The 52,037-nt window shown below is 43.3% G+C and overlaps 3 protein-coding genes and 2 long non-coding RNA genes across 5 annotated transcripts; 2 read left to right on the forward strand and 3 right to left on the reverse strand.

Annotated features, from left to right (window-relative positions):
• Positions 1-2,756: 2,756 nt before the first annotated feature.
• On the reverse strand, positions 2,757-6,818 carry LOC117842714 (vacuolar protein sorting-associated protein 20 homolog 1). Its single transcript, XM_034723254.2, has 6 exons — positions 6,556-6,818; positions 4,794-4,946; positions 4,478-4,630; positions 3,807-3,890; positions 3,128-3,299; positions 2,757-3,029 (listed from the first exon to the last, which is right to left on the reverse strand). The coding sequence occupies exons 1-6, from the start codon at positions 6,655-6,657 to the stop codon at positions 3,004-3,006; spliced, it is 690 nt and encodes a 229-aa protein (XP_034579145.1). The 5' UTR covers positions 6,658-6,818; the 3' UTR covers positions 2,757-3,003.
• Positions 6,819-18,971: 12,153 nt separating this feature from the next.
• On the forward strand, positions 18,972-21,628 carry LOC117855711 (uncharacterized). Its single transcript, XR_004640634.2, has 3 exons — positions 18,972-19,132; positions 19,757-21,163; positions 21,233-21,628. It is a non-coding gene; the product is annotated as an uncharacterized lncRNA (long non-coding RNA).
• Positions 21,629-33,812: 12,184 nt separating this feature from the next.
• On the forward strand, positions 33,813-36,678 carry LOC117843836 (BTB/POZ and TAZ domain-containing protein 2). The gene is made up of 4 exons (XM_034724573.2): positions 33,813-34,145; positions 34,255-34,731; positions 35,436-35,746; positions 36,222-36,678. The coding sequence occupies exons 1-4, from the start codon at positions 34,044-34,046 to the stop codon at positions 36,391-36,393; spliced, it is 1,062 nt and encodes a 353-aa protein (XP_034580464.1). The 5' UTR covers positions 33,813-34,043; the 3' UTR covers positions 36,394-36,678.
• A 928-nt stretch (positions 36,679-37,606) lies between these two features.
• On the reverse strand, positions 37,607-38,612 carry LOC140221456 (uncharacterized). The gene is made up of 2 exons (XR_011897243.1): positions 38,206-38,612; positions 37,607-38,082 (listed from the first exon to the last, which is right to left on the reverse strand). It is a non-coding gene; the product is annotated as an uncharacterized lncRNA (long non-coding RNA).
• A 5-nt stretch (positions 38,613-38,617) lies between these two features.
• LOC117855585 (CAAX prenyl protease 1 homolog) lies at positions 38,618-49,615 on the reverse strand. The gene is made up of 15 exons (XM_072291400.1): positions 49,585-49,615; positions 48,916-49,063; positions 48,706-48,790; positions 48,541-48,636; positions 47,525-47,945; positions 46,601-46,684; positions 46,365-46,427; positions 41,130-41,191; positions 40,874-40,981; positions 40,712-40,774; positions 40,518-40,610; positions 39,890-40,003; positions 39,576-39,647; positions 39,438-39,503; positions 38,618-39,156 (listed from the first exon to the last, which is right to left on the reverse strand). Exons 1-15 carry the CDS (start codon positions 49,613-49,615, stop codon positions 39,019-39,021), a joined length of 1,644 nt encoding a protein of 547 aa, XP_072147501.1. The 3' UTR covers positions 38,618-39,018.
• Between the last annotated feature and the right edge of the window lie 2,422 nt (positions 49,616-52,037).

Below are 52,037 nucleotides of genomic sequence, written 5' to 3' on the forward strand. Positions count from 1 at the left end.
CAACTATAAAGTATGTAAAATAAAACTAATTAATTATTTTCTAGCTCATTATATTTAATTGTTCGTGTATTATTCATATATTTGTAAATTACAGATGTATAATATTCAACATAGCATCTTGGAGAAGGAAAGAATATGGGCAATATGTGAAGATCTCATGGGATTCCTGGTGGATGAGGTGGTAAATCCATAAAGAGAATTTTATTACGACGGACGAAAATTAGATGCACCGAGCAACACCACGATGGGAAGATCCAAGGAATGACCGGGGCAAATTTATATATATACACTAATTGTATAAATACTATGCTAAGAATTGTATATATACTAAGAATTGTATATATATAATTGTATAAATACTAGTTTGATTTCATTATTAAAAAAAGTCTTAACTACTAAAGGGTAAGTAAAGGGTACATGATGCATGAAATTACAGGCGCTATGCAGGCAGGCACCTATGCATGCACTTTAGTTCCGGTTGGAAAAACCAACCGGACTAAAGGGACCTGTTCCGCGTATGGCGTGGCAGCCCATTTAGTCCCGGTTGGTTCGGGACTAAAGGGTATCTTTAGTTCCGGTTGAGCGACCCGGGACTAAAGACCTCTGTTTCGTCTCGATTACTTAATCTCGGATAGATTTTTAGGAGATTTGACCCCTACCAACTGGAATTAAATGTGAGTTTTCTACCACCTGGGTCTAAAAGTGAGTTTTCTGCCCGCGTACGCTCGGATGAAAAAAAAAAGTGGGAACTCGCCAAACGCGTGACACGGCTCGCTCTGTGATCTCGTCCAAAAGCAGACGACGCCTACGCGAGTCGAAGCGCGCAATCCCGACGCCGATCCGGCACGTCCCCAGCACGAGCGCACACGTTTTCCCGAACCGCCCGGGAAGCGAGCGATGGCGTCGAAAGGGTCCGCGTGTCTGCTCAAGAAAAGGATCAGAGAGCGCGGGAGGCACTTGTGGCGCGGCCCGCGGTGCACTCCACGCTGCAACCCCCCCCCCCCCCCCCCCCCCCCCCCCCCCCCCCCCCCCCCCCCCCCCCCCCCCCCCCCAAGCTAGCAGACCGGCCGGCGCGGCGCCTCCCGCGTGTGCAGCGTGCTGATGCGGCTCGTGGGAAATCCTCTCGCCGCACGGGCATTCAAAGCGAGATATACTCCATATTTATTCGAGGCAGTTGTACGTCTGGAATACGTGCAGACAGCTCCATAGGGTTCCACCGAGGAAGGTTCTTTTTTAGTCACAGGGTGAGTGCACTCTTTGTGGGAAAGAGGTGCCGGGAGTACATATCAGAGATTCATAGCTGGGCCGTTTTGGTGAAACAAGTGGTTACCGGCCCGCATTGATCGGCGGTCAATGGCCTTGGTCGCACAATAAATTCCAAGTTTCCCTGCTCGCCGATTCCTCCTCCTCCTCGTCCTCCTCCCAGCTGAACATTTTCAGGAGCCTCGCTGTAGCGCTAAAATGGAAACGACACCTACAACGACCGGCTCTTCCTCCGACCCATCCCATCCGCAGTTCCGCACCGCCGCAGCATTAGCGTTCGTTCCTTGCGTGCCGCCTACGCCTTATTACACCTCTCAAGTCAAGTTGGCTCCATCCGGTTGGAGAAGGAAGCATGTCTGGTGAGTGAACAGAACACGCACAAGGAAAGGACAGGAAAAAAAAGCTATGGCCTAATGGCACGCACCAACCAGTGCAGAGCCAGACAACGGAACAAATGTGGTGATGTGTAAAGCTAAAGCCACATGCTCCACCAATTGCACCAGCCATCCAATCAGACGGAGATCGATCAGAGGGGGCATGGCATGCACTATAATCGCCACGAGCTGGAATTCTAGGCTACTTGCCCCGGTTAGATCGAGCATCCAACCGGACCGACACAGGACAAAGCAACCTCCATGCATACCCATCGCTCGGCGCTCGCAGAAAAACGCGACGCCAATCGCCAGATCGTCGTAGCAAATGGACCAGCCTTTCCTTGGGGACTCGGGGTCATAACTGTACGATTTGACCTCATCTGTAGTGTACCCTTTTCAGGTATTGATTCTTGGAAGCAGACTGTTCCCGTCACCGTCGCGTATCCGTTTGTGTGATGAGCTCCGGGGACGGCGTGGTTGGCAAGTGGTGATGTGGGCGCTGTCAAGCGCGCTGCAACAGAGAGTGCTCCCATCGGCATCCAATCAGCATTAACATGGACGGATGGAACAGTACGGACTCGGCGCGTGTGTGGCCTGCGATTTTCCTTCAGCATTTCCGTCGACGCCTTCCAATATGTACGCTAGTAATTGCACGCTACAGTAAGTAAAGTATCTGTCACGGACTCACGGTTGAACTGCTACATCCGGAAGGGACCACGCTAGAGCGTATGAAAATACAGGCAACTAAAATTCTGTTACAACGTTGCTGAAAACAAGTGATCTATCAGCCCAAGGAAGCAAGTGCTGATGACATGCATTTCTAGTGCATACAATACAACATGCAATTTTGTTTGCTTTCGAAATTGTACACAAGAAGCATGCTGTATCTTTGACACCCAACGACAAACGGAACTGCACAAAAAAAAAAGCACCTGATACGGGCAGCAGTTCACTGTACTCGATATGTACTAGCTCTGATCATGATGAGCCAGAACGCACGCACGAAAGAATATTTTACACGCTGCAACAATTTGGATCAGGCAACAAGTGGTACCCGGGAAGGTCACGTCTTTTACAACTACGAACACAACCATATTCCTAACGGAACAAGACACGTGCTTGAGAACTTCAGCATTTCTGCCTTCAAATAAATGCACTGAAAACAATGTGTTTACCCGGTTGGATTGGACTATAAATGGACACTGAGAAATCCAACCGGGCAATAATTGGTAGTCAAGAACAACAATTTTTCAGGCTGTACATAATGAAATTCTGAGATGGCTGAAAATGAGGTGGTACAATGAAATGGTGGATATGTTACAACTCCTGCAAACTGAGTGTGCCCTAGTGATCTCACCTTCATCCACTATGCAGGTAGTGGCTCTTCCAAAACTGCTGGCACAAAATATATCATCAATGCACAATTAAAAAAAGACGTACCTAATAGAAAGAAAACTGGCTAATGAAAGTATTTTGGGGATGACAATAACCTTTCGTTTTTTCTGGAGCTTGTGGTCTCTCTGGCGCTTTCGTAGGCACATCAGGAAGCTCAATAACCTCATCGATGTCCTCAGATGCAGCTTCTGTGTCAGCTGGTGCTTTCATTTCCTCTTCGGGGCGTACTTCAGTAACAGGAACATCTGGCAAAGACTCGACAGCAAGCTGAAAAGGAAGGCAATGTAAAATTTGAAGATAGATCTGAAACAAGCAATACGGAAACAAAGCTGTATACATCTTATCAAAGAATTTGAATCTTTTGTGTGATTGCTCAAGATGGAGCATGGACAATGTCATGTATTAAAAGTGGTCTGGTAAAAACATTTTTGGGCCTTTTAAGAAGTGCTCACGTGAATAGAAAAAAAATGAATCAGAAATTCAGAATAGCTGAAAATGATGGGAGAGATACTAATCAGAGATTAAGCTCCCTAATGACTTCTGTGATGATTTCTGAATTAGGTGGTTACACACAATCTAGGGGGCCTTCTTTCTTTTACAGGCCCATTTCTAACTCAGCACGAGCAAGGACTGTATAACCTTTATATATATGAGAGAGGAGGATTCATTGACCATGAGTGATACAATTTAAATTTTCAGTCTTGTTTGTTTAAGTTGCAGAATTTTGTGTTCCTTCTCAACAGATGAGAACTCTAGGAGCTTCGTTGAACAAACCTGAGCTTCCAAATTCTCAAACTCAGTCATAACAGCTTCTTCATCCTCAGCCGATAACTGCTCGCCTAGAACAGCATTTATTTCCTGAAACCAACCGTGATTGGATAAGTCACCAAAAGGATGAATAGACCCGCTCATTTGCAGTTGGGGCAACATCACAGCAATTAAACACAAAGAAAGCTTTTTATGAGGCACTAAAAAGGAAAGAAGATAGAACTACTTGTATATAGACCACAACCCATATATGTGATATAGACCCAATCATATTTAGTCATTTACTACCTAACCATGCGCAAAACTAGCTTTTGATGAAAATCAGAAAATAGGCACAAGATCAACGTTGCACCTAACGACTGATATAAAATTTAATCAGGTCGATACTTGTGGATTCAGACAGGATATGGGTGCACTTCATAATGTCACTTCAGAATGTTGCTATCATAATTGCTATACAGTATAACAAGTTGCATATGAATGAATAAAAAATTGGACCTTCAAAACATCTGACCTGAGCTGCAATCATATGTAAAATTTAACTCTAATTACTGCAAATGAAGTTGCTTAGCAAAGACAATAACTCCCAAAACGATTAGCAGAGGATGAACTCCAAATGCACAGCACTCCTATAGAAATGGTCAAATAAACGTACAGTTAGAGTTAGCTGAACTTACATCTTGATAAGCCTTAGCCTCAGCTGTGTCATCCATCAGCTTTTGGACATCATCAATGTTTATCTCATTCTGTATAGACTTAAGGGCAGCATTTCCAGCCTTCAGGCTTTCAAATACAGCCTTTTGTTTACTTGCTAGTTCAATATCTGCCAGCTAAAGCAAGCAACGAAAATAGTCTGTCAGATTATTATACATCAAACTAAGAAATACAATGCTCATTAACTCCAATTGATTTCAACAAGAAATGTGGAACTCTGGCCCTACACGACAGTATTTAATTCATATTTAGAAACAATTATATGAATGAACTACAAACCTGTTGTTCAACATTTATTTGCCACGAGTCAACTTGTTTCAACAGCTCTTCCTGAGCCTTCTTCTTCTTCAGAGCAATCAAAGCTCTGTCTCTCTTCTTCTGTTGAACCAACTGCCGTGCAGCTTCCTTTTCTGCTTCGATTACCTTCTCAAGCTGGAAGGGAAGAAAAACATACATAGACAAACTCATCAGAACCTTCTATACTTTTAGCAGAGGTGATGTTGAAATGATTAAATGTGAGGAACCGAGGATCATAATCAAAATAAGCAGCACTTGACGACAACACCGCAGGTCATATTTAGCTAGAATCAAGAGACTACAACAAATTCATTGTATCAAGTTGTAGTACAAGATTAAACTGACTGTACTAGCAAGCAACTTCCACAAAGCCAACACCGATGACTGTAATGCACAGTAACAAGCAGCAGAAGCAAATCTGATTTTTGGAACACGCTCCAGAAATTGATGTGCTATTGTTTGGACAAACTGGCGTAGCAGTTTTCACATTCACCGGGAATCCTGGACTATAGCAAAGTTAACACAGAAAATTTTTCTTCACTCCCAATCAGACAGGCAGATATCTCAACCTGGATCAGTGCTGTGACACAACTCCCATCCACGGGTGGACCTGCCACTAGGGCCATAGCCCTAGTCTTAAGGTCCAGTAGCAAGGGATACCCATATGTATTCAGCCTGTAAATGGCTAGTGGGCCCACATCGCAAAGTCCATTCCAGCGGTAGCCTACTTGACTAACTATTGATCGAGACCACACATGCAAGCGTATCCTTCCCCCCCGTCTTCCGTTCATTCGCATTGAGCAGCTGCCGCCGGTGGGATTCCTGTCTCAACCATACTTCACCGAGGGCCAAAAAATTAGCATAAGCAAATTGGCAAATCCACCGGCACCTGGTACTCGGAACCGGATCCTCTGCAATAGTTGCAACTACTTCAGAGGGACGTCCGAGCCGCATCACCACTCGTTGCACATCCGACAGCAGCATCCGTGAAACGACTAGCGCCTTCCATATGTGGTCTCACATCTCACCCCATGCTAGTTTGAAAATTCTGTTGCATCTTGATCTTTTAGAGAACTTGTATGGCTGTTTTTCCCATTGGATAGGAGCTATCATATTCATCATCTAGATACATCTAGTGCACTATACTCCAGAGTCTACATTATTGCTTCTTTAATAGAGTTACGAAGTGAAGAGGAAATCACAACTGAATTTACCTAAATCTTCACTAATTAGGTATTTACTATCGTACGGTCTCATGTTGTGCTATTTTTTTTATGTTGCATAGCTAAGCATGGAGTTGAATTATCATGTAAACTGGGATTTTGTGCTTTATTTTTCGCTAACTCTGGATGTGTGATCGGTATAACCGGTTTACGCCCTAGAGTTTTTGGCCCTAGTCTTGGCCCGAAGCTGCTCCCCTCGAGGCATTTCACCAGCGAAACCAAAATAACAAAACAAGGTGACGCGATAATTGAGCCCTGGCAAACTAGCAACTCGGCGCAAGTTCCTTCGATTTACCAATCGACGTCGCTCCATCCAAGTCCAGATCCCAATCCCACCTACACGGGCGCCCCGCGCGACGAGCGACGCGGACACCAAATCTGATACGATCCCGCGGCGCTACAGGGGCACGGCCGGAATTCGATACAGGCGAGGGCGATGGACCACCCGTAGCTCAGGGCAGGGCATGGCGCGGCGCGGCGGAAGGGGAGGCAAAGAGGGGAGAGGGGGGAGGCGGACCGACCTGCTGCTGGAACTGGGCAAGCTTGCGGCGCTGCGTCTTGAGCGTGAGGATGGCCCTGTCGACGTCCGTGATCTTGGGCTTCTTCACGAAGATGTTCCCCATCTCCGCGGCCCGGGGTTGCGCCGGCGGCGAGGTGGCGTGACGGCGGCGGAGTGGGGGAGGAGGAGGGAAAAGGTGGACTGGACGGGGACGAGACGGTCACGGCATCACAGTTGAGCGGTTCGCTTCGGTGCCGGCGGGGCAGAGGATGCGGGTCGGGTCGTGCTTCCGTGGGACCCACAACCATTGGACCGGCAAACTTCCTTTTTTTAGAGAGAGAGATGGCAGAAGTTGGATGCGGCAAATGAGCGGGCCGTCAGCCCAGACAGTTGTAAAACCGGCCTGCTAAACAAACCTCTCTCCCGTCCGTGTCGAAGAAAAAAGAAAGGAAACAAAAAGCCTAAATGCAGCAGCCTCATCACGAAGATCCAGCAAATCTCCGAGTAACGAAACCTGGCAGAAATTTCACGACGACAATGCTCCATGCCATCTTGACGTCATCACCATGCGTTAGAACCTCTGTTAAAATCTCAACCATCCGATCTGATAGGGAAGACGGTCATCGTTCAGTTGATGCATAGAATTTCATGCAACATCCATCAACACCTCTGGTCAGCAGGCGGCGTGACCGTGGACCGTGGTGATGCACGGACCGGCTCTGGCTCCGCAACTGTAGCGCATCGGTGCACGAGCCAGAGCTGGGGAGCTGCTTTCCCGCGGTTTCATCTGTTCGGCAGTTTATTTTGAGCAGGAGAAGGAAGAATAGCTCCGTGCTACCGTTAAGATTGGGCGCAAAATGCTTCTCCTCGGTTTACTAAAAAAAGACCGGGTGCTCGATGCCAATGCCACGGTGGCGGCGCGCAAGCTGGAGCAGTGGAGGTGCGTGCGGCGCGGTGGCGGGTGGGCCCAGCTGTCATCGACACCAAGTGGGCTTGCAGAGTTGCACCTGCTCGCGGCCAGGCGGTTGCGTTGGCAACTGGCCGATCTCTCCCTCTATTTAATACGGACCCCCTGGCCCCCTTTAGAAACAATTGGAAACATTCCTCTTGTGTTTTGCTGATATGGTTCAACATCCATAGCATTCAAGGTTCAGGTTTTAACTGCTGTAAATAGTGTATGGTTGTTTAATCTATTTTAGAGCAGGTAAAATCTTAGCCATTTGTTTGCCAATAAACTTGAAGTCTATGGCTTGTAGGCACATCAACCTATTGAAGTATTCTGTTCTATGATTTTCAGTGTCTTCAGAGTGATTTTTTTATTTGCAAGCTTGTTGTTTGATGAAGCCACCAATCTGGTTAACTACATGCTTGATTTGAGGGTGGAGAGAAGGCATCCATTGAGTCCTGTAGCATGTGAGTTCGAGGAGTGTAGTGGACACATGAAGTTAGCTAACACTCTTAAGGTTATATGTGACATTTACGACAAGTGTCCTGGGGAACATACCTCTGCTGAACAGAGGAGAATGGTTAGGAAAGCAGTAACTTCTGATGTGCTATTCCTTATGACTATGCATACCTTTGCAGTGGAGAATATGGTAAATTATCCTGCTGAAATTATATGGAGGGCCAAATAACTACACTTGACAATAGCATGATGATGATGAACTCCTGAATGAGTTAGGGAACTGGTAATTATCTCTTCTACTGTGTAATCTCTGCAGTGCTTGTGGAAATGCCTGTGTGCGACGAGCTGGTGATTCTGATTTCCAGGGACTGCTGAAGAATGAAGGGAAGGAGAGGTACGGTGTTCTGTACAAGCAGTGGCAGAAGAATGCTGCTAATTTCAGCATTGACGGGCACTACCCAGTGCAGGAGCTACGGGACCATGCTCGGAGCTGCTGGGAGAGGATTCCAGCACACGAGGGCAAGTCGGTACTTGTATCTGAAGGTCATTGGCCTGGCTGGAAACAAGTTGGGAGATGTGATTCCTGGCTCCATCGCAAACCTTTCGATGAGTATGGAGTACTTGAGCATATGTAGCAACATGCTACCATATTGTAAAGCGAAGGTAACATATTATGAACAAACGTATAATAATGTGAGAGTAAGTAATGACCCGTAGCAACGCACGGGTATTTCTGCTAGTCAACTTAATTTAGGATAAAAAACCAAGTCTAGAGTCTAATCGAGTGCAAACCGAGAGAGACAAAGACAGAGAAAGAGAGAGTGCGTAGAGGGCTACCATCGCTCTTAGCCGAAGAGCTCGCCATGAGAACGCCAGTGAGAGGAACCACAGCGGCGGCGGCGGTGACGAGTGTAGGCGGCGGTGGCTCGGTGCAGGTGGCGGTGGTGCTTCCCGTCGCTGCAGCGCTGAGTAGATCGGGTACGGGGTTTTGTCAGGTCGGCGAGAGGGCACGGCAAACTTCGGCATGCGTGCCCCCGGCCCCCACCTCTCCTTTTATGGCGCTGTGCGACGGAACCACAACCACGAGTTAGTTGTGCACCCCTGATCAGGGCGCGAGATAGGATCCGACTTGATTGTTGGACCGAGTTGGTTAGAGATCAAACTCTAACATGCCAAATTTTGGCTGGCATACTAGTTTGCTGGTTTTGTTTCCTTTCTCCGTGGAAAAAGAAGATACATAGTTGGAAGTTAACTTTGGTTGCCATCCAAGTTCAATTCCCACACGACCGGTCTCGTCGTTTTTATATAGGTCTTTTAAATTAGCTAGGGAAGAAAGAGGAAAATAAATCCAATTCCGAGCGCTAGCGGAGCTGTGCGATCGACGACGATCATGGAAGGGCGCCGCAGCCGCAAGCTTGATCATGAGACCTGTTTTTGTCGCCGTCTCAAGGTACTACTACCCTACACAGTGATCTTAATTAGCGTAGAAATTAAAACCCAGATCACGGCCGGTGGTCTTAGTTTCCGTCGGTTTCTAGCGTCATCGTGTGGCATTGGCATCTACTCCCTTGACGTCGCCAGGGCACAGACCGGCCTCATTGGAGGACCTTCCCGAGGTACGAAGGAACCAAAACTGCTGAAAAACAGCTCTAGTGGTCGGTTCATAATCCAGTTTTCATCAGCTATCTAACCATCCAGTTATAACAATCTGTGAAAATTTTGCATAGGACCTGATACACAGAGTGATATCGCAGCTCACCGTGACGGAAGCAGGGCGAACAAGCGTGCTATCATCTCGATGGAGGAAGCGTTGGACATACCACTCGAATCTCTGCTTCGACGGGACGTGCTCCGAGCTTGCCGGTTACGACACGGATAGATTTGTGGCTCATGTCACCACGGTGTTGCAGCACCACAGCCGCTTGGTGGTGGATAGGTTTGAGCTGCGATCGCCTCTGCTCGGGAAAGAGCACGCCCATCACCTGGATCGGTGGTTCGACTTCGCCGCCTCCACCAAGGCGAGGCATGTCGCTCTTGATTTGAGCCCACTCCATTACGAGCATCGGATTGTTGCCAGCCCAAACAAGTACAGGTTGCCGGCGAACCAACTCGCCGCCCCTGCCGGCATCGTGTCTCTGCTCCTCGTCAACGTGTGCTTGGAGCTGCCGCCGGTGTCAGATGGCAGCCGGCTTCTTGGGTTCAAAGCGCTGAAGAAGCTGGAGCTGAAATTCGTTGTCGACCTAGGGGATCTCACACCCTTCTTAGCCAGCTGCCCTGCTCTTGAGTGGTTGAGCATCTCTAGCTCTTTAATTGGCCATCTTGTCGTGCCCCGTCAGGCGCGCTGCCTGCGGTACCTGCGTTTAGATTGCATTGGCATGCACAGCATCCATCTAGATGCTACGAGCCTGACAACATTTGAGTACGTCGGGACCTCATCCATACCAATCAAAACCAACCATGGCTTGAAGCTATCACAAGCAAGCATCTTTATTCCCTGGTTCTTCGATGGTGTCAGCTATTTTTGGGATGAACTCTCCTGCTGGCTAGCTCCTGTTGATCGTCTCCTCCTGTCACTTGGCATGAATGCAGAGGTTTGCTTTGTTCAGAGGAGTATAATAATGCCCAGCTAGGCAATTTATTAGTATTGTTGTCTTTTAACACTTGCATTTGCTTCCCAGACAAGGAGATTTGCCAAGAACCCTACAGAATTTATTCACTTGAGGCATCTGACACTGTTTTGTCATATCCTTCGAGATCCTGAGAGCCCACTTGTTGTCCTCCGGTTGACTCAAGTTCTTGAGTCAGCACCTCAACTAGAGCATTTAGTGTTGCATGTAAGTTCTTAATCTACTTCATAGTATGTTAATTTCTAGCCCATGCGCTATCTTGATTCCTTTTCTTTTCCTTCCAATTCTTGTTAGTTTTCTTCCCCCCTAAAACTTTTATGTCGTAACCAGAGTGTTTTCATTCCAATTGCCGTTTGTCCTTGCAAAAAAAAAAAATTGTCCATGCGCCTGTATAGTCATGAGTAGAAATTTTTCTCGCCTAATCTTATGATTTGCCGGTCCACATAGATGAATATACCTTGAATCAAGTAGCACCGCCGCACTAGACAAAATACAACGGCAAATTCAGGGACACTAGTACACTTTTGTGTATCCATAATGTGTAAGTCTGAGCAACCGATTTTCAGAATAAGCAACTTTTGTTTGTGGCGCCATGAAATTACATATATCTTCCTTTCCATTTCATATATTTTACCGTGAATATATATGTAACTAGTGTCTTCGTGATGCAGATGAACACTAGCGATCCGGTGCCCTTTTTGGCGAAGGCACCCGACTGTAGTATCCATCGACACGTTCACCATCACCTCAAGACGGTCCAGATGACAGGGGTGATTGGATTATCCGGTCAATTGGAGCTGGCAAAATACATTCTGCTGAGTGCCACTGCTGTGGAGTATATGACCCTTAGTCTAGCGACGCCCAGATATCGGCGTGTACGGTACCTGTGGGAATATAGATGCTTTACAAGACTCGAGGAACTTGCAAAGAATTACCTAGATCCGCGACGGGTGTACCGTAATGTTTTGAAAATTGTAGGCCCTAATGTTTGACTTGTCGTCATTAGGATGATGTCAATCTGCAATGATCACGCACAGGGGCGAAGTCAGATATTATATGTATTATATGTAAGAGATATTAAATGACTCTCTGTTTTTCTTTTATAAACCACACAAATGCTTTTGGAAATAGATTTTGAACTTCCTCCAACTATATTCAAACCGTATATTTTCTGCCCTTCAACTACACGCAAACGCAAGGCAGCATCAGACGACGAAACTGCTGCACTATGTTGAACTTCCTCCAACTATATTCAAACCGTATATTTTCTACCCTGTTTGTACATACTTCACCTTGAGGTCGGACTCTTCTCCTCCTTTATGTCGATGATATGATCATTACTGGAGATGATTCTCAGTATATTGCCTTTGTCAAGGCCCGTCTCAGTGAGACGTTTCTTATGTCTGATCTTGGTCCTCTTAGTTTCTTTCTTGGGATTGAGGTTTCTTCTATGCCCGAAGGCTTCTATCTGTCTCAAGAAAAGTATATTCAGGATCTTCTTGATCGGACTTCTCTTACTGATCATCGGACTGTTGAGACTCCCATGAAACTTAATGTTCATCTTCGCGCCACTGATGGTGAGCCCCTTGAGGATCCCACTCGTTATCATCATATCGTTGGGAGTCTTGTTTATCTCGGTGTTACTCGTCCTGATATATCTCATGCTGTGCATATTCTGAGTCAGTTTGTTTCAGCTCCTTCTCATCTTCATTATAGTCATCTTCTTCGCGTCTTACGTTATCTTCGTGGGACTATTTCACACCGTCTATTCTTTCCTCGCTCTAGTTCCTTACATCTCACAACTTATTGTGATGCTACATGGGCTAGTGATCCTTCTGATCGTCGGTCTCTTTCTGCCTATTGTGTTTTTCTTGGTGGTTCCCTTATTGCTTGGAAGACTAAGAAGCAGGTAGCAGTTTCTCGTTCGAGTGCTGAGGCTGAGTTGCGTGCTATGGCGTTTGTGACGGCAGAGGTGACTTGGTTACGGTGGTTGCTTGAGGATTTTGGTGTTTCAGTTTCTGTGCCGACTCCTCTTTTGTCTGACAGTACAGGAGCTATCAGTATTGCTCGTGATCCAGTGAAGCATGAGCTTACTAAGCATATTGGTGTGGATGTTTCTTATACATGTTCACAGGTTCAGGATGGGGTTATTGCTCTTCAGTATGTGCCTTCCGAATTGCAGCTGGCTGATTTCTTTACCAAGGCACAGACACGTATTCAGCATAGATTTTTCCTCTCCAAACTCAGTGTTCTTGACCCACCATGAGTTTGAGTGGGGGTGTTAGATGTATATGTAATGTTGGTGTTTACCTTTTCTATTAGGGGATTTTTTATATATTTCCCCCTTCTTGTACCTATATATATATGGGCCTAGAGCCCCTGTTATGAATAGAAGTACTATTCCTAACAAATACAAAAATAAAACCCGAGAGATATATAGCCACATAAAGTCCTCCAATCTGAAACAATACAGAAAAGATTGAAGGAATCAGTTGATGCATTTTATATATGATTTTAATTTCTGTGGACCTTAGGAAAACAACATACGAAAATAGAACAAAGGAAAAACATGTGTTGTACACATAATAGTTAATTAATTAATATTTAAACAATAGAACAAGAGAAATTACCTGTACTATGTAGATGATAGCAGCCACAATCAGTGGTCCCAATATCATGGACAGTAAAATGAAGCAATCAATAGAAAGGCTGCCTACTCAACCCAAAAAAACTCAAACTCTTGATCTATGCACCTTGTACCTTCTTTTTAAACAAAATCTAAGCATTTAGTGAAATGTTAAATAGATATGTGGTAGTAATATGAGTATATGACAATAGATAATCATGTCATCTTCTTTTTTTAGTTTTGCTATAAACAGAGATTTCAAAAAATCATGAAAATAAATCAGCCCAACAAAGAGCAGGTCGAGGGAGAGTCGAACATTTTTTGACTCAAAAGCAAGGCATCATGAGCAACAAGGTGTTGACACCGGTGCAACCACGAAATTCAATCTTAACTTAGAAGAACCTTATGACTTATAAGATAAGATAATGCCAATTTACTACAAAACAAGAACTAGCGGATGAAATGAAGCACGATGGAGCTATACAAGTATAACGAGATACTCATAGGAGTGAACTTGTTGAACAGAGGAGCTATCACGATAGGGTATATTGTCATCATCAAGAGAGCTAATACAAACATAAAACCCCAGAGATCTATAGCCACATAAAGTCCTCCAATCTGAAACAAGTTCACAAACACAAACACAAACAAGTCCTCCAGAGCTAATCTGCATGATATTATAAAAAGAGAAGAACAAAGCTTCCAATCACAAACACAAGTTCACAAAGTAAGTTGACTGCAACAATCTTAGTCGATTAGCAGCTCACAGATATACCTTCACTCGCTCCACTAGTCAAAATTACAGACGCTCCTCCCTGCACTCATCTCTCACCCGATGACCCAAACCCGATAAACCAAAAGGATCGAGACACCAACTAGATGGAAGGATCGCACAATGCACTACTCTTCAGGAGGAGGACCACACCCCATGAAGGTGGGACGCCTCATCTCCACCTTGAGTTCTTCCACACTCTTGGTCAGGGATTTGTTGAGTGATGCCATGGTGGCGGCTGCATCTTGAATCACACAGGCGACTTCTTAGGCGACGGAGAGACGGCTCAAAGCAGCCATCATCTTGATCTGTTCCTCCGACGGGCCCTTCTCCGCCTCCGGCATTGCCTCGTAAGCTGGCTTGGCCTCGTGGTATAGGGCCATCATCTTCTCGGCGTCCTTGACCTTGGGGTTGGCCAAAGCAGCCAGACGAGACGCCTCACTCTCCACCATGCCCCTTGTGCGTTTGATGTCTTGGAGAAGGCCTCGTGGTATAGGTGACATGAATTTTAGTCACTGACTAAAGATCCAAACACCCCAGGGAGGGGAGAGGGTACCAAAGAGACTGTTGGCTTGTTCGTTCGCATTTTGAATTCTCCAGACAGAGAGAAAGAGTGAGGGAGAGGGAGAGGGAGAGGGAGAGGAAACTCGAGTCAAAGGTACCAGCCATTGCCCATTGCCATAAATGCATTTCGGAATAGTTGAAAACTGACTAAAACCTGATACCTGTAGCCAAAATCCCAAAAGTATAGGATCTTCACTCAAGCAAATGTTACAAACTCTTTTGGATCATTCATAAATTAATCTATCAGTTTGGTTGCTACTATTCAGTGTGCACGCCCTCTGTGTCACTCAAAAAACAGAGCAGAATATAAGCTATTTTCTGATGTATTGTTCCCAATGAACAGTAGAGATTGGGTTGTTTTAACCAAAGAAATAAAATGAGGCACCACTTTGAGACATGCTGAAAAAACAGCATTGGGGAAAGTTTGAGCATCTAAGGTGTGTTCTGGGGCGTTATTCATTTCAGTGGTACGTATGAATGTATGATAAGCAAGTAACAGTCTAACAGATAATTGGGCTTATGTTAGTCTTGTGGGGCTGCTCATTCAGAGCCTGCAAACGAAAAGGTCTACGCAAGAACTGTTTGTTGCATACTTGCATTTGCATTGATGTACTGCACACTCCTAGGTCTTATCAGAAAGGGCGGTCTTACTGTAGCATGCTGTTAAGACCACCATTGTGATCTACTGCATGCACTGCACTGCACTCGTCAACTATTGTGGTACAGCTAACTGTTCGGATATAAATGATCTTAGTTAATACTGAATATGGAACTGGAATTTACCACTTGTCCTTTAGATTACAGCTTTAGATCTGGTCATTTTTCCCATGTTTCTGTTGCAAGGCCTAGTCTCACTCAGTTTGCTGTTATTAATGCTAGATTAGCCTGTGATTCTTCGTCTGTTTTACGATATGCACATTGCACATTTTTGCATCTGACATTACTACATTAGTCTAGAATGTGAACAAGGTCAATCTTTCTGGAGATAAGACTACGATACTAACACAACAGACTGGGGGTGTTTGTTTCTTTAGTCCCTCCTAAAATTCCTGTCACATCAATGTTTAGATACTAATTAGGAGTATTAAATATAGATTAATTACAAAACTAATTGCACAGATGGAGACTAATTTGTGAGACGAATCTATTAAGCCTAATTAGTCCATGATTTGACAATGCGATGCTACAGTAAACATGTGCTAATGATGGATTAATTAGGCTTAATAGATTCGTCTTGTGAATTAGCCTCCATCTATGTAATTAGTTTTATAATCAGTTCATGTTTAATCCTTCTAATTAGCCTCCAAATATTTGATGTGACATGAATTTTAGTCCGGATTAAAGATCCAAACACCCCTTAACTTTAACTGCTTTAACATTTCTGTAAAATTGTATTTTCAAAGGACTTGAAAGATGTGAAAGGAGACATGTCACATGCTAAAATATCTTGGGTAAAGCAAAAGACTGGAGCAACTTCAAGTGATCCAAACTGGGAGGACAGGTTTGATGTCAGTGGATGCTTTTTGTTCGATGCAGCTGTGGAAGTTAGCCTGTGACTTTGTGATCACATGTTAGCTCTTCATGTATATTATTGTACTTTCTGTTTTCTGATATTATTAGCTACGTAAGAAGGTAAAAATAAAAATGTACTCTCTCCATTTCAAAATGTAGGTCATTTTAGCGTTTCTATAGGATATATAGATTTAGCTATGTATCTAGACATATCCAGGTGTATAGTAATATCTATGTATCAAGAAAAGTCAAAACGACCTACATTTTGGAACGGAGAGAGTACTAGTGAAATTCATAGCCATACGCTGCAATAACATCAGTAAAGCAGCGTTTTTTGTTAGGAAAATTCAACATGTAGCACTACTAGCTGTTTTCAGAGATTTTTTTTTAATCCTTGCTATATGCATTGATCTGATAACCAGAGGAGGATATTTTAACTAGCAGAAGCTTGCACTGGTTTTCTGGTTATTTTGACAGGTGAGTTACCTCTAGCCGGTTTATGAGGTCTGAACTGTTGATCAGTTCCAGCACATCCCTTTTGGTTACCTTGTTATTGTTTTTCTTTTCTAGTGGAGACCGTGCACTTTGTAGGATTGCTGGTACTAGTTGTCGGATTATGTCTGTGACACTTCTCGGTATGATAATCTTGCATACATGTAGATGTGGACAATCCGTAATTCTGCTTTGGTTCTGCTGTTGATCTTTATCTAACACTATCAGTGGTAGTTTGTACTTTGTACACAGGCTGGTCTAGAAAAAGAACTTGTTACATGATTAGTTTTGCAGCAGGCAATTATGCCATGCTCTGGTAGGAAACAGATGATTATAACCATGATAACAGAGTAAAAAAAAAGGTGTGCGGCTGCCCACTGGTCCACTACCACATAGTAGTTTTTATGTTGCCTGAGGAATCTATTCATACCATCCTGCAATGCTACTACGCATGTCGGCATGTGCTTGTCCTAGACCGCGAGCTGGAGAGCCTTTGTGCTACAGCAAGGGGTCGGTCCATCTTGCTTTTACTCACCCCCCAGAAAGTATTGAGGTGGTCAATAGCGCACACAGAAAATAATTACTGGAACCCTGTGACGGTAAATAGTGCAATGATGACGGCCATTTGGTATGTACTAGTAGAACGTGTATACAGCGCGAGGCTTCTAGGCAGTGTTTAGCTCGTGATTGGTGCTTTAATTGTGTTAATCTTGGAATAGTAGCTCAACAGTGGCTTTGAAAGTGAAATGCGAACTGGACCTGTATAGTTTCCCTTGCTTTCCTGAAAATAGACTGGTCACTAGGAACTGGATTACTGGACCAGCAATACTTTTCCCTGGCTTTCCTTCAGTGCGAACTGATAGGCAGGCTAGCTGCTTGATTGGACTCAAGCAAGCATATGGACATATGGTTCAGACTTCAGATTAGCCCAACTGCACTTGGGCAGGAGGATTTCATTATCTCATTCCTGGAATTATAGACGTGGTCAACATTGCTGACCAATTAGATCTTTGTAATCACACAAAATTTAGTGAAGAGTTTTATAGAGATTTGCCGGAAGCCTGAGACTTGTCTATGGGGTGTTTGGATACACCTCCTAAAATTTAGTGCCCATCATATCGGATGTTTGGATACTAATTAGGAGTATTAAACATCGTCTAATTACAAAACTAATTGCACAGATGGAGTCTAATTCGTGAGACGAATCTATTAAGCCTAATTAGTCCATGATTTGACAATGTGGTGCTACAGTAACCATTTGCTAATGATGGATTAATTAGACTTAATAGATTCGTCTCGCGAATTAGACTGCACCTGTGCAATTAGTTTTGTAATTAGCTCATGTTCAGTCCTCCTAATTAGCATCCGAACATCCGATGTGACCCAACTAAAGTTTAGCACCTCATACAAACACCCTCGGAATTGTCCTCTCCTCCATTCCATCGCATCCATGGGCCATGGCCATCCGCCAGCGCGGCAGCGCCCATCCAGAGCAACACCAGCCAATAGGAGCCAGTCACAATTTGTATTGTTTCTCATCAGTCGTGATTTCTTTTTCTCAAATTAGAAGAATGCTCAGTTTAGAAATGTGGAGTAGTGCTATGATTCTATCTCCTGGACTCAATGGGAGTCATGTGATCATGCTGCGATTCGCACGGCGCCTTTGGTCATGCCCCCATGTTCGATTCAGCATGGCGTTACGTAGAAACAGAGCAGCTACTGCTGGAGGCCGGTGCTATCGTGCGATGTGCCACTGCTCGCGGTCACAGAGGTTTTTCCTCTGATGAACATGTAAAAGAAATATTTGAAGAATTTGGATGATGAACTTTAGAATCAGATTAGAAGTTAGACTGCTTTCGGTTTGAATACCTTCGAGATGCAAGTTGGTAGTAGTGAGAACTGAGAAGATTGGTCGCATTTCTTGAGGAAGACTGCAAGCAAGTCTAGAAACAAGCTGTCGTGACCAGGCTTGAACGTTTGTATACCTGACACCAGACAAAGTTTGTATTTATTTGAGATGATTGGAGTAGTGCTCGAGTTTTGTTGTTCTTCATAAACTGGTTGTCCTTCTCAGCACGTTTCATGGATCGCCACCCGTTCGCTCCACGGTTGGACCATGCTCAGAAATATATTTAGAAGAACTTGCCGTAATACGATTCATTCGTGAAGTCATACGGATGCCTAAAATCCGTTCTTCTGTAGTCCCGTCATGTGTTACAAATAGTGCTTCAGTTTACTTGGTGTCGCTGACCAGGTATGTTGCAAAAATGAAAAAATCTAGATAACCCCTAACGTATCAATGGTAGACTACTTAACCCCCTCAGTGCACACTGAAATAGTTGAAACCTCCCCCTATGGCTGTTTTGCAGGCCGGTTTTGCCGTCGTGGCGCGCCACGCTAGTTCCTGCTCCACGTTGGATGCCTGGCCCACTTGTAAGAGGTGTATTGGGCCTCTTCTACATTCTTGGAGAGGAAGGGACGAGACTTCATACATCTCTGCTCCTCCTCACTCCCTCCGCTCGTCTCTCCCTCCGGCAAAGCGAACGGGGAATCCATGATCGCAAGGAGGTCTGGTTGCAAAGATTGATACAGGAAGTCGAGGTGAGTCTTCGCAACCCAAACCCCTAGCTTTCCCCCCCCCCCTAATCTGGTGCTAGATTCGAACGGGGTAGGTTCTTGGATTGGGGTTTTCTTGTGGGTCTTGTGCAATCGGTGATTGATTCGAGCAATTTGAGATATTATTCGACAAAGATGCCGATCTTGTGCCTCATGCTGCTGCGCGCCACACCCGTCTATCAACCGCGGCTGTTTTCCGCCTTCCTCTTCCATCCCGCCCTGTAGCTTGCTTCCGCCTCGGCGGTTCCTCCACTTGCGGCGTGCTTCAGTACGCCGTCGTTCATGGCTGCTGATGGCTGACCCCATCCGGCTGTCAGTCCAAAATTCCAAATAATTGCCAAGTTACAGGTTCATTCAAATTGGGGTTTTTGTTTTTTTTTTGTGAATATGATTGCAGGTTCTGTGCAATTGCATATTAAACTTGATCGTTCCATTAGATGTAGCTGAATGTTACTGCCAACAAAATTTGATTCGCTCAATCTTATTATTTGACTACTTAGTTTTGGCTTAGATATACAGTTTATGTTGTAGGAGTCTATAAAGTTAGGATTTTTGTGATTGATGATGTGTGTTTTGCTGTCTGGATGGATAATTTGGAGTTCCTTGCAGTCAGATTCCACTTTGGAGGGGAATTCACCCTCTCTCCAGGAAAATCACAGTATGTCAGAGGCCGTAGCGCAATGTCGTATATTGAAATGGACAAGCTTTCTCTTCCTGAGATCATTGGGCATCTTGGTGATCATATGTCTTCCTCTGATGTACTGCATTTGCATTGGTTGCGTCCGGGGAAGGAGTTGGTCAATGGGCTTATCCTATTGGCTGATGATGCATCCTGCCAAATGATGCGTGATCACATCACCACTGGTGGAGTAGCAGATATTTATGTAGAGGATATTTCTATGGAGGAAGGTGATAATGAGGGATCCTACAGATCACCGTCACAGCCAGGGAGTTCAAACAGAGATGTACCTCAAGGTGAACCTGATAGCAGAACAGAATGTGAAGATACTGACACTACTTCAGATGAAGATTATGAGCAGCTTGTAGAGGACAACAGCTCTGCAGATGATGATGAAGCAGAACAGCTTAAGAAATTTGCCAAGGACATAAAGAGAAACATAAGGGCAGATAAGCTAGGAGTCCATGGAAGCCAAATAGAAGGGGAAAATGCAAATGCATTGGTACCTACTCTATTAGCTGAAGTAGATGACTTACAAGATGTAGCTAGTCCCTACTATGATTCAAGTGATGACTACTCTTATGGATTCTAGGTTCAAGCCAATCATTTCTATGCATGAGGCTATAAGATGCAAGGTTATGGTCAGAATCCAAGAGAACAGGGACAAGACAAATAGGTGGCAGGGAACAATATGCCCAAACATATTCAGAAAGTTGAAGCTCAACATTGTGAGATCCAGCAACTGTCAAGTGTTATATGGAATGGACAAGATGGGTTTGAACTGACTGAGAATAGTGTTATATGGAATGGACAAGATGGGTTTGAACTGACTGAGAATAACAAGTGGAGGTATACTGTCAATTTGGAGCAGAAAGCATGTAGCTGCAGGTATTGGCAACTCTCAAGTTTGCCATGTTGTCATGCTATCAGTGCAATATACAAAGGCATCCAAGCACTTGGATGATTTCATAGCACCATGTTTCTCAATATTAGAGTACAAGAAAACCTATCAACATTGTTTGCATCCAGTTGAAGGGCAACACAATTGGCCAATTTCTGACATGCCAAGGCCACTTCCTCCTGCTTATATTAGGATGCCAGGGAGGCCCAAGACACAAAGAACAAGGGAGCCAGGAGAAGCACCTAAGGGAACAAAGTTAAGTAAGGTGGGAATCAAGATGAGGTGTAGGATGTGTCAGAAAACTACACACAATTCAAGGACTTGTCAAAGAAATCCAGAAGCAGGCAAAAAGAAGAATTCCTACATCAAGAGAGATGCTAGGAAAAGGAAGAGAAGTGAGGAGCTGACATCGGTTGCAGGCACATCAAATCCAGGGGTAAGTTTGAAATATCTACATCACTTGTATTCTCACCAGTACTTGGACTAACCAAATTGTTACTTGTAGGGTGGAGTCGGCACACAGGAGAGTAGCACTACTCAACTTGGAAGAAACAACAGGGCAAGGAGGGAACCAACTCAGCCTGGAAGAAGACGCACGGCAAGAGGGGCTCCAGTTCAGACTGGTAGCAGCAACAATATGTCGAGAATGGCACACCTGATATTTGGGAACAACTACTGAAGTAGCCGAGGAATCAGAAACTAGGATGCTTTTTGTACAAGCCTGTTATCTAGGCAGCACATGTAGCAGCTTGATTACCTTTTGTTTGTGAATATTTGAATGCTATGGCAAAACAACATTAGCTGTTGAACATGTATGGATGGTTAATTTGCTGGTTACGTATGATTTTTGGAAAACATCTGGTGGCTGGTTATGATTTATAAATATGTGTGCCTTTGAACATGTCATCCATCTACTTATATTTGTTGATAATTTGTTATCTATGTTTCAGTCCGTTTGGCACAACAAAAGCACTTGCATTACTTTGTCATCCATCATAAATCTGGCATCCATACAAATTGCCATGACTCGCATTGCACTTAACATGAGGCCAAAACATAGGCCAAAGGCTCACTTGAAGAAGCTAGCTACTTTGGTGAGCAAGGCATCACGATGATCCAAAAGCAAGAGGACCCTCCGTACGCACGCACAGGTGAAGAGTTTGGCGCCATTTATCCGGTTCAGGAGGGAAAGATCCCTGTCTTCCCGCCATTTTGACTGGGCCACGCATCCGGCGTGGAGAAGGAGCTAGCGTGGCACGCCAGGCATCCGAATCATCACCATCAAGACGGTAACGACGTAAGGGGTGTTTGTTCCGCGAACGTTTAGTACAGTCACATCGAATGTTTAGATACTTAGGGAGTATTTGGGAGACAAGAGCTAATGTTTAGATACTTAGGGGGTGTTTAGGAGACAAGAGCTAAACTTTAGCCTCTGTCGTATCGGATGTTTGGACACTAATTAGGAGTAGTAAACGTAGGCTAATTATAAAACTAATTGCACAACCTCTAGGCTAAATCGCGAGACGAATCTATTAAGCCTAATTAGTCCATAATTTGACAATGTGGTGCTACAGTAACCATTTGCTAATGATGGATTAATTAGGCTTAATAGATTCGTCTCGTGATTTAGCCTAGGGGTTCTGCTATTAGTTTTATAATTAGCTCATGTTTAGTTCTCCTAATTAGCATCCGAATATCCGATGTGACAGGGCTAAAGTTTAGCCCCTATCTCCCAAATACCCCCTTATTAGGACTAAATATGAGTTAATTATAAAATTAATTGCATAGGCTAATTCGCAAGATGAATATATTAAGCTTAATTAATTTATGATTAGCACATATTTACTGTAGCATCATATTATCAAATCATGAACTAATTAGACTTAATAGATTCATCTCGTGAATTAACCTCCACCTGTACAGTTAGTTTTATAATTAATCTATGTTTAATATTTTTAATCAGTAGATAAACATTCGATACGATAATTTAACACCTTCGAAGAAGAAGGCGCGCGCCTGCTTATACCATCCCTGCCGGCGGCATCCACAAACGGCCTGCACTGCACACACACACCTCTTTTTTCTCCGTCATCTCTGGTTGAGCCGCCTGGAGCTACCTCTCTGCTACTCCATGATTTGGTAGTTGGCAACCACTTCAATTTAGTATTTTCCCGAACAGGAGAAGCGGTGCTATCAAATTGGCTACGTTTCGCTCGTTTTGTCCCTGCCTGCTGTCCTCTTCACTGTCCATTCCAGCGTACCATGTGACCATCGAGTGATATTGTACGGACTACGGGATGCACTGAGGCCCATCTCACAAATCCAACCACCGACTCCATCCATTTGGACGTTTGGTTATTAGCTAGCCATGCTCTTGTTTAATTTTCTATTTACATGACATGCGTGGCACCACGCTGAGCATGCAATCCTAGCTAAAACCAATCACACTAATCGGTAGGAGTAAGCTGTTTCATGCAGAACTTACATTGCAAACATAACAAATTAGTGTAGCATTATTGACGCCTAACGTTTGGATGGGTTAAAATAGGGAAGCTAAAGTTTAAATATAGGCATGCTAATGGCCTAAACATAGGTTAATCAGGATTAATGGACTCTAACCACCAATTAGCCATTATCTATGTAACTAGTACAGTAATCATGCATGTTTAATTAGGGGAAAAGCTATACATTTATCCGGATGTTTCTGGCGACTTCATCGCCTTTTTTTTTTTGCGCTGTCTGATCCTGCCTGTTTTCTTCGGTGTCCATCTGATCTGCTGACTGCTCTGCTCGGTTTGCTTTGTTTTCTTTGACTCGCTGACATCATGGTCCCATATGACAGCCTCTCCTGCTTCTTTTTTTACTGCACCTTTTTCTATCCTTGCGTTGTGTGCTTGCTTGAATTCTTTTCATTCCACCACTGTTCCTGCCGCTGCGCTCTCCAGCAGACCCTAAGGTGAGGCGATTAGCCCCTTCCCCCTTTGATTCATCGAGTAAGTGATCGGCGGTCCGAAACAGAGGGATTCGAGGAAAAAGGTAGAGAGGAGCAAAGAGGGTGACATGCAGGCCCGTAAGTTGGAAAACCAACAGAGCCACTGACACCAGTTAGGGAACAACCCCACGAAAATTAAAAAGCCCCATTTTATTAACAATCATTTGAAACTGATGCAATGCCATGATGCTCATTATGCTTAATGAAGTGCTTTAACCCTATAATTAACACCCGGGTGTTACTATTAGTTGGATTTCCTTTTTTTTCCTCCCTGTTTTTTGCTCTCCAGGCGAGGTTCCTAGGTCAGTTGATTCGTCCACCTTTCTCTGATTTGCTATCCGCTCCTCTAATTTGCTCCTCTGTTGCTTGTTTCAAGCAAGAGTTTGTTTCAACGATTGGTTTGCTCATTTGTTTAGTTTGATTTCGTTTTTCCCCTCTGTTTCCTGCTCTCCATGCGAGGTCCTGAACTGAGTTGAGTTGCCTCCATTTCTCTTTGATTCATCTAAGTGCTCCTCTAATTTTGTTCCACTGCTGCTTTGTTTGATGGGTGAATTTGGAAGAGCCGGTGATTTTGCTTCGTTCGAAATACATTGTCCTGCATATTGTATTGTCTCATTAAGTTTTAATTTAAATTTAGTTGTTATGCCAATCATTATTCCCTACTATATTCAATTGCTATGTTGCAATGCTGTATCATTGTAGGGTTTGTGTTTGTAGTCATATGTTTCTATATGATTTAGTTACATGGATGTTGAATTTTTGTTTCTAATCCATTGTCATGCTGAATGTCTATCCTGAGCATGAATCATAAGTAATCAAAGTGTTATGATATTCATTATTTCCCTTCTGAATTGACATCTTAGTTAACATTGTTGCTCATCAAATTGTAGCCAATGTTTATGTTTATCTGATTTCCTGTGTCATTATCTTGTGTTAAACAGATGGCCCGTAAGAGGCGTAGAGGTATAGATGATTTTATCTACAATGAATCTGATGAAGATGTTCATACCCATAATTTTCATGAAAACTTATCTGAAGCAGAATATATTGAGATATCCAGCGGCGCTGATGATACTGATAATGAATCATGTAAGATTTGTTTTGTGTTTTTTTGCTTCACTAGTTAGTTCTTTCTTTTCTAATCACTTATTGCATGATATTATTCTATTTCTATTTGTCACATTGTGGATTGCATTGTTTCCCTGTATTTCCTGCATTTAATTTAGTAAGCTGATCTGTATATTTAAGTCTTATTATTATATAAATTTTGCTTTTAAATTTTACACATGATATTTTTTTAGGATACTACTTCAAGTGATAAACAAAATGACTTTAACATCCACCTATACCAGGAAGTCATAGCTGATGTAAGCCTTTGAGCGTTTTTATTTTCTGCTTCAATTTTTATATTTATTTCAATATCATGACTTTTTTTAACTTCAGTACAAGAAATTTAAGATGTTGAAAAGCAAAATGAAGAATAGATTGACTAACAGGTATGTATCATTTGGCTTATTTATTATCTTACATGTCCCTTATACTATTCGGCACCTCCAACACCTAATTTAGTTAATTATACATCATTGTAGCTTATCAAGAAAAAGTCTGTTAAGAAGCCAAAATTTACTTTCACTCGATTCTCAGTTACTGATTTTGATAAGGTCATTAAGAATTTGACATCTAATCAGAGAGGAAGGTTATTGAAAATTATGAATTTAGCTCTCTTTTGCTATTCGACAAGTGCTTTGTTCCTAACAACTTTTCTAAGTGGGTAGCAAGACTTGTTGATTATAAAACTGGTGATATTGTTGTTGATGGTAAAATTATTTCTCTCAGTAAAGAGTCTGTGCATAATGTTCTTGGAATACCACTCGGCGGGAGACCTTTTCCAACTGATATACGTAATGGCAAGTCAATTATTTTGAAGAAGTTTAACAAGGAATCTATCCCAAGTGTTGAATTTTTTATCAAGAAACTTTAGAGTAAAGAAGAAGTTATGTCCGATGAGGACACATTTTATTTGTTTCATTCTGATTTCTTTGAATTCCTTTCTATGTTCCAATGCTTCTTTGACACCAACTCATAAACATTTTGGTATTTTTGATGATATTACCAACTGCAAAGATTTTGATTGGTGTGGATATATTTTAAGTTGGTTGCTTAAGCACATTAAAATATTCAACAAGGAAAAAACTAAAGCTGGTAAAGAACTAGGAACACTTGGTGGATGTCTCTATAACCTAGGTGTAAGTATTTCTTTCCTCTGCAACTTCCTATTCTATATCAGTATTTAGTGAGAGAAATCAATATTTATCTACTATTTTTCTTTCTTGTTATTCCAGGTAATGTATCTCGATCATGTTGATTTTGGTTCCCGACATGTTGAGGATACTTTGTCTAGGATTAGTGTTTGGAAAGGCAATATGATACAAACTTATTCTAATTTTGACATCAAATCTCGAGGTGTTTATGGTTTTAGGCCAATTCTGGACTTTTCTGAAACCTGTTATGCAAAAGTTTGCAACCTCCTGTCCCTAGATTGTTCCTGCAAAGTCAAATTTATTTTGTCTATTTATGACTAATTTCTTATGGTCTGCCTAGTCTTCATCTTCCCAATTCTTAGGATTTTGAATTCTTGGACAAGATTGATTCAGTTTTTGAATGTAAGCTTCCAACTGATTTAAAGACCTCAATTTGCAAAGCCATTAAAAAGCATACCTTCAGTTTAGCATTGCGAGTCAATTTGGATGTCACATCAATTTCTTCTCTTCCTGAGCATATATTTCATACTTTCACGAAGCTCCTGCAATATGCTTCAAGTACTAAATCTAGAATGGAGAATATAGTTTTGGAAATTCTCAAACTTGTTACTCAATATCCTCATGAATCTGCTGCTGCTTCCCCCCAAGTTTCATCTCCTAAAAATAGTGATCCAAATAACTCAAACTGATTGTCATAGAAAAATCATATGGATTTTGACAATACTACAGGTGTTCACTTCTTCTCCTATTTTTTTATATGTTGCATATTCTCTTAATCACTGTTAAGGTATATTCATAGCTAATACAATTTTCTACCTTATTTACAAATTACAGCTCATAGCTCTCTTGATGATTTTGATTATGAACATGATCTACCTCTTACTCAATCTAAGGAATTTAATCCTTATTCTGATATCAAATAAGTACATTATTCACATGTTATTATTTTCAACAAATAGTATTTACATATCATTTTTCTAAATACCCTTGTTTTTTGTTTTTCAGAATTCTCCTGTTGTCCCAATATCTTCCTTGAAATCATCCAATGAAGCTATTGCTCCAATCAAATAAAATATTCTACCATCTTCATCAAATTTCAATTCACACAAGGTCCAATTTATATTCTGTTTCTGAAGTTTTTTATTTTTTCATTTACTAAATCCCTACTAGTTTTTAATTATTGTTTTGTTTACCTTCAGCCTAATCAGGAACAAGTTGATAGAGTTATCCAAAACTTGCAAAAGCATACTACACCTACTCTAATACAGAAAAAAATCATTTGTTATGCCCCCAAGTGGATACCCAAAAGATCGTATGCATCTACCTCATTATTTTTCCATTTCATTAATTTTCATAACTTTTTATGTACTCTTTTCTAATAGGCATGTATTTGTCTTTGTCAGATCATGTTTATAAGAAACCCAGGTCTAGGATGAATGATTCTGAAAAATTTATCACTAAAACAGACATAGCTTCTTTAAGAGAACCTCTTTGTGATATTTTTAATGTTGATTTACCCCTAACCAATTCATAATATAAGCCACTGTTTAGAAATTCTGTTAATTTGGATATCAATGATGTTATCTCTCTTGAAGATGGTGAAGAAGATGATGTATCAGGTTCCTTTTGTCCAATTCCAAGATCCAACTCTAATGAGGTATATGTTCTTCATTTTTATTTTCAAGCTGTTTCTGATATTTTACTCATCTCTTATTCTGTTTACTTTCTGATCATTCATGCGCGTTAGTAGTTGTATTTCCCATTCTATTTTTATTATAATACTAAGATAATCTTTAATTTTTCTAAAGCAATAAAGGTCTTTTTAACAACTCACCTTTTTGATGATCCAGAGAGTAAATTTTCTTTCTACACATGATGGCCTTTTATCTCATATTTACATATGTTTATGAACTCATCTAGTGTTCTCAGTTGCCCAACAAGCGCAATGTGAGATTTAACTACTTCTTTGAATCAAAATTCAAATGTATGGTCACTTATTAATATTTACAATTGATTCGTACTAAATTTCCAATTACTTTGCTCCTATAATTCTTTAATATGCATCATGTAATTATTTTTTGTTCTTATTATGTTGTTCATAGCACAATTAATATTTGGATTTCTTGGTTCATTCAATAGTTCTTAAATTTAATTTTTTATTATGTTCCATTCTCTTCCAGGAATCTCCAGAAATCATAGTTCTTGATGAAAAAACTTTAACTCAAAATGTTTGTGATGTGATAAGGAAATTAGATGAGGTGTACAATTTGAAGTATTCTGATTCTAGTCCATATGTAAGAACACCAATTCACCGTGTTGATCCTAATTTTCATGAACCTGAATCAAGCAGTGACAGGCCTTCTGGTTATCAGCCTTATCTTTCAAGAGATTCCTCTACTGGTGGCAAATTACCTTTGTATGGTCCTAGAAGGGTTGTAAAGCCTTCTGCTTTATCATGGTGAATTTGAAACTGCCATACAAAAGATTGATGTTTTAAATTAAGAGTTGAAGAATTATAAAGCTCTTTTCTCACTGGCTTCTTCAAAGTTCAGCAAGTATGTTTTTCCTGTATTATACTAATCAATTCATTTATTTCTATCCTCCACTAATTTATTAATAAATATATGATTCTTTTATACATTTGTGAGAATGTTGTACGTCTTGGAAAAGTTATATGCACTTTCTGGTCTCTTGGAGAGTCCTTGAAGCCTGGAGGTTTTACAAATCATTTTGTCATATCAACATTTTTGCTGATATTTCAAAATCACATTTCTTCTTTCCAACATTGGTGTGAGTATGCATTTAATCTTCCAAAATATATTTGTTCTATGACTGACTATAGTTAAAAATTTGTTTATCCGTTTATTTTGGTTATGCTGGCAACTATTTTGGTATACTTAATCATTTACATCTAATTAGTCATCAAGTTACAGTATTCTGTAAATCAAACTATTATGTTCTGTAATTTAGAATCTGGTTATATTTGAAGGTTGTGTTTTCATCTTAAGGGTTTTCACTATCCCAAAAAAATTTATTCTCTGGTTAACTATAGATAAATATCTATGTATTTGTTCAATTTGTAATTTGTACTTTGGTTAACTATATATATGTTTAACTATGCTCTTCATTTGTTGATGCTTGAATCTTTACATTTGCTTTGATTGCTTAAGAGTTGTCATAATCCTAAATGTGATGGTTTTCACATTTTCACTGCAGCATCGTCATCTTGGTGAAAATGCTTTTGCCAGGGAAGATGTTCCTATCACTCGTGACAATTTGTGCTATCTCGGTATCATAGATGGTCCTCAGGAATGTCTGGTCTTAGCTTGGTCACAAACTAATGGGAACAACAACAGGTGGATGACAACAGTCCGTGCTTTGGAGAGTGTGGTTGGCCATAACAATCTTCCATTGTTCAGGGTTGCAATTGACCCAGGTAATCTTCCATTATTTACCTTTTTTAGAGTTTAGTTTGGCATAACAATTTTACATATCCGGCGATCTTTAACATTTTTCTATTGTTCAGGATGCAGATTTGGTTTTATTCTTTGCCCAGATAATCAGACTGCAGAAGCCATTCGTGCTCGCTATGTTGAAGTTGGGCGAGAAAAGATTTTCTTTGACTGTGAGGAGTGTCAAGAAACTGTCCTTCATTGATGATCGCAATCAACATCTTAGGGTTTTGAGGTGGATCTGAAGAAGTCTTCTCAGGGTCAAAGATGCATCTACCAATTATGTCGAGTGGCTGATTCTAGAAATATCAGACTAAGAAGATGCAGCAACTAGATATGTCTTTGAATTATTCAAATATCTGGATGCAGCATTTTGCCTGCTAATCATGAAAAACTTGTTTTATAATCAGTTTGTATTATGCAAATTTGAAGAACGATAAGATGCCATATGTGGTTTTCCTTTTTATTATTCAAGTCTCAAGTAGGAAAAAATATGTATGAACAAATCTCTATTTATGTAATATTAACTATGGAGTCATGATGTGCTGCAGTGTGCTTCTTCTATTTAGGATATTTTTAGGTAATAATTATATATATTTTTGTTAATCGTCTGATTAGAATCTTAGGGTCAGAAATTTCGGGTGACAGATCTCTTTGTAGCACCTGGATTTTTTTAGTTCAAAATCAGGTGTTATTCCCCTGCAAATCACCCAGGTGATGGTGGCCAGAATCAGGGCCGGCCCTTGGGGGGGCAGGGGGGGCGGCTGCCCTGGGCCCCCAAATCCCAGGGGCCCCACCCCAGGTGCAAGCCTGCCCAGGTGTACGTCACGTACACGTAGCAGCAGATCGCACGCGGCACGCAATTAGAGCCTCGCAGCGCCGCCGCCGCACGCGGCACGCAATTAGAGCCTCGCAGCGCTGCCGCCGCACGCGGCACGCCGCACTACCGCAACGCCGGCCAGGGACCGAGGGACGCCACCGCACGCGTGCTGCGCGCCTGCGCCCGTGCTCCCAGCGCATGCACGCGCGATCCTCGTCGTGACTCGTGCCGTCGTGCGTGTGTTGTTCGTGTTCGACTGCGTCAGCACACAGGTACGCTGCTCGATTACCAATTCCACAATTCTCCATATCATTAATTATTAATTCACAAGTTATTTAATTTCAACTGATTTATAACTATTGTATATTTATAATAATTTCAGCACCGTGGGAATTGGGATATCATGTCGTCTAGAAAATATGAATCAGGCTGCGAGAAAAGGAAAAAGAAAAGACGTGTGGATGAGTTGATAGAATCACAGAGAGGAGCTATGGATAAATTTTGCAAGAGTTATCATGGCTCTAAGAGTAATACGGGCGCCTCGACGAACCCAGATGAGTTGGCAATAGTTGTTGCGGATGAACCAACTAATGGGAATCAGGAAGAAAATGTTAACATCAACGTCGATGATAACAATGTAAGTGACTCTCAGACCACAGTAAATGCATCAAGTGCACATGCACAGTCTGCTAATGTTGATGAGGAACCAATTTACACTTCAGATATTTATGATCCAAGAAATTGGGATAATCTTGATAATAAAGCAAGAGACATATTAGTCGAGAAAGGGCCTATAAGAGAAGAAAATATCAAATTTCCTCTAGATGCTGCCTCAAGACATTTTTCATATGCTCATTATTCTAGAAACTTAAGCAATGGAGAGGTACATGATAGAAAATGGTTAGTTTATTCAAAGCATGTTGACAAAGTTTTTTGTTTCTGCTGTAAGATCTTCAAGTCTAGCACTAGCAAGAGTCCTAGTTCCTTAGCAGGTGATGGGTTAAGAAATTGGAAGCATATCAGTGAGAAGCTTAAAGAACATGAAAATAGTGTTGAGCATATTAGTAACATGAATAGTTGGAATGAATTAAGAGCTAGACTGCGGAAAAAGGAAACAATTGACAAAGAATAACAGCAGCAAATCACAAAGGAGAAAGAACGGTTGAGGCAAGTTTTGTTAAGAATAATAGCCATTGTGAAATTTCTTGGTAAACGCAATTTGGCTTTCAGAGGAAGCAGTGAGCAGCTTTATAATGATAGTAATGGTAATTTCTTAGCTTGTGTTGAGATGATTGCAGAATTTGACTTGGTAATGCAAGACCACCTTAGACGTATTCAGAACAAAGAAATTCATTATCATTATCTTAGTCACAAAATTCAGAATGAGTTGATCTCTCTTTTGGCTTCTGATATCACAAGTTATATCATAAAGGTTGTTAAAGAGGCCAAGTATTTCTCTGTTATCCTAGATTGTACCCCTGATGTCAGTCATCAAGAACAAATGACTTTATTAGTTCGATGTGTTAATTTGTCTGATGGCAAGATAAAAATTGAGGAGTACTTTTTGGGGTTCTTGAAGGTGGATGACACATCTGGTATGGGGCTTTTTAATGTATTGCTTGAATCTATGGAGTCCTTTGGCCTAAATATTAGTGACATAAGGGGTCAAGGATATGACAATGGTTCTAATATGAAAGGAAAATACAAAGGGGTAAAAACACGGTTACTTGATATCAATCCAAGAGCATTGTATATGCCATGTGCGTGCCATAGTCTAAATCTTACTCTTTGTGATATGGCAAAATCTAGTGGGAAAGCTGTTTCATTTTTTGGAATTGTTCAACGCATATATGTGTTATTTGCTGGTTCTACGAAAAGATGGAATGTTTTGCTTAAACATGTTCCTAGTCTAACTGTGAAATCATTATCCAATACTCGTTGGGAGAGTCGAATCAAAAGTGTTACAGCAATAAGATATCAAGCTACTGAGTTAAGATCTGCTTTGTCTGAGTTACATCATGATTCTGACGTTGAACCTAAGGATAGAAGTGATGCAAAAAATTTATTTGATGCACTTGGCAGCTTTGAGTTTCTAATTGGTATGGTTATCTGGCATGATATTTTATTTGCTGTAAATAAAGTGAGCAAGAAGTTGCAATCACCAGCCATGTGCATTGACTCTACTTTGAAGCAAATACAAGGTATAATGCAATACTTTGAGAATTACAGAAATGAGGGGTTTTCTTCTAGTCTGATCATCGCCAAAGGTATTGCAACAGACATGGGTGTGGAGGCATCATTTCCTGAAAAACGTCGTGCTACGAGGAAGAAACAATTTGATGAAAGTAATTGCCAAGAAGAAATTCTTGAAGCTGAGAAGGCTTTTGAAGTTGAATATTTTTTTGTTTTGGTTGATATGGCAATCGCTTCTTTGAAGAACATATTTGAAGAACTCATGATGTTTAAAGATATATTTGGATTTTTTATGAGCTCAAGTACTTTGAAGTCATTAAATGATAATGAACTTGAAGAAGGTTGCATTAAATTTGCAGAAACATTTTCTTTTGATGGTTCATCTGATGTTGAGGTATATGATCTTATTTCTGAATTGAAGATTATGAAATTCACTTTGCCAGATGACGTAATGTCTGCTATGGAGATTTTTGAGCATGTCAGAGATGTGGATTGTTATCCTAATGTCTCCATTGCTTACCGACTCTTATTTACTGTGCATGTGACTGTCGCATCGGCTGAAAGAAGCTTTTCAAAGTTGAAGTTATTGAGGAACTATTTGAGGTCAACAATGACTCAGGAGAGGTTAAATGGTTTGGCAACATTATGCATCGAGAAGAAATTATTGGATGAGATTGACATAAACTCTATCATAAGTGACTTTGCATCGAGGAATGTTAGAAGAAACTTTTAAGGTAATACGTATAAATAATTTGATATGAATATTGCTTTTAGATACATTTAATTATGTATTAGTAATATTTTATATATATTTATATAATATTTATATTAAAATGCCCCAAATTTTACTTTCGCCCCGGGCCTCCCAAATCTTAGGATCGGCCCTGACCAGAATAACACTCGGGTTACAAGTAGACAGACCCTTAATTAGTCCTCCTATTAAGAGGGCTAAAATTTTGCATTTGGATTCAAACATGACCTGAGGAGGAGCTAGGTAGAGAGAATGCGTCAGGCGCTATGGGCATGGACCGTCAAATGACATGGCACTATTCTTCTAATAAGGAAAAAAGAAGAAGAAGAAGCAATGGGCGGTGGTGAGAGGGAGGATAAGTCGATCCTGTCCATCTTCATAGATTGTGTGGCTAACGACATCGGCCGAATAATTGCTAGTATATTCAAATGTATCACGCTTGTTATTTCTTTTACGTGTTAGAATTTTTGGAAGTCTTACTCGCAATTTTTTTTGGAAGGTCTTCCATTAAAAAATGAATATTTGGGAAATTTCGACTTGGAGGGGCGTGTCGGTTGGCACCGTGGAACGGCAACTTTTTGGACCTATAAATAGCGCTTCAAAATCTTCCGGGTCGCTTTCCGACCGCGTGCACCCTGTATATAAAAACTCAGTCCTTCGGTCCTTCATCCTAGCTGTGCCTGAGCTCATTCTTTCGTTCTTTCACACTTATACTCATTCTTTCTAGCGCAGCTTTCCTCTCTGGTAATCCTTCCAGGTCTTATAGATCGCGGTGCTCTTGAATTTTGCTATATCATCCCAAGAGCAGAGGCACACGGGGATCCTACAGCAAGTTCTTTAACTTGCAATGGCGCCGCGCGCGGATTTCGCTGCGCTCCGGGCGTCGCCGGCCGACGTGCGGGTCGTCACGTCCGACGGGAGCAGCATCCCGGCGCATTCCTCAGTTCTTGTGAGTGCGATTTCTTTGTTGATTTTCTTGTGTGGATGGATGATGAATCACCCGCCGCTGATCGGATTTCTTCGTATTATTGCATTGGGAATTCGATGGCGGATCAAAGGCCGCGGCATCGCCGGTGCTGGAGCGGATGATCGTAGGCGCGCGGCGCGGGTGGGACGCCGACCGCACCGTCGTCCGCGTCCTCGGCGCGCCGTCCGACGCCGTCGCCGCCTTCCTCCACTTCCTCTACTGCTGCCCCGATCCCAGCAGGGAGAAGGCGGCGGCGGCCGAAGATTGGGGGGAGGACGCGTTGGGCGCGCACGGGGCGGCGCTGCTGGCGCTGGCGCACGCGTACCGCGTCCCGTGGCTGAAGCGGCGCGTGGAGGCGGCGGTGGCGGCGCGGCTGACCGCGGAGCGCGCGGTGGACGCGCTGAAGCTGGCGGCGCTCTGCGACGCGCCGCGGCTGCACCTGGCGTGCGCGCGCCTCGCGGCCAAGGACCTGGCCGCCGTCCAGCGATCCGAGGGGTGGCGGTTCGCCGGCCGCCACGACGCCGGGCTCCAGCTCGAGCTGCTCCAGCTCCTCCACGACGCCGACCAGGTGCGCCCCTCCTCGACCTAGCTGTTACACGGCACTTGTTTTATTTATTTTTCGGATAATAAAAGAAATAAGTTTTTGTAGATAAGAATAAAGAAATAAGTAGCCTAGTCATGGCACTGTCAGATTAACGTTTTAGAACAACTGCCGGTGTATTGTAGATTAACGTTTGATACGGTAATCTGCATATGATTTCACATCTGCATGATTCATCTTTTAACTGTCAAGTGATGCCATTGGGGATTTTAAAACAACCTCTTGATACACCAAGATCACAAGACGCATTGCTCCTATAAAGAATTATACGACACATCAGCTTCTGCTGGAGATAGTTCCTGGCTTCCTGCCCACCTAAAATCGGGTATTGAATTTGCATAGGAAATCTGATTTGCATATAGGCAGATACACTGATATCTCATTATCAATGCGACAAACCACTAGCTTATCATTTATCAATCTTCCAAAAATCTAACCCTGAATTCCGTTCAGATTGACGCAAGAGTTTGCAAGTTTGGCCACATGCTCTGGTACAGAAGTACACTCCAAATGCTGCTTTTTTTTTCCGAACACACTCCAAATGCTGCTACACTTCAAAGTCCAAACGAACACCGAAATCCAAATAGACCACGAGTTCCACGATTCAACAAATCTCCTCCAATCCCCTGACACGGACACGTCGGTCTCAACCATTTCTTTTTTTCTGACAGAGAAAGGAGAGGTGGGAGAGGGAGCGCGCGTCCCAGCACGTGTACCGGCAGCTCAGCGACGCCATGGTCCTCCTGGATCACATCTTCGCCGCCGCCGACGGCGCCTGGGAAGCGTGCAAAGAAGCCTCGCCGTGCGAGGACGGCGTGCGCCGGGGCCTCGAGCAGCTCATGCGGCACTTCGCCGCGTGCGGCGGCCGGAACAGGAAGCCCGCCGCCTGCCAGCGCTGCCGGCGCGCGTTCCAGCTCCTCCGGCTCCACGCCTCCGTCTGCGAACGCGCCGGCGGCGAGCCTTGCAGGGTTCCCTTGTGCAGGTAAATGCAGTGCATGCACTTGAAACTATCACACGTCAATGTCGTGTGGAATTTTGGTTTCTTTTTTCCTTTTTTTGGTTGTGCGTGTGAATGGTCGTGACTGTAGTGCCAGTTGGTAGCAACGCGCAGGAACAGTGCTCAGTTTTGTGGTTGCAACTACTTGCAACCTGCCACTGTTCTGTCCCTACTGAAGATGTACTTTTCGGTCACGTTTGGTGCAGTTGCACTTGCACATGAATGGCATGAAAGAAAAATGAAATCTGAACGACCATCTGACTATTCCTGAAAGTGCACATGGCCAAGAGGCACGTGTGACGTGTCTGTAGATGGTATTCAGATTCAGTTATTCACCATAACCTTTATAGGGCATATTTACAGTGACTGTACATGTGGCTTTACAAAAATCATTTGCTCTCTCGTTTCAAAAAAAAAAATCATTTGCTCTGAATCTGAAGGATTTCTTTTCCTGTTCCAGCAACCTCAAGGCCAAGATGCAGGAAGAGGGAGTTGACAAGACATGGAAGCTTCTGGTGAAAAAAGTAACCAGAGCTAGGGTGATGCCTGCGTTGGCCAGCAGGGAGGTACCAGAGGCTGTGAAGAAGTCATGGGCGAAATACAGCAGCCGTAGAGCTGGTAGATTCAGATAAAAAGGGAAGAAGATGGAGGAAACAGTTCTGCAGATAGCCAACGCAAATCTTGTTTTACATTGTATGCTTTGGCACTTTGGCAGTATTCCTTCTATAGTTCTTTTGGGAGGAATACTGAAATTACACACCTGCATCTACGCGTGGCCAAAGAAGCCCGATGCCTACAATATTAGTATGTGGCATCCTTGTGAGTTGTGACAGTGTCGGAGTCGGGATGGCGCCAAAGTTCAACCTGTACCCAAGAATACATTGATATTCATTCACTAATTCCAAATCGTCCCGTAAGTTGGAGTAGAAAACAATGCAAAGTTCTACTGCAAAGTTGCTTGCATTCTGAAGTTGCTCCGTATGCAGAGAATGCAAGCAAGCCAGCTACCTCGTTTGACTTGGCGGCCAGTGCAACGCAAAAGCATCCTGTTTTTGCAAACACCCAACAACCATTTCGTACTACGAAGGACCACGGCGTGGAGAACAAAGCAGCATCTTTAGGTTTAGGAGATAGACGACGGGTTGGCGAACACGAGCCTCGAGTTATGGAACGAAAAGCAGAAACGCCACCGACTTTTCCCGGTCTGAAAGAGGAGGGTCTTCAACGGCTTCTGAATAAGAATTTGCCGATTTGGTGAAGCTTTTACTGTTCATGTGCTACTCTTTCAGTCTTTCTACTAGTTCAGCTAAAGGTGATACTCAGCAAGCTTTTTTTTTTTTGTATATAGGGGAACTCAGCAAGCTAGTGATATGCGTAAGATACTCATTCGAGACGAGTGTTAGTGTCTACCAGGAGTAACAGCTCTGAACCTCAGTTTTCAGCCAGTGTCCTACTGCACCTGCAGAAGACACAGCAGATAGCCTACGCAGGCTACGTAACCACCAGTACATAAAAACAAGTAGTGCCCGTTACGTTTAATCCGTGGTCAAAGTCCTAATCACTTGCTTGACTCTAGTCTACCACGGAGCCCTAGATAAGCCATGTGATTTTCACTATGATCAATGCCGCTTCTTGGGTTTCACAGTACGACCGTAGCAAGGCGTGCATGTGAACCAGGAGAAAGGATTAAGCTGTTCCTAATTCATTCCGATCGACATTTCCATTAGTCGACCTGCCCGAACCGTTTTTGCCGGCTTTGAAGCCTGAACTCTGGACCAGGAGAAACGATGGAGGGAAGCCTGAACTCTGAATCAGCTTGCAACCATGTTCGCTTCAGAGTTGAGAGAGACGAAACGAGAGGATACCAAACTGACTTGTTCGCTGAACTATCAGAGCATAGCAGCAGCTTCACAGATTTAAAACCAGTAAATAAACCGCAACAATTCGATCCTCCTCACAGGCTTCAGCGGAACGAAAACATTTTACTTCTATATAAAAAATTATAACTTGACTCCTACCACTGCTATCTATGTATCCTACTATGGTCAGGGGGGCAAAACTTGTGTGCGTTGAGTGAGACGACTGCACACTGGAGACCAAGGATGATCAACAACTTGTTTGATCGGCCAGCGCCATCAGCCATCGTCGCTAAGGATCCAGCCGGTTGTTCCTCGGCGTGTGCCGCCGGGCCCGCGCGTAGTCCCTCGTCATGAACCACCGCATCCTCTTCCTCTCCTCGGCCCACTCCTCGGCGTGCTGATGACGCTGCCGGTTCCTGCCATGGCACCCGTTCGCTGCTGCTGCTGCTGCTGCTGCACCTTCTCCTTCCACGAAACGAAAGAAAAAGTTTCAGTTCAGACTTTCTGTTACAGAGAAGCAGATGGCCACAGCGAAACGCAGCTGGTGAATCACGCAGCTAATAATCCAATGGCTAGGGTACTTACCAACAAGCACTTGCTGATGGAGCAGGGACCTGAAGCTGAGCAGGAAGATGAGAGCGACCAGGCTCACGAGACCAACGAGCCTCATCCCTCCTTCTGTAGCTGCTTGTGCCCTCAGCCTCTCGCGCGTCGTGTGCGCGTGCGGCGTGCGTGTGTGAATATATAATGCAGCCTATGCAGGGTGGCTCGTGTCAGAGCATTCCAACAAGAAGGTGACAGGTCAAATGACATATGGATTTTTTTTTTTGTCAGTAGAGTTGTGAGCACAACGCCTCTGCCATCTCGCCTTTCTCCCGCCTTGGGCTTAAACTAGTCTCCCAAGAACTAGATGTCCTGCGAAGAATCTCTTGTTTCCGGAGCCTCATCGGTTAGCTGAATCCAAGGTCTCCCTCGCGGTGGCTACTTCTTGCGGCCCCCTCCATCAGACTTCAGAGGCATAGCTAGTTTTAAGACGCAGGCAATGCGACGACGTCTCAATCAGAGGTAGCCAAGCAGCCAGCGAGCCACATGGCATGATCTAGCTTGCTCCACGCAATTGGACGCCGTGGTTTGATCATTTTGTGTAGTTGAGTTTACTGTTTACCATGCCTTGGTCAGTTGGTCTAGCTGCTTCTGATCAGTCCCAGCTTGGCTCCGTATGAAAGCCTCACACAAGGATCAGGGTTTTGCCCTTCAAGAACAACATCAGTTCTGTTGGGTTCAGATTAGTCTTTGTAGAGAATTCGGAAACATCTCACAGTCACACCCTTGGACATTTCATATATATAGCCAATGTGGCTTGGTGTACAAGGTACAACACGTACATCGTTAGCATGGCTATACAATCTCTAAGAGTCTTCTTTCTTCGCTGTCTGGATCCTCCAGAGCCTGAAGCCTTTCCACAAGAGGTGGGTGGGAGTAGTGATGATATGAAGAATACCATGGGTCGGTGTTCATTGCAAACAAGTTCTCTTCCTGAAATTTTAGGGCATGCTTCAGGTTACTGAATGTAAATATTGTGGCAGTTTAACACTACACTGCATAAACCAAGTAACCAACGGTCTCACTAACGAGTAAAACAAGGGATGCCAGTGAAAAATGAAGTTGCTCGATTGCAACGGGAGTGAAAGCATGCAATATATATGATCACCTTGCGTTGCATTTCAGATGTCCTTTGGAAAAAAAAAACAATACAGTAATGCCATTGCCAACTAAAAGAAACATAGGTTCAATTAAAATGGCATCTAGATGGTTACCTGTAGTTTAACAAGGGCTGCTCGAAGCTGAGGGGCGTATCCAAGGTTCTTGGCAAAGGCGTCAGCCTAGAAATTGGATTAAAGTGAGTGCTAGCAAAAGCTTTAAAGCTATCAATAGCAGGAAACTTGAAGGCAGACCTGATATTCAAATGCTCTGCTGACAAGGTTGAAGCAAAAGTTCAGAAGGTGTTGGAGAGGCATTATGGCATACTACAATCAAAGCAACGCATGCATCAATTGAACAACAACGATAACAATGCTGGAAATTCATAGAACTACCACGCACCTCAATTTTCAACGTGAGTTTAAATGAAAAGTATAAACATCTATGATTGGATTCCGTTTCAAACAGATTTGTCTTGTTAGCCAGATCTTGGTAGTTGGCACCAATAATCTCGAGAAAGAATAATATAGAATGACAACGCTTGTTTCAAAATATGTTCATAACATACCTGGAAAATGATCAATCCAATTATTATCGGCTGATCACTGAAACCAAAACTTTTAAATAGACCTTTGGAGTTCCTTACTAGAGTATATCCTCCAAATTGGAGAAACATAAGTAGCTGCACAAAAAGATGGTGAAATGAAAGGCTAGAAAGATAACAGTCTTTCTCATTTGCTTCAGGCACCTAATGCTAGGATTTGCTTTCTTAAATACTCATTCATTTAATGAGCCCGCCTGCCTGAGCTTACTTCAGCTGTTCTAAGCAAGGAACTTAATCTAGCAGCCACCCATCATAACACGTCCCCTGAAAATTGGTGACCAGTTCCAGTGGCCGACCACTTATATGTGGATACACCTTTCTTATCAGTAGTCCCAAGCCCCACCCCCAACCATAGTTTTCAGTCTTACCTTCTAATACAACGTGGTCACGGAAAGCGATGCTACATTCCTTTTAAGGAGAAGCCATGGAGGACCCGTTTCTTTTGGGGCGAACTCACATCTTAAAGAAAATCTCACTAGATAGCTACATTCCTTTAGCTAACAAGTACTCAAATGCTAGTGCAACACAACTAGATAAATAAATGGTATGCAAAGGTGAAAGGTCGTAATTGGTTATTTGAAACAGAGAATACCTGGAAAGCTAAAAAGGAATATAGAGCATGATTGAGTTTCCAGTGCCCAAGTTCATGTGTAATAACAGAAACTATCTCATCCTCATTACTACTCTGAAATCAGCAAATAGAAACAGATTAACTTTGTGCACGCATGCCAATCTTTTTATGAAACAAAGTAAGCGGTAAATGAAAGATATTCTGAGGCATAGAACCTGCTGAATCAACGCGTCATAGAGTACTATTCGTTTATTTTTGTAAAACCCGTACATGTAAGCCTGAAATAGAATTGTTAGTTCTAATAGCAGCATTAAACTATCGTTTACTAGTTGAGTTATCCATGAACCAAGACTCTGGACGTAGAGTAATCAACATACATTACCTTGGCTTGATCTGGTAGAGCCATCTACCACGAAAAGCTTTTTCAAAGGAAACTTGAGGGAAGCTGCCAACTTCTCTATTTTCTCCCTGAGTACTCCAGGAAGCTGTTGACACCAGTGCAACCACAAAATTCAATCTTAACTCAGAATAACCTTTCGACTTATAAGATAAGATAAAGCTAATTTACTATGAAACAAGAACTAGTGGATGAAGCACTATGGAGTTATAACTAAAGTATAACGAGATACTCACAGGAGTGAACTTGTTGAACAGAGGAGCTATCACGATAGGGTATATTGTCACCATCAAGAGAGCTAATATTGTTAGATGTATATGTACCGTTGGTGTTTACCTTTTCTATTAGGGGGTTTTCTGTATATTTTCCCCTTTTTGTACCTATATATATATGGGCCTAGAGCCCCCTGTTATGAATACAAGTGCTATTCCTAACATGGTACAGAGCCGAACTAGGGTTAGGTTTCTTCCCAATCTGCCCTAGGGTTTCTTTTTTTTTTCCTCCGCACGTTGCACTTGCGTGCTATTCTCCTCCGTCAACTCCGGCCGCCGCCCGTCCGGCTCTCCACCCGCCGGACTCGTCGTCGTCCGGCTCTCCACCCGCCCGCCAGAGTCGCCGCCCATGCCGCCCCGACGCTCCGCCCGTCCCGCCGGAGTCGCCGCCCACCTGCGTAGCCCCGGCGCCCCGCCCGCCCGCGCCGCTCTGCTCTGGTGCCTCGTGGCCACCCCGCTCGTCCGCATGTGCTGTGCGGTGCGGTGCAGACCACGTGACAGGATAAGACTCCTGTGAAGGAGTTAGGTCCCATAAAAAAAACTGCACCGCTACTTTGTGTTGTGCGCGTGCGTTTCTGGAAAAAAAAACACGCTTGCGCCGCTTTTCTTCTGCACTCTCGCCGTCGCCCGCCGTTGTTTTCCTTGCGCTCTCGTTGTCGCCATGGCTCCTTCGGCTCCTTCGTCTAGTGGTGTCCCAGTGTTACGTTGCCCGATACTGTTCAATGGCAACAACTATCGCGATTGGGTTCTTCATCTACGGATTCATATGCGTGGTCTTCGTCTTTGGGAGTTTCTTACTGGCGAGTTGCCTTGTCCACCTCGTCCTACTGCTCCTATATACCCGGTGCTTCCTGCGAAGCCAGTGATTCCAGAGAAGGCTACGGCTGCAGAGATGGATCGGTTGCTTGCTACTCATGATGCAGATGTGGCGAAGCTCCTTGCTGATTATGATGATGGTCTTACGTTGTATGAGTCTCAATTTACTGCATGCCGGACATGGGTTGATGAGGATGCTCGAGCTGCTTCTATTCTTGTTGCTAGCATTGAGGACAGGGTTTCGGCTGATATTATTGAGCTTGATTTTGCACATCAGATGTAAGCTTTTCTTCGCACACGTTATGAGCCCACTGGTCAGTCTACTTTTCTTGTAGCCATTCGTCAGGAGCAGCTCGTTCGACAGGGTGATGGTACCGTTGATGATTTCTATGGTCAGATTTCTACTATTTGGCGCCAGCTCGACACTCTTAGTCCTCCGTTGTCTCCTAGCAACTGCTAGTCCTGCCTGGGTCAGCAGCAGGCTCTTGAGTTTCGTCGCACCTACGACTTCTTGACGCGTCTTTGGGATGAGTTTGAGCCACTTCGTGCACAACTGCTTGCTCGCCATCCTTGTGTCTCCCTGATGGAGGCTCTTGCTGCTGTTCGTAATGAGGAAACTCGCCTTCTTGTTGCTGGATTGATGCGATATTCTTCAATTTTGGCTGCCAGCTCCTCTACTCGTCCTGCGGTGCCTTCTTCTGAGAGTCGAGGGGGTGGTCTTAAATGTGATTGGTGTGGCAAGGATAATCATGGGGAGGCATTTTGTTACTGGAAGAAGAAGGCTCAGTCTCGTGAGGGTCAGTCTCGCCGCGGTGGATGTTCTTCACAGGGTCCTAGTGCTCCTGATGGTTCTGCTCGTTCTTCGCTGGGTGCTAGTGCTACTGGTGGTTCTGGTTCTAGAAGTCCTCAGAGGAGTTCTGCTGGTTCTGAGACATAGGAGATCATCAGGTTGCTCAGTCGTCTTGTTACCTCTACGTCACCAGGCGCTGCGGGTTCTGTGACTCAACCCTCTGCACCTATAGGTTCTGCTGCTGCTTCGCAGTCTTCCACTTTGGGATCACCTTCCACGTCTACTCCAGGTATTTGTCCATGGATTCTTGATTCTGGTGCTTCATTTCATATGACTCCTGATTGCACCTGTCTTTCTTCCATACGATCTCCACCTGGTTCTCCTACTGTTCATACAGCCGATGGTTCTTCTCTTCCTGTTGTCGGACATGGCACTCTCCTATCTGACTCTTTTCATGTCCCTAATGTTTCTTATGTTCCCGATCTGACCATGCAGCTCATGTCCGCTGGCCAGCTTACTGATCATGACTGTCGTGTCATTCTTGATCCTGATTTTTGTTATGTTCAGGATCGTCGCACGGGTCAGCTGGTTGGGATTGGCCCTCGTCGTCATGATTCTCAGCATCTTTGGGAGCTTGACTGGCTTCATCTTCCTTCCGCTGTGCTTGTCAGTCTAGTTGGCTCCGCTTTGGCTGCTTCATCGACCGTATCTTTTGATCAGTGGCATCATTGCTTGGGTCATCTATGTGGCTCCCGTCTATCTAGTTTGATTCGTCGTGGTCTTCTAGATTCTGTTTCAGTTCATGAGTCTTTAGCTCAGTGTCAGGGTTGTCGGCTGGGCAAGCAAATTCAGCTTCAATATCATTCTAGTGAGTCTGTGTCACAGCGTCCTTTTGATCTTGTTCATTCGGATGTCTGGGTCCTGCTCCCTTTGTTTCTAAAGGGGGCCATCGATACTATATTATATTCATAGATGATTTTTCTCATCATACATGGATTTATTTTATGAAACATCATACCGAGGCTTTATCCATCTATAAGTCTTTTACTTCTATGATCCACACTCATTTTGACACTTCTATCCGTGTCTTTCATGCTGACTCTGCAGGCGAGTACCTTTCAGTAGCCCTTCATCAAGTTCTCTCTGAGTAGGGCACTCTTGCTCAGTTTTCTTGTCCTGGTGCCCATGCTCAGAATGGTGTGGCCGAACGCAAGCATCGTCATCTCCTTGAGACTGCTCGTACTCTTCTGCTTGCTTCTTCTATTCCGCCTCACTTTTGGGCTGAGGCTGTGTCTACATCCACTTATTTAACTAACATTCAACCTTCTTCTGCGCTTCATGGTGAGATTCCTTTTGAGCGTCTTCTAAATAAGGTGCCTGACTATTCTAGTCTTCGTCTCTTTGGCTGTGTGTGCTATGTGCTTCTTGCACCTCATGAACGCACGAAGCTGACTGCTCAATTTGTCGAGTGTGTTTTTCTCGGCTATAGTTCTGAGCATAAGGGATATCGTTGTTGGGACCCAGTTGGGCATAGGATACGGATTTCTCGGGATGTTATTTTTGATGAATCTCATCCTTTCTATCCTCGTCCTTCTTCTGATGTTTCCCCGGAGTCTTTGGTCGATCCCCTCTCCTTCTTAATATTACCTGATACTTCTATTGCTATCACCCCTTTATCTCATCCGGCACCTCCTCAAGTGGTCCCTTCTTAGTCTCCTCTCCTGTTCATCGTGCTGATGTGCTTTCCCCAGAGTCTACTTCTCCGGAATGTCCTACTGATTTTTCTGTGAAGCCACTGGTGACACATGTCTATACTCGTAGAGTTCGGCCCTCTGATGTGCCATCTTCTTCTGATGTGACATCTTCTATTGTGCCCTCTTCGTTTAATATGCCTTCTTCTCCTACTGAGGCCTCTCTTTCAGAGGAATCACCTCCTGAGCAGCTTCTTCGTCATAGTCATCGTCTTCGTAGGCATCCTGATTGTTATTCTCCTTCTGCTTATGCTGTCACTGTTCTTTCAGAGCCGTCATCTTATCATGATGCTCTTCCTCATCCGGAATGGCAACACGCTATGGCTGAGGAGATTGCTGCTCTTGAGCGCACTCACACGTGGGATCTTGTTCCTCGTCCTGCCAATATGCGCCCTATTACATGTAAGTGGGTTTATAAGGTGAAGACTCGCTCTGATGGCTCTCTTGAGCGCTATAAAGCTCGTCTTGTTGCTCGTGGTTTTCAGCAGGAGCATGGTCGTGACTATGACGAGACTTTTGCTCCAGTTGCTCACATGACCACTGTTCGCACCCTTCTTGTTGTGGCCTCTGTTCGTGGGTGGTCCGTCTCTCAACTTGATGTCAAGAATGCCTTCCTTAATGGTGAGCTGCGTGAAGAGGTCTATATGTAGCCACCGCCTGGGTATTCTGTTCCTGAGGCTATGGTTTGTCATCTTCGTCGCTCACTTTATGGGCTAAAACAAGCTCCTCGTGCTTGGTTTCAGCGTTTTGCCTCCGTGGTCACTGCTGCTGGGTTTTCTGCCAGTGCGCATGATCCTGCCCTATTTGTACATACTTCACCTCAAGGTCGGACTCTTCTCCTCCTTTATGTCGATGATATGATCATTACTGGAGATGATTCTCAGTATATTGCCTTTGTCAAGGCCCGTCTCAGTGACACGTTTCTTATGTCTGATCTTGGTCCTCTTAGTTTCTTTCTTGGGATTGAGGTTTCTTCTATGCCCGAAGGCTTCTATCTGTCTCAAGAAAAGTATATTCAGGATCTTCTTAATCGGGCTTCTCTTACTGATCATCGGACTGTTGAGACTCCCATGGAACTTAATGTTCATCTTCGCGCCACTGATGGTGAGCCCATTGAGGATCCCACTCGTTATCATCATATCGTTGGGAGTCTTGTTTATCTTGGTGTTACTCATCCTGATATATCTCATGCTGTGCATATTCTGAATCAGTTTGTTTCAGCTCCTTCTCATCTTCATTATAGTCATCTTCTTCGCGTTTTACGTTATCTTCGTGGGACTATTTCACGCCGTCTATTCTTTCCTCGCTCTAGTTCCTTACATCTCATGGCTTATTGTGATGCTACATGGGATAGTGATCCTTCTGATCGTCGGTCTCTTTCTGCCTATTGTGTTTTTCTTGGTGGTTCCCTTATTGCTTGGAAGACTAAGAAGCAGGTAGCAGTTTCTCGTTCGAGTGCTGAGGCTGAGTTGCGTGCTATGGCGTTTGTGACAGCAGAGGTGACTTGGTTACGGTGGTTGCTTGAGGATTTTGGTGTTTCAGTTTCTGTGCCGACTCCTCTTTTGTCTAACAGTACAGGAGCCAGGTTCAGGATGGGGTTATTGCTCTTCAGTATGTGCCTTCCGAATTGCAGCTGGTTGATTTCTTTACCAAGGCACAGACACGTATTCAACATAGATTTTTCCTCTCCAAACTTAGTGTTCTTGACCCACCATGAGTTTGAGGGGGGTGTTAGATGTATATGTATTGTTGGTGTTTACCTTTTCTATTAGGGGGTTTTCTGTATATTTTCCCCTTCTTGTACCTATATATATATGGGCCTAGAGCCCCTGTTATGAATACAAGTGCTATTCCTAACAAATACAAAAATAAAACCCGAGAGATATATAGCCACATAAAGTCCTCAAATATGAAACAATACAAAAAAGATTGAAGGAATCAGTTGATGCATTTTATATGTGATTTTGATTATGTGGACCTTAGGAAAACAACATACGAAAATAGAACAAAGGAAAAACATGTGTTGTACACATAATAGTTAATTAATTAATATTTAAACAATAGAACAAGAGAAATTACATGTACTATGTAGATGATAGCAGCCACAATAAGTGGTCCCAATATCATGGACAGTAAAATGAAGCAATCAACAGAAAGGCTGCCTACTCAACCTAAAAAAAACTCAAACTCTTGATCTATGCACCTTGTACCTTCTTTTTAAACAAAATCTAAGCATTTAGTGAAATGTTAAATAGATATGTGGTAGTAATATGAGTATATGACAATAGATAATCATGTCATCTCCTTTTTTTAGTTTTGCTATAAACAGAGATTTCAAAAAATCATGAAAATAAATCAGCCCAACAAAGAGCAGGTCGAGGGAGAGTCGAACATTTTTTGACTCAAAAGTAGGGCATCATGAGAAACAAGGTGTTGACACCGGTGCAACCACGAAATTCAATCTTAACTCAGAAGAACCTTATGACTTATAAGATAAGATAATGCCAATTTACTACAAAACAAGAACTAACGGATGAAATGAAGCACGATGGAGCTATACAAGTATAACGAGATACTCACAAAAGTGAACTTGTTGAATAGAGGAGCTATCACGATAGGGTATATTGTCATCATCAAGAGAGCTAATACAAACATAAAACTCCAGAGATCTATAGCCACATAAAGTTCTCCAATATGAAACAAGTTCACAAACACAAACACAAACACAAACAAGTCCTCCAGAGCTAATCTGCATGATATTATAAAAAGAGAAGAACAAAGCTTCCAATCACAAACACAAGTTCACAAAGTAAGTTGACTGCAACTATCTTAGTCGATTAGCAGCTCACAGGTATACCTTCACTCGCTCCACTAGTCAAAATTATAGACGCTCCTCCCTGCACTCATCTCTCACCCGATGACTCAAACCCGATAAACCAAAAGGATCGAGACACCAACTAGATGGAAGGATCGCACAGTGCACTACTCTTCAGGAGGAGGACCACACCCCATGAAGGTGGGGCGCCTCATCTCCACCTCGAGTTCTTCCACATTCTTGGTCAGGGATTTGTTGAGTGATGCCATGGTGGCGGCTGCATCTTGAATCACACGGGCGACTTCTTGGGCGACGGAGAGACGGCTCAAAGCAGCCATCATCTTGATCTGTTCCTCCGACGGGCCCTTCTCCGCCTCCGGCATTGCCTCGTAAGCTGCCTTGGCCTCGTGGTATAGGGCCATCATCTTCTCGACGTCCTTGACCTTGAGGTTGGCCAAAGCAGCCAGACGAGACGCCTCACTCTCCACCGTGCCCCTTGTGCGTTTGATGTCTTGGAGAAGGCCACGGGCAATGTTGTATGCAGAAACCTTGTTGTCGAGGTCGTTGGCGTTGTGGACGCTGATGCGCCTCACTTGCACCGGCAGCGGCTCGACACCCAGGACCATGTCACTGAAGCAATCAACAGAAAGGCTGCCTACTCAACCCAAAAAAATTCAAACTCTTGATCTATGCACCTTGTACCTTCTTTTTAAATAAAATCTAAGCATTTAGTGAAATGTTAAATAGATATGTGGTAGTAATATGAGTATATGACAATAGATAATCATGTCATCTTCTTTTTTTAGTTTTGCTATAAACAGAGTTTTCAAAAAATCATGAAAATAAATCAGCCCAACAAAGAGCAGGTTGAGAGAGAGTAGAACATTTTTTGACTCAAAAGCAGGGCATCATGGGCATCATGAGCAACAAGGCGTTTATAGAAACCACGATTCACAATGCTCCACTCACCAGTCCTCACTCCTAAGTCATACCAACTACTAACATCGTACCCATAGATGATCCAGCATTGGAGTTAGAGCACAATAGAACTATCAGTTCAATGAAAGGAAGCAAATATCTGCTTTATGCATATTCCATTTTAAGTGCCAAAAGACTATTGAAGCTAATCAGAATGCAATATAGATAGGAAAAAGCATAACTGAATTAACATAGATCATGGCATAGGAGGCGGGTTATTAATACCTGTAACAAAACCATGGCACCAGCTAAGAACGCAAGGGTGTGTATTATCTCATTCTCAGCATTCAGACCAACATCTGTGACTAATTCTCCAGATTTCTGCAGAAAGAAATGATCAGCCAAAACACTTGCATACCGATATTGATGGAAGCAAGGGATCCGTTTTACCTTCCAAAACCAGGGAAGAACTCTAAAGAACAGTATTGCGATATGCATTAATATAGTCACAGCCTCATGAACAAAACGGAAGTAACTGTAAGGATGAAGCAAAAACTTCAGTATCTGATAATCTAGATGGATAAGCCAGCTAATGAATTTGGGAGTCCGAAAATATTTCAAAATGGAGGTTACAAAAATGTACGGCAGCATTGTATGAACCTTCTGTGGAGGGTATAATCTCTAGAGCGCTTAAACTTTTCGTCACTAATTACTCCCAGCAGGGGTTTTGGCAGAGTTGGCAACTTGAGGACTCTATGCTGACGGATCTGAAGATATGTCTCAAATATGTACACGAGAATCATAAAGCCTGCACAGGGTTCACGTTGAGAAAAGCATGAGTTATATACCAAGTAAATAACAAGCATATCATATATACATAACCAAGGAATAAGATCCAAAATTGTAGGCTTCATTCATAATAACTGCTGACAAACTTTAGATTGATGCAGCCCATACGAAAGGCAACAGAAGTTGACAATGACAAAATTAGAAAAAGGACCCATTACGAAATTCCATTACTAAGAACCATTTACACTAATTAGACATCATCGAATATAATCTGCATGATATTACATATAGAGAATAATAGAGTTTCGAATCACAAACACAAGTTCACAAAGTAAGTTGACTGCAACAATCTTAGTCGATTAGTAGCTCACAGGCATCCCTTCACTCGCTCCACTAGTTAAAATTACATACGCTCCTTACTGCACTCTTCTCTCACCCAATGGCCCAAAGCCCCAAACCCGACAAACCATAAGGTAGGGATCGAGCGACCGGACTTCTACAAGATGGAAGGATCGGAGAGGCGGGGAGGCGAAGACTTACACAGCACGGCCTCCAGGTAGGGCAGCGCCATTGGAGCCGGGCGAGGCGGAGGCTGGGAGCGGCGGGGGTCGCTTTGGAAACCAAGAGGCGGAGCTGGCGCGAGCGATCAACACGGTGCGGGTACGGGTGCTTTTGCTCGATTCCTCTGCCCGGAGTTGGGGAAGGAATGAAGGTAAATGCATTCTAGCACGAAGTGATTTTTTTGTTGATTCCGTAGAGTGACTTTGATTATGTTAGGTGATTCTTTATTTTATTTAAAAATTTATGTTAAAGAATTAAAAAGAATCATTTTCAATCACAGAACCACTCCTATAAAGAGTCAGCTTCCCACGAAGAATCAGAATTAAGAATTAAGAATCGTCCCAAAGACCGCGGCGTTGATCTCACTCCAAATGACCGTGGCATTGACTGCTGGGCCGCTGCTACCAGCTACCTGCTCCTGTGGGAGCCGGTGGCACAAATGAGCCGGAACGGGCCCACGCCTCCAAAGAATGACATACTCTCACTGGTCAGTCAATCATCAGTGCAAGCCTGACCCTCGCCCCACCTGCAAATGCAGTAGGGGCATGCAGCGGATCCGAACTGTTGCTGTTAAGCCCTGAGCCTTGCCGAGGGGTACCCATTGCCGGAGCACCGCAGGAGGGGATCGACATTGGCGGTGCAGTCAGGGCCGGCTCTAGGGTGGCAGGCCGTGCGACCGCTCCGAGCCCATGAAGCCGGGGGGCTTATGACCATATAGATACTTAGTACATATAATTATATTGATGAATTTTGTTTTAGACCTTCTAAATGGCCCGCATAACAATTAGAGCCCGACTTTCCAAATTACTCGCTTGGCCCGCATGGTAATTACTTGCGAGGCCCGCATAGCGATCAGAGGCTCAGAGCAAACTGCCAGGCCAAGTTGCCAGGCCTGCCAAATTGGTAAACGGAGGATCAGACTCTCCGTCGGAGGATCAGGCTGCCAATCCATTTGCCATATTCGTGTCTAGTCGTGACTCTCCGTATGACCGTATACCTGGTCCTGGTCATATACGCGCTCGCCGCTGCCGATCCAATTGTCGATTCGTCGCCTCGTCGCCCGTCAGCTCATGCTCGATGACGGCAGGTATACCGTATACGACCAGGAGTAAGTGATCCAATCCTCGATTCGTCGCCGCCGATCCAATCATCGACGGCAGGTTGCGCCGTTGCACGGGTCAGAGGGTGCAGACGTGCAGACTGCCAGCAATCACGGATCAGGCATTCAGGCCTCAGGTGAGCCACGACGCGAGCACTGCGTGCCTGCGTCATACGGACCGTCAGGATTGCACCGAGCGCCGCATCTTGGATTCTTGGAGCGTGTCAGAGGCGAGCGCTTCTATCTTTATTTTCTTTTACGTCAATTTTGTGAAAAAAGCAATCATCTAATTAATATTATTTCTTCGTGCAGTAATTCCATCACTCGTCAATTGCGTGGAAGGAGCAGCCCGCAGGCAACGTTTAGTACTTTCGTTTGATCGTCACCATAAGCAACATGCCGATTGATTGGTATTTCAATTTTTTATCTTATTTGTTTTTTGTATGCGCTATGCTTATACCGTTTGTGGTAGGATTAAAATTTCTAATTCAATGTATTTATTTGAATATGTTAGATGTTGCTTTCGTCTCGGTAGGTGTATTATTCTACATTTTCCCAAAAGGACTATATGGGACTAGTCATCAAAAAAGCATTGGCAAGATCAGCAAAATCCGAATACTAATCCGAGGAAAGCCCATCCCTACTTCCCTAAGAAGCATCTGTCGGGTGCTCAGAAAAGAAAAAAAAAGAAAACAAGAAGATCAGTTCGTAGAATCGTAGAGAGGTGCTCTACATAAGTTTTTTCCAGTTACAAATAATGGTGAGATCAGTGAAGATCAGGGGCAGGAACAAGTTGCAGAAGTTGATGCTAATGGAGGTGCTACAGAAGAGCATAATTTAAATGTTGAAGCTGATGCCAATGATCATACTCAGGCTCTAGGAGGTGATACTTTACAGCCTTCAGATAATACTGAAACTGCAAATATTGATGAACAAGAAGATTCAGTTTTGACTATTTTAGATCCTAGAACATGGAGAAATCTTGACAATAGCAAAAAAGATATCTTAATTGAGAAAGGACCTGCGAGAGAAATGGATCTACAATTCCCTTGTGATCAAGGTTATGACAATGGTTCAAATATGAAGGGAGAACATCAAGGTGTGAAGACACGTTTGCTTGAAATTAATCCAAGAGCATTATATATGCCATGTGCATCTCATAATCTGAATCTCACTCTTTGTGATATGGCAAAAGCTTCCAAGATAGCTATTTCATTCTTCGGTGTTATACAACGGATATATTATTTGTTTGCACGCTCTACTAAAAGGTGGAAAATTTTGACTGATAATGTTGAGAGGTTTACTGTCAAACCCTTATCTGATACTCGTTGGG

Source organism: Setaria viridis, chromosome 1, assembly GCF_005286985.2.
Source record: "Setaria viridis chromosome 1, Setaria_viridis_v4.0, whole genome shotgun sequence".
Taxonomy (NCBI): domain Eukaryota; kingdom Viridiplantae; phylum Streptophyta; class Magnoliopsida; order Poales; family Poaceae; genus Setaria; species Setaria viridis.

Excerpts from the sequence above, each read along its gene's own strand:
- LOC117842714 (XM_034723254.2), bottom strand. The coding sequence starts at position 6,657 with ATGGGGAACATCTTCGTGAAGAAGCCCAAGATCACGGACGTCGACAGG. Across the intron at positions 4,947-6,555 it reads TTGCCCAGTTCCAGCAGCAG|CTTGAGAAGGTAATCGAAGC; the intron begins GTCGGTCCGCCT and ends CTTCCCTTCCAG. Across the intron at positions 4,631-4,793 it reads AAATAAATGTTGAACAACAG|CTGGCAGATATTGAACTAGC; the intron begins GTTTGTAGTTCA and ends TGCTTGCTTTAG.
- LOC117843836 (XM_034724573.2), top strand. The coding sequence starts at position 34,044 with ATGGCGCCGCGCGCGGATTTCGCTGCGCTCCGGGCGTCGCCGGCCGAC. Across the intron at positions 34,732-35,435 it reads TCCTCCACGACGCCGACCAG|AGAAAGGAGAGGTGGGAGAG; the intron begins GTGCGCCCCTCC and ends TTTTTCTGACAG. Across the intron at positions 35,747-36,221 it reads TGCAGGGTTCCCTTGTGCAG|CAACCTCAAGGCCAAGATGC; the intron begins GTAAATGCAGTG and ends TTCCTGTTCCAG.
- LOC117855585 (XM_072291400.1), bottom strand. The coding sequence starts at position 49,615 with ATGGCGCTGCCCTACCTGGAGGCCGTGCTGT. Across the intron at positions 46,428-46,600 it reads TATCATCTACATAGTACATG|GAGGACTTTATGTGGCTATA; the intron begins TAATTTCTCTTG and ends TGTTTCATATTT. Across the intron at positions 40,611-40,711 it reads ATGACGCGTTGATTCAGCAG|AGTAGTAATGAGGATGAGAT; the intron begins GTTCTATGCCTC and ends TGCTGATTTCAG.